This window comes from Vanellus vanellus (genome assembly GCF_965231255.1).
Source record: "Vanellus vanellus genome assembly, chromosome: 3".
In the NCBI taxonomy this organism is placed as follows: Eukaryota; Metazoa; Chordata; class Aves; order Charadriiformes; family Charadriidae; genus Vanellus; species Vanellus vanellus.
In genome coordinates this window covers 71631136-71703224 of record NC_138907.1, presented here as the reverse complement: position 1 = coordinate 71703224, position 72089 = coordinate 71631136, and the positions used below count along the sequence as shown (strand labels likewise).

The window sequence follows — 72089 nt, the reverse complement described above, 5'->3', positions numbered from 1 at the left end:
CAGACCCTGACCTGAATTTTGCAATTCCACTCTCTATGTGATCCTATAGGCAGTGTGATATTTTGAGACAACTTGGGCCTAACTCAGAAAGCAGCTCAAATGTTCACACTAGTGTTTACAAAGGTCACATCATATGATGGAAAAAATCATGTACAAATAACTGTGCATACTAGTTTCCATCCTTCATTTATATGTCTTGGATATCTACGGATCTGAGCACAGCCATAAAATAGGTGGGTTTTTTTTCAATATTCTGGTTGCACAAAGCTCAGCATGAAACTGTATAATAAGCAACAGTAAAGGAAAAAAAAACTGATTTCACTCATACGGATTCCCTCACACCCACATGCTCATGTCCAAGTAGTCTGGCCAGGGTCACTTCAAGGAGGACAAGGAGGACAAGGGACACTGGCTATTCATCACATCATCTGTCTTCTTAGACTGACAACCATGTGTTGTTTTTCTGATGTGCCTTTTGTATCCATTAGGGCTTGACAAGAATGGTGATATTTTGCTTTTTCCATCCTGTAAGGCCTCTGTAAGTCGTTAGGGAACACTGTCGATTTCCTCAGTATTCTTTGGACTCCTTTTCTGCATGTAGCCTGTCCTTTATCTTAGCCTGTCCTTCATTTTCCTGGTCAGGATGTCTTAAGAAAGTGGAAGTAAATGTGCTCTGTTCTTTACTGGTTGCTAATCTGGGTGCCATCTACACATGCCATTCTCTTATCCCTTCTTCTTGTTTGTTTTTAATTCATTTTTCTGGTACTTTCAAATCTAGACACTCTCATTCACGTCAGTCTTAACATTTCTATTATGAAGATCTACATTCTTAATGCTAAAAACCAGTAGGAAAAGATAAAGATAAGTAATCCTATTTGCCCTTCCCCCATTTATCCACGAAACGGCAGGCCAAAATCCTTTCCTCACCTAAATGCATCATTCAGAGAGCACACTATAAAGTAAAAACAAATAAACAACAACAAAAAAAGAATGACAGAATCAAAATGAGAGTTAAAATTCAGTTCCGTTTCATATACAGAAATTCTTTCGACATTAAGTAAAAAGCATAGTGGTGATAATTCTGAAATTTTCATCCCAATCACTAATTGAACAGCAATTCAAAATCTAGGATAAAGGAAAGCAACTTAAAGAATAAAATATCACTGACATTGATCAGCGTGTTTTTATAAAAGGCATTGCCACTCAATCAGTATGATTGTAACACAACTACATTTAATATGATCCCCATCACTTGCCTAATATACCAAAACAGCATAAGGCAAGCATATACATCCAACAAATTCAGGATACTTTGGCTAATTTTAGTACTTTTGACACTGTTGCAGAAAATGTAATGCACACAGAGTCCTGAAAGATTTTTATTTTTTTTCCCCTGTGGCTGGTACTGCATCTCACAATTGCCCAAGTGCATTATAAAATGAGTGTCCCTACTCCTGCACATCAGAACAATTGCCATTTTCAAAGGCAACAGACGAATGATGGACAAATGGTCTAGAATGCACTAATAAATCTTAAAAGGCTTTGCCCTGTCCTCCATTCACCACTTTGGAAAGGAGCTTTTGTGTTATCACTATGGCTTGGTTACAGTGCACGTACCGTTTCAGTGTCTAGGAATCTTCAAAGATATTCACAATCTGTCATTTAAAGGAAAGAATGGTGTTTTTCAAAGTACAGCTATTTTTCAAGCAGTGACATATTTGAGATAATTATGCCATCTATTTCATAAGCCTAAAGGTGAGGGTTTCAAAACAGCCCATACTGAGTTTCAGTAGGTTCCAGTTCCCTTAGATTCTCTGGAGAATCCCAGCCTAAAGTCTCCCAAGACATTTTTCTTTCTTTATGTATCAATTTATTTCCTGAAAAGGGTTAAGCATATCAGAAATTAATTTTATGGCTGTTGGCTTTATTGCTAAGCACATCCCATTTAAAAAAAAATCTTAAGAGAAACCATTCCATGAAGTAACTTCATGAGGAGAGGAGAGGAGAGGAGAGGAGAGGAGAGGAGAGGAGAGGAGAGGAGAGGAGAGGAGAGGATTTATACTCAACTGTAGGACTCAACTAGAGAAATGATTTCATGAACAGGATGTCTGTAGTGACTACAGCCGTGAACTCATGGATGTTCTCAGTGTATGTAACAAGCAGCAAAGTGTTTACATAACAAAGAAGATTCAAGTAAGACATTAAGGAGAAGGTGAAAAAAAAAAAAAAACAAAACGCAGTGAAACACTGAAATACGTTGCCAGGGGAGACTATGCATTTCCCATCACGAGAAGTCCATCAGGTATGGCATAGCTGTATGCCATACATCTTGAGGAATAATGGTCCTGATGGTTGGACATGGTCTGTATTCTCTCATTCTTTTTGCCAGCTGTCAGTGCTTGTCATGGTGCTTCTCCTTTCTACTAAAATGGTAGAACAGAACTAGAGAAAGGGCTACATATTGGAACAGTGGAGGGAGAAAAGATGGTAATTCTAGGAAAGTAAGGGAAAAGGTCTGCTGGGTTATGGTGTTCTTTATCATAAAAAAGCTATTGGGGAGCCTTGTTGCAAATGTTTATATCTGAGCAGAAAGGAGAAGGGGGATTATTATGATGGAGAGAAACCTACCTCCTCTTGGGGTGAAGGAGAAAAATGAAGTCCCAGCAAGCCCAGTACCACTGTAAGCTGCTGTCTCCACCATAGTCTGAAGTCCTAACAGCACCTGACTGCCCAAAGAGCCTCAAGGATCCTAGCACCCAGGAACACAGTGTAGTTTGCAATACTTGCTGCAGCTCTATACTCTTGTGTAGAAGATTCAGGTATAGTCCATAATTTTTTGCACCCATACATACCAAGAGTGCACTGATAGAAGGCACGCGGGTTACCCTTTGTAGAATATTATGAGCAAAAAATGACTAGAGAAAACACAAGCATTAAGAAACTCTCTTATTTTTTAAAAACAAATTTTGAGACATAAAACTGTAGAATCGGAATCTAAGTTTCAGACATTATCTAAAACTTAGATCTTATCTAAAACTTATCCAAATATTAAAACTCAAATCAGGAACAGGTACATGGTCTTCATAGGCACACTCTTTGTACTCCTTTATTCCTCACATAGATGGGTATCTCTGGTTACTTGAAATGACAGCTGGCATTCACGTGGAAGGAAGGAGTTTCTTTTTTCACTATTACCTCATTGTATATACAAAAACGTTGTTCTGAGATATGATGTGATTTGACATGAAGTGAGGCAATGGTAAAAAGAATTTTTAAAGGTTTCTTTCAGCTTGGATGATTCCTGTCAACTTACGAAACCGCCACAAAGCAAAATGTTTTGTGAATAATTAGCAGGTTAATTACCCATAAGCAGTGAGTAATTTGTATTACCTATGTGGTTAGCTCACCACACTAAGACCCATGCTGATTGCACATGTCTGTGTTGCCTTACAAATTAAAGGATCAACCCTGCAAGGCACTGTCTGTCTTCAAGTCCTATTGCTGTTCCAACAGTGCACAACACCTAATCCAAAAGAGATTCCTAAGGGATGACAAATGTTTCATGGATTTCAGATTGGATGCCCTAGGACAACGTACTTTAGAAAATAAAACAGTCAAGAAAAGCAAAGCAAGAGACAAATTTAAGTAACAGAGCCTCACCAGAGCAAAATAAAATATTTGTTGTTCTGGTTATAATAATTTTCCTTTATTGTCTGTTCAGCATTCATAAAATGACAGGAATCGTCTGTTGTTGGAGGAGCTGGGACAAACATTACTGCAGGGGTGGCCACTGCTGCTGACCGTATGCATGCTTCCATGCCTCGTCTGCACCCACCCCCATCATGGGACTCTTGCAGAAATTTCTCATTTTGCCAGAGACACGTTCCCAGAGTTCCCCTCAGCTCTCTTTGGTACACGTCCGTGGTTTTCAGTCACACAAAGACTTCCACACACAATTTGTAGGTCAGCAGAGTTGGCTACCCCTTATTAAATAGACCTGATTAAATCTGGAGAAATTTATGGATTTTTATTATATTGACCACAAAGAAACCAAGATTTCCCCTGACATCCCTGTACTCCCAAGTCCCAAGAGAATCCATGTGGTCATGCTGTGCTTACCCTGACCCAAAACAGATGTAGCACAGCACTGCACTGAGATGCATGCCAGGAAGGGAGTGGGTTCACAGCCCGTCCCCACAGGACAAAGTGCCTCCTGGGGTGCTAGAACGTGGCAAAGGTTAAGGCCCATCCTTACCACCCTCTCCCATGGAGGAGAGCCGCCTCCTCTCCCATGAGGCTGTGCAGACCACCTATCATGTCACAAACAAGCCACCACTTGAAATAGATTTCCTTTGAATTTAATAAAGTAGTGAGGTGAACTACAGGACAACCCGTCTCTGGACTTTGCCTCAACTGGCAATTGCAATGCTGAAAAAGAAAGTTATCAGTCAGCAACAATGACTCACAAGTGAGTTTCCACTTTTCGGTATCCAAAAGCTCTTAGTAAACACCAAAATGCCAAGCAGCCTAGGCTGCCAAGTGAGGTATGCGTGAATGAGGCAGGAGGAAGAAAAATTATCCTGAACTATATACAAATTTTACCCTACAGTCCAAAGGAAACATGGCTGGATGAATAAACATATTTTATTTAATATCAAAGAACAGATACTGTCTTATAGTAGTTATAAAATAATGCCAGCTCCTTCCATTTTCTGCATACTGCACAAATCTCCTCCAGTAGAAAGTTTTACTTCGCTTTCTCACCAAAATACTCAGTTAAAGGCTTACAAGCGCCTGCTTACAAGCACCTTTACAAGGCCTTGAGAACTGCCGGTAGACAAAGCTGTGACTCTAGTGATACAGATTATACAATGTGAGAATTACTATATGCTACATATAAGTAAAATAAAAACTGCAAGCTGTATTATGTTATAAACGTAAGGTCAGTCATTAGATTAGTGCTTGTGTAAGGTGGTGTTCCCAACAGTGAACAAACAAATATCCAACATGCCTCAATTCTTTGATTCAACATTTGCTTAAAGATGAGGTTTTAACTCCATTTTGAAATTATTAGCTTCTGTGGGTTCGAACAAGACCTTTAAATGTTATTTGAACACAGATTTATGAGTGATTCATTTACCAGAAATTAAGTGTGTGAATTCTTCTTAGTTGCAAATCATCAATATGTTGAATAGATGTGCCTCCCTCTACTCAAAAGCTGTGCAAAAAATGTTTTCACTGGCATTCGAAACGTTTCTTAAAACTGCGATTTTGACCACTGGAATAACGTTAGCACCACCTACAGGCACACATTAAAAGCACGCTTACATTTTACCCAGAAAGATTTTAATCTGAAAACGTCTGTATGTTATACCTCTTTAGTTTAAGGAGGTTCACTTTGGGCTATGATTTTGAGGGCTATTTCTGATACAAAATTGAACTCCAATGTCTTCATCCAACGTGAGATTTTTAATTGCAAAACAGTGTATTTTCTTTGCTTATCTTCCACCTCTAAAGAAAGAAACCTAGAAAGAAAATGAATTTAAATTTATTTTCACATAATTAAAATGGACAAAATCTCCTCAGCAATGAAAGAACAGACAAAAAACCACAAATGGTTCTGGTTTATTGTCTTTAAACAAATTAACAAGTTCTATTAAAACTGCAATCTTAGTACACCTGATTTTGAACACAGCTGATCAGATCTGTCTTTTAAGTGAACCCATTCCCTTGAGAATATTCACGTATACAACCAGCTTCAGCATCTCCTTGAGGCTCAGAAATACTTCGCCTGCTTGCCTCTGTCTTTTTCTTGGCACATATCATGTCAGCTAGTCCCAGTCATCCTTTGTTTGTCTGGTATACCTCAGTCATTCATTTCCTACAAATGAATTCTAAGTTTATAGGAGAGTTTTGCAGTTGATCCCTCAATGCATGACTTTGCATTTCATCATAATATTTTCACCATGCCATGAAGTGACAGGAATCATCTGTTGGAGGAGCTGGGACAAAGGTTACTGCAGGAGTGGACACTGCTGCTGACTGTATGCACGCCTGCGTGCTTCATCTGCACTCACCCAGAGAAACTTCCCATTTTGCGCAGAGATAGATTCACAGAGTCCCCCTCAGCTCTCTTCAGTACATGCCTGTGGTTTTCAGTCATGCAAAGACTTTCTGTCAATCTGTTTTTCAAAACTACCTATTTTTTTAGTACATTTTTTTCTAATTTTCCAGTTTTTCATCCTCTCGAAAGTTTCCAAATTTATTTTGTCAGAAATGTCTTTAACAGAGAACTAATAGGTTTTCATTCTCATCTCTGAATGGTTTCCTACATTTCTCAAATGCAGATGAGGCCTTGAATACTTGTCTGTTTCTTACTGTATTTTATTCCAACTGAATAAATTCAGCTTTTCTATGGTATCCTAACAGCTTTTTAAAAGCTTGTTTAATATAATACACTATTTTTCTCAGATCAGAGACTCTGATCAAGAAGTCTGTTAACTTTTCCAAGGAACAACTGTGTCTCACTGTTATTAATGTAATTTTGCTCTCCAGCCTATACTGGGAAATGAAATCCAGCCATCATGATCAACCACTTCATTAAACTTATCTTTCTAATAATGTTAGGTACTCAAGACATGCCTAATGAAATGAGAGTCAAAGTTTTTAGGGGATACCCAACATGATACAATAGAGCCTCTTTCATTTTTCCCTACAAAGAAAATCTGAACATATCCAGTTCTTTCCTTCTTCCTTAAAAGTCTGCTGCCACCTCAGTATACAGTAGGATCTCACCATTACACAATGTCTTTCTTTCTTCCTTGAACAGCAAAATATTTTTGTGTGTCATGTTTTAAGATGTCATTATTGCTATTCCACGATTCCCTTTGAGATCCAGATTAGTATCTTACTGTGATTATTGCTAGTCCTTTCCATTAGTATGAAAATATATCTGTTTGGGATTTTTTGTAATCTCATCCAACATTCCAACACTGCATTATGTATAAATTCTTTCATTACTTGTATATTCTGAGCCCTATCAGTACCATTTTCTTTCTCCTTGCTACCTTACTCTATTAGATGCAAGCAGGTTGAGTCTTCCGTGTGCCTTTTTGACACTCGAACACTCCACACAGTCACACAAAACAGGTATTCGTTGGGAGCCCCCATTTCTGCCTTCACGTGCTAGCATTTTCCTGAACTGACTTAACCAGGAAAATACATGCTAGATGATAGTTAAATATTTCTTCCGGGCCCCAGGAAATATGCACTTTTATTTATATAAAGATGTGAATGTGATAGCAGGATTCTTGATCCTGAAAAATTAATTCATAGAAGCATGGAGGTCATCCAATCCGCTCTCCTTGCTTCACCATCAGTACAGATGCATCCACCAGCTGTGCTCTGCAAAAACAAAACAAGGTGCAGCAGCATTTCCAGACAAAGCTTAAGGACTGGAACTCCTAATTGCTATGTACAGGTGACTTGTTCTGCCATATGAAAATGCTTAAATTCAGGCAAATGGTGGCACAGAGTTTTCCCGCTGGCTGGATTGTGCATCTCTTAGCACTGAGGTTGTGATGTTGTCATTCACAAATGTTTAATTTTTAATGCCGTTTAGACAGGTATTAGCTCCACTACACTGACAGGACAAGGGGCAACTGTTTTAAACTGAAAGAGGGTAGATATAGATATTAGGAAGAAATTTTTCACTCTGACGATGGTGAGACACTGGAACAGGTTGCCCAGAGAAGCTGCGGATGCCCCATCCCTGGGGATGTTTAAGCCCAAGTTGGATGGGGCTTTGAGCAACCTGGTCTAGTGGGAAGCGTCCCTGCCCACGGCAGAGGGGGTTGGAACTAGGTGATCTTTTAGGTCCTTTCCAACCTAAACCATTCTATGATTCTACAGCAGGACACTGATGGGTGACACCGCCTCTGCCCACTTCTCTAAGCAACACAAGCTGAAAGACGACCTGGCACTTCCCCCAGCCCCCAAACTCTCCCACACCAGCGCGGCTGGCCAGCCCTCCACCGGGGGCTCGGCCTCGGGGGCGCAGGCTGGAGGCCGTGTGGAGGCCGGGCCCCGCTGAGGGCTCCTTCTCGCCTCCTCACGGGCCGCAGGCCGCCCCACTACCACGCACCCAAGATGCCGACTGACAGCCTCCCTCAGGCAGCAAACGGAGAGGGAAGAGCTGTACCAGTCACCCGCCGGGTTTTTCCGCCATTTTAGTTAAGGGCAACCCCTGCCCTCTCCCAGAGAGAAGGCTGGTGTCACGGGACTTCCGCCCCACACCAACATGTCTGCCTCCTCTCCCCCCGCCTACCTTTACGCAGGGCGTGAAGGAGCGTCGTCGCGCTTTCGGCGTTCTGCCCTGCTGCTCCGCCTGGTGTCGATGGTGCGGGAGGCTGCCGGGGCGGGGCGGATGCGGCACGGAGGCGGGGGATCCCCGAGCTGGCGGGTTCAGCGCCCGGGGCGCAGTGGGTGCCGCGGGTGGGGGAGCGCGGCCCTGCCGGTGCGCAGGGCTCTGCCGGCGGGGTGTCCCTTGCCGAGCCCCCGCCGCGCGCGGCTGACCGTTGGCGGCGCCTTTCCCCCCCTCTCCTCCCCCTCCCTCCACACCCCCCCCCCGTCGTGAGGTGGCGGGGGGCCTCAGCAGAGGCGGTGGGTGAGAGCCGGCGCTTCGGCCTCGCTGCTCGGCCCCGAGTTAAACTGTGATTTCTGCCCGTCTGTGGGGATTTAACAAGCCGTAGTGACGTGGTGGGGCCTCAGCCGGGTGCGAGCTGGAAGCGCTGTCATGTAGGCTTTTGCTGTGGGGCAGCGAGCTGGATCCTCAAAGCTATTTCTCGGTGCTGCTACCAACATCTGCCTCTGCCTTGTGCCTAGATTGCTTATGGCTGCCATGAGAGCGGTCCCAGGTGAGGCCTGGCTAAGCTGGTGGAGTTTCATGGTGGTTTGGGTATGTATGTAGGAGGGTCTGCTGTCAGTCCTTAGCAGCCTGCTGTGAGGACTGGCTGTAGTTTAAAACTAGGATGTGTCTTCCCAAAGCATGAGCCGCTTCTGAAAGGGGGGCTGTGCAAGAATACTACAGTATTTAGTAATGCCTGTCATCAGGTGACGCTATGGATTCTGTATGTTCCCGTGTCTCAGGATAAGTGAACACTTGAAGGCATCACAGCAATTAAAGTGTCCTAGCAAGGGCCTAGTGATTCTGACTGAGGCTGACAAAAACTGCTTGAGAAAGATGTATGCTATCGTTTCTTGTTGATTTGATTGTTTTTGAAAAAGCATTAAAAGAAAGAAATTACTTTCATTAATATGGAAACAAGAGCTTTTTTTTTTGAGGCTGCTGTTTACCTTTATGTGAAATGCCAATTTAAGTAATAATCCCACATTGATGGTTCTTTAAAAAAAACCAAAAAACCAGTTTTTTAATGCCTTGAATAGCAAAGGGCTCTGTGTGTTCTTGTGTGACTTCTTTAGGTTAAGAGATGGAAGTGAGACAAATTGGTGAGTGGTGGTGGGGAATTGGTTGGTTTCAGCTGTGTCTTGACAAATCAACTATAATCAAGACATCTGGATTTAATTACTAGGGATGAAATGCAGCAATAGGTATTCCTTTTAGTGCAGATCTTTGTGTCTTTCTCAATCTGGTATTCTTTTTCAGAAATTCCTTAGGGTCAACAGGGTCAGGGCAATCCCAAGATCGAGTACAGGCTGGGCAGAAAATGGATTGAGAGCAGCCCTGAGGAGAAGGACTTGGGAGTGTTGGTTGATGAGAAGCTCAACATGACCTGGTAATGTGCACTTGCATCCCAGAAAGCTAACCACATCCTGGGCTGCATAAAAAGAAGCATGGCCAGCAGGTCAAGGGAGGACCCTTTGCTCTGGTGAGACCCCACCTGGAGTACTGTGTCCAGCTCTGGGGTCTCCAACATAAGAAGGACATGGACCTGTTGGAGCCGGTCTAGAGGAGGGCCATGAAGATGATCAGAGAGCTGGAGCACCTCTTCTATGAAAACAGGCTGAGAGAATTGGGGTTGTTCAGCCTGGAGAGGAGAGGGCTCCGGGGAGACCTTATAGCAGCCTTCCAGTACTTGAAGGAAAGATGGGGAGGGACTCTATCAGGGAGTGTAGCAATAGGACAAGGGGTAATGGTAGATTAGATACTAAGAAGAAATTCTTTACTGTGACAGTGGTGAGACACTGGAACAGGTTGCCCAGAGAAGCTGTGGATGCCCCATCCCTGGAAGTGTTCAAGGCTGGGTTGGATGGGGCTTTTTGTAACCTGGTCTAGTGGGAGGTATCCCTGCTCATAGCAGGGGGGTTGGAACTAGATGACCTTCAAGGTCCCTTCCAACTCTAACCATTGTATGATTCTAACAGTATTAAAGGCTTCTGTGGCTGATCAGTTCTGCTGGTTGTCATAGATAACAGCTGATCTGTAAAGGTTCTGTGCCTTTATGAAGCCTATACAATGTTGTGTGTGTTTTCACTCCTGTGACACCTGAAAAGGTATAAGCTCTTCCACATCTCATAAAATGTAGTACCCTCAAGGAAGAGGAAGTCACAGATTATTTGTAGCACCTGAGGAAGGAATTGAGCAGCTTAACTATTGCAAGAGGCAGTAGTCAGCTGGGTGGTCATTGGTGTGTGCCGATCAGACTTCCAGTGTCTCAGTGCCGTCAAGTCAGGTGCAGCATGCCTTGCCGGTAACCCAGGTGGATAGATAAGGCACCCAGCTGGATAGATAAGGCAAACCAGGGGCTGGGGGAGGAATTGTGGCAAAGTAGAGGGGATAGAGGAAGAGTAGGAACCTGCAGAAGAGCTTCTTGTAAGAAGACTCATCAAGAAAGCCATGGATTTTGTTTGATCTGTTAAATGTGTGGGTTGGGTCACTTGAGGTACAATCAAGAGGCTTCATATACTTGTGAGGCAGTTTTTTGCGGCACATATGATTTGAATGGTGTAACAGAATGGACAGCCTCAGCTGAAGGTCCTCTTGGGAAGGACTGTAGCCATCATGAGAGGATGTGGGAGTTTTATTTACAAGAATCCTGGGACTTACAGGTTTGCGTTACATTTAGGTTGAGTGATAAACTGACAGATGTGGCTGAAAAAAAATTTTTAATCCATGCCTGGCAAGAATGTGACCTGTATCAGTAAATAATCTCACTGTGGTTTATTGCTGTTTTGTTGATTAAATGCATTACACTGGGGTTGTGCATTTATTATTTTAGGATAGTATTGAATTTATAGCTTACTGAGCAAGACTTTACACAGAGGACTTGCTGCTCATGCTCCAAGAAACTTGATAACTGCTCGTGAGAGCTTTTTATGGTGCTTTAGATGTCAGGGTTTGAGACTTCTAATTTTTCTCTGTACATTTAAAAGAAATAATACCTGTCAAGTATGAGAGATTCCTATTTGGTTGTCTTTTGAGACAGAGCAAGTGAGTAGTGTATCTCTATATGGCTAGATTGTGTGGGGTTTATTTGATTCAGTAGCTTTCAGAATTGTCACTTTGAACTCAAAAGTCAGGTGGGCTAACTGTTTCTGTTAGGATGACGGTTAAAAACAAGGGCCAATCTTTGTCTTTACAGACTTTTGTGTGCTGGAGGGGAAGAGTCAAAAGTATTTAGATTTCATTTTTCCCTTCATTTTTAAGAGGCTCTTCAGTTGTGAACTGCAGATCAGGGCTTCTCTGACCAACAGGTATTTAATGGAACACTGCTATCGAGTTACTCTTATTCCAGAAACCGCACCACGTGATAGCGGAAGTATTGTGTAGGCTTAAATAATAGGAACTATTTTCCATTAAAATAAGGGAAATATGGAATTTAAATTCTGAAAGAGTTGTGAAAAACAATTTGTTTATTATTACATATTATATTATTATTATATATTATTATATATTATATTATTATTAAAATTCTAGAGTTGTGAAATCCTGAGTCAGTAAAGGCATTTCAGCTTTTAAAATGTTAATTTTATGACTTATTCTGTAAATGAAATGTATTTTGCCCCCTCAGTGTATCTTTTAAATAAGATGTCTGTTATGAGTTAGTGGTGTTTGCAAGCTCTTGTCTGATGTGGTGCTGTGGTAGTTTCAGTGTATCATGTAAATATGCAGCTAATACAAGTATAGAACTTTATGATCCATAACAGATCCACTGGATAAATGTGAATCCTCTCTTTAAAGAGAGATGGAGAAGTTGTCTAGAATGTCCTTTTTGTTAACAGAGTTAACTTTCCTATTATTTCTCTATTTGTGATGACAGGATCAGTTAAAGCTTCATCTCTTAACCTCTCAAGAACCTGCTTGGCTCCTCTTAGTGACAGAACCAGCCACTGAGAGTGCTCCGACCTGCAGCCAGTTGCTGTTAATTAGCTGAGAAGCAGGCAGGTGAGTCGAAAGTGAAGTGACTTGATACAGGTTTTGTTGATCCTGCATGGCCTTCTAGGGTCTGTCAGCTGTGCAGGGGGTCAGGGAGCTGATCTGGGTCGATTCACACTCTTTGGCTGGGATATCTTTTTTGAGTTAAATATTCTGCTCTGAGAATATGCTTAAAAAGACAAAACAACAACAAAGGTTAGTGATGGTAGTATTTCTGTGAAGGTTTGAAATGATTGAAACTGCATTACGAAATCAAGATTATTTGTACTGAAGTTTCTACAACAGCCTTAACTGATACGCTTAATGATTTGACTTGTTCTTGAAGTACATTCATCATCATGATTCTTGGTTGCATTACTGATTAAGCTTAAAAAACAGATCTTCAATTTTATGCAATCTGCTCCCTCCACTTTCTGTACATAACAGTTCCTACAACAGTCAAAGACTACCAGGATGCCCTAGTATTTATTGTCTGACTCCCTTGCATGGGAAGGAATGTAGCCAAAGCACTCAGTGCTTCTACACCCATCATTCTCCATTGGAGTGCTAAATCAAAGTGGAAGTAATCATTTACAACTGGATTATAATGTCAAGAAGACTGAAAGCACAGCCTAGTAATTTAACCTCCACATTGAAAAGGCGAGAATTAGTTTACTTTTGTCTTTTAAGAAATGATGACCTGCCCCAAGAGAAATTTTTCATGGGAAAGGGATGCCTGTCATATCTGTATAACTGCAAGCCAAGGGATAGGAATGAAAAATTGAATGCAATTGCAGGGAAAGACTATTGGATTGAATGGTGATTGATACTTTTTTTTTTTTTAAAGAAACTAAAATGTACAAGCCTAAACCTGTTCTTGTGACTCAAAAGACTGAAAACAGACTATGTTTATTAAAAGAGATCTCAAAGGCCCAAGTCGTTGGCTCAGCGGTGTGCCATTCTGGGCTGATTTTCGCAGAGTACAATTGTCATATATCCCTTTCTCAATTCCTTTCTTAACTTTCTCTTCTTACCGTTTTCTGCCCCCAAATAATATTCTGTAAGTTTTCTTTGCTGTGAATGGTTGTTCTTTTCAGTTCCTCAGTTGTAACTAGTTTTTTTGCTGGGGGAGGGGTGTGTAGGGGAGTTACTATTCGCTAAGAATTGAGTTTAGTCTTACATTGAAGAACTTTCATGTATTAGAGACTTTGTTTATAGCAGTTTCTCAGCGGGTATCAAGATGTATAGTACAACTTACTTGAACTGAGTATCTGGTCAGTATCTACTTACAGAAGCTGAGAATACAGCCCAAAGGTTTTATAGGGGCATACGGGTGGAGGGTGGGTGGGAGGTCTGTGTTTTTCACTTTGGGGTTTTGTCCAAACTTGGAAACCTCAATTATCATTTAAACTTTAGAGTATTTGTAAAGGACCTCCAAAGTCTGAAGGGAGAGGATTTCTTTCTCTCCTTCCTCCTCTCTCCCGACCTCCCGCTCCCATTTTGGAGAAAAACTTCAGTCTGTCTAGTTTTTCACAGAAGGTCATAAGAACTTTGGACAACTCCATGTCCAGTTTTGGCAGCTGGACATACTGTTGTCCTTGCTAATGCAAGTCTTAACTGGTTTCTTTTTCATTTTAAATGACATCGATAAAGTTATGCAATATGAGTTGGGCTTCACTAAGCAAGAACAATATGGTTCTGGTAAACAGAAATGTCCCTTTCCTGTCCTTTTTTGAAAAATGTTTCTGTGAAAGATAAAAAGGAAAGTAACTACAATTTATGTTTCTAGGTAATAATATCCTGAGTTTGTTCATTAGTTTTAAATATTATACTTCTACTTAGTCCTAGGATATCTCACAGATATGGGTGCATTCTAGTCTTGGACTCTGTTAGTCATACGTACCTTGTAAGGTATGAGAGGCCTTTATTGAATGTTGCTGGAGAGCGTCAGTTAGTACTGCTACTGTTAAGTTATTCTGGTTGCAGACAGTATGATTATAGCTTCTGTAGTCCTCAGTATTTGCACTGTGGTACAAGAAAACTTTTCATGGTGAGCAACCTAATACATTATCTTAAGTTAAAAATGTCAAAAGACTCAAAGGCATAAACTGTACTGTCTCAGAAGGCACACTTGTGTATGATTCTGAAATGCTGTCAATTCTTGAAAATCTAGCATCTGTGTCTAGAGCTGTGTAAACAGCACTCTAATTTTGGAATTTAAATATCCTGTTTCAGTTAATGTGAATGCTAGGAGTGTGCAAGCTTGCTTGTTTCTGGTTCTTCAACCTCATTTTCCTTCTCCTATTCTGTCACTAAGGGGACAGACAGGTTCATTTAGGGATCCTTGGCATAGTGATGATGGCACTAAGCTGTAGTTACAATTAAAACTTTATTTTCGTTACAGGATATTATGATTAGTATGGCACAGAATTTATGATTTGAATGGCACAGGATTTCTACAAGCAGTATCAATGTAGTACAATTTGTAAGTAGCGTAATACAGAATTAATAATATAACTTAACTTACAGTTTCTAATCACCTGGACTGTCTGCAGGTCAGGTCTAATCTTAGCACGTGGTTTGCTGTATCAATATAACATAATATCATAATCTAGCCTTGAAAAATCATATAAAAGAATACAAGTCACTCCCTCAGTCCTGGGAGGAAGGAGACAACAGTGGAGGCGTCCCTGGTCACCGGGGGGGGGGGGTCACAAGTCTCACTGTCCAGCAGCACTTCCAGTCCAAGTTCCCACTTAGAACTTGTAACTGCTTGATTTTACAGACAGTGCTCTGTGCGCTGTTCCGCTTCTCTCGGGGTCATCAACAGCTCCTGGCTGGCCATGTGCCTGGGACCTTCAAGGCCAGCAAGGAAGGGAGTAATGGGCCTGGTGCCCAGGAACCTTGAGGCTGGTAAGGAGGGGAAGAATTGTCTCCTTGGTTCACAGGACCTTCATGGCCTGCTAATGAGGGAAAGGGAACGAATACCCGACCTGTTTTGTCTCAGAGGACGGCTGCTCGCCTTATAAAATGGCGTTAGTTATGCTAACCGAATTACTAGGGGTCAGGAGCAGGGAGTACCAGTCATGTATGCGTGCTTCTTTCCTTTTCGTGAACCTTTTGAGAATGTGAGGGAGATGCTAAATAAAAGAACTTCTTAAGCAGTAGTTTTCTCACTTTTTCACTGCTTTTATTCAGTATTCTATTTGGGTTGTTTTAGGGACCTTTACTGTGCATAGAAATTGGTGTTCCAGAGGTGATTGACAAGGTGTTAGCAGTTGTTCTTCAGGTTCAAGGAAAACAGGAGGTAATGGATTCAACATTTTAATCATTGAAACAGTATGTCGAATCCTTCTAAAATGTATGTATCAAGACTCTGAGCATGTGGGCTTTTTCTTGGTTTATGGGTGTGAGTTTTTTTGTTTTCTTTTCTGTGCTACCATCCTCAACAGTCAAAAATCCTGCTTTGTTTGGGTACTGTTGGGAAACAATCATTCTAGTTTTTCTCTTGATTGTGAAAAACTATTCCGTTATGAAAGCTGTTAGTTGCTACAGGGGCCTGCTTCATAGGATTGGACTGATTTGATAATGAAATGTGGTAGCCAACAGCCTGCCATGTACTGCATTTCACAGGCTGGGCCACTGCATCTATGTTATGTAAAGCATTGTCATTTTTTAACAATGTTGAGCCACATTCCCAAATAATGACTTTAGAATCTCAGTACTTGCCAAATTAATAATAATTTTATGTTCATGCATCTGGCATGGTATACAATTGAAGAAATAAGCTATCTGCTAAACTGAGGAACTCTAGTTTGAAAATTACATCTGTTAAGTCACCTTCTTCTAGTATGGGATAAACTACCTTTTGGACATGCATGGCTTCTGAATCTGAGTCGTTACCTTAGACATCATTTTAGATGCCTGAACGTGGCTGAAATGTAGTATGCCTGGAGCACCTTATGCTTGTTGCAGAGTTACTCAGTTATGTCTGATGTGCATTTGTATTATGAGAACGCATTTCTTAAGCAGAGGTTTAAATCATGTATTGTAAAAGAAAATTGGGAAACTTAAATTGCCTAACTTGTTCCTGTGTAACTTGAGGCTTTTCTGAGAGAGCTCCTGGTGGTGAAAGCCAAGGAGACAACTGAAGACTGGTACCTCACTGAGACCTTTTCAGGGGTTCCGAGTAGTTTCTTGAAGAGTTGGCCTTTAAAGCTAATTCAGGAGGCTGTCAATGTGAGCAGCTTGGATATCCATAATCTCTGGTGAGATCTCTCAGGTGAAGTACTGTCTCTTTTCATCTGTTCAGGATGGATTGTTAGCTAACTTTCTTTTCCATGTTGCTGCTTTTTTTCCTAGGAGAAATAGGTCACGTAATACAGGAACTCCTTTTAATAAACACCACTGTGATAATTAAGTTCTTCCCTGTTCCCAGGGATTGAATTTCCTCCTGCTGCCTTTTTCCACAGCATTGCATTGCAGACTTAAAATAAGCAAGTAGGGTGCTGCTCCCTCAATCTAGGGAGTTCCCTGAATGTAGTATCTTCCTGTATATGAGGGCTTTTTGCTTGTTTGGTGTAGCTTTTTTTGCTGCTCATGACATTTTGATGAAGTCCTGTAACAGTCTTGAGAGATTATGTATTATGATGGTACATGACTCTTGCTAAACCGGTATCCTGATTTTTCACTATCGTCTCTTTGCGGGGACTGCATGTGGTATAATAATATATATCAGATCAGGCTTTTGGAGGGAGGTAATTTTCTTTTATTAGACTGGGTTATAATGGGACAGGGTGCCACGCAAGCTTTTGGTCACACATTACCTCAAAGGGCTTATGTGCCCAGATGCACATCAGCTCTTTTTTCCAGCTATATTAGTTAGTCTAATAAAAGGTATTACCTCTTCATAGAAACATTGCCTGACTTGCAGCCTTCGCGATCTAAGGATGCAACAACATGGCAACCATTACCAAGGCTGACCAACGTGTTCTTCTGTGTGCTATTTCCAGTTCCTCCATCTCTTGTCATATACGCTTTTCAGGTCTAGGGTTTTTATGTTCAAGAAGTGATGAAGTCCTCTTTAATCAATGTGATCTTTAAGTAAATTGTGAAAGAAAATTTGTTTAAATTGAAATGGAGGATTTCACTGTGCAGTGCCTCTGGCATCTTTCAACATCGCTTTAGTGCATAGTTTTTAATAAATGAGACCCAAGTTTATAACTCTGGGAACCTAAAGGTCGTCCATGCTTCAGGTATGAAGCAAAATGTGCAAACACTTCCCAAGTCGTCTAGTGATTATCTGAAGAAGCCAGATTTCAGTGTGCTTTCAATGTTACTGAAGTTACAATGATTCAGTCATTGGGGAAGTATTTGATATCCCTCTGGCTGTAGCCTTCTCCAAATACTGTAGGCTTTTATTATGGCTCTTGAAGATGATACATTACATTAATTTTAGTCAGTAACTGGTAGATTATCTTACCTTCACTGAGTATCAGTACTCTGACTTGTCATTCACTTCATAACCTCTTCAAGGTGTTTTTTGTTTTGGAAGTTACAGCATCCTTGCTCTTAGGAAAAAGAACTTTAATATAATTAATGCCACATCGTGGTTCTGACTTTTTTGTTTTATGATTACAAACAAGAACTCTGACTTGTTGCTTGTCTTGATTATGAATGAACATCTAGAGTTAGGCTGATGTATGAAGGATTATTTTTTATTAATTATTGAGTAGCAAGTGGTCTGTACTCCACATTCCCCCCCCCCCCCCCATCCCCGAATGTTGCATTACAGTCTTATAGTCAAACTGTAAGACTGCCACAAAAGCAGTAAGGGAAACAGATGCTAAAACTTAACTTTCTGAAAAAAAACTAACCCAGGTGTTTTTCTGCATTCATCTGTCATTAAATTGGTATCTCCTATAGGTTTCTCATAGAATTTTAGTCTCTTTTTGTTAGATCCAGTCCAGGAAGGACTTCCTCTCTTGATATTGAAGTAATCTAAATGTGAAAGTAGTGGGTTTTTATTCCCTTTGCAAAATACACGCATAAGATGATAAGCAATTACTTAAAGAAAAGGCTTTTTGATTACAAATCATGGATTTGCTCCATAGCTATTTGAGTGATTTAAATTTTATACTTCTATACAAGTGCTTGTAAATGAGGGAAACCTTTTTCAGAACTTTTTTTTTGACATAGTAAACTTTGTAGTGTTTGAAGTCTATATCTAAATCAGTTTCAACCTGCTTTCTGAATGGAACTCCTGGAAAATTTGTGGTGAATAAGAACATACTCATACAGCACTTGCAATGTCAGCAGATTTAAGTTTGTTTTTACCAGCTATCTTTTGCAGGTCTCTGTACTTCAGTAATTCATGATCCACACACTTGTGACATTGGTTGAAAACAACTGGTCTCAAACTCCCATCAAATTTCTCATGTTTCTTTCTTTTTTTTTTCCCCCTCCTGTGTTCTTAGCCAGTGACTGTTCTACCACAAACCCCAGGAACTTACAGCTCTTCTCTAGAGTAACTGGTGATGTTCAGCACATATTTGCTCTGTCATGGCTGGAGCTACACTGAATCTACACTTGCATTCATAACTTATGGATAGATGTTACAATGAGCTTAGTAGTTCATTAGTATAGAGTCTGTACTACTTAGCCCTTCCTAAGGGTGTAGAGAAAGACTTCCCTTAGATATTTTTCATCTTCCCCTGAGCTCTAACTCTTGCAAGTTTTTTAGCTTGGTAATCATCATCATCATCATCACTTTTCATGATCTTAAAATAGCACTGATGCTGATAATGGAGTTTTTACAGTGTGTTTATTTTTCTTATTATCAATGTGAGATGTAAATAATTTTATATGAAAGCAGTAGGGAATGTATACAGCTGAAAAGTATGGAGTAACTTTTGGGACCTCGCTCTTGCCCCTGTTCTGTATAGTACTAGTGCAGTTTTGGGGTAGTCTTAATGTTTTGGGGTTTTTTAAATTTAAAGAAAAAAAAGCTTAACTGGATCAGTTCTGATGTGTATTTTCCAGGGTCAAATATCTGATTGAAAAAAGCATATGCTTCATGGCATTCTGAAATTATGCCTTATGTGACAGTAATTCTTACTACTTGCATATGGTCATTCTAAATTGCTGTTCTTGAGAATACGTTTATTTTTAAGTGTTCAAGTTAATATAATGCAGCATTGAAATGACATTTGTTCAGTCTTGAGACAGAGAACCTCAAAGTGGTAGAAAAATATTTAAGTAGTCACATTATACCGTTAGCACAGTAATCTCAATACGTGGAAATTGAGGAGTTAGCTTTTTTTTTATACTCATTTGGAAAATATTCACTTCCTTAAAGATATACTACATTACGTATTGCTATGCTATTTAATGCTTTATCTGAAATATTGAGAAAGAATGCTGTGTAACTTGAGTTTAATCTTTTACATACTAATTGTATGGGGCTATAATTTAGCAAGCAAGGATAGAATGTACTTAAATGAAACCATCTTTTTTTTTTTTTTATACTCTTGAGATAGTTACCTGGGATCATTCAGTTCCCTACTGAATTTTAAAGTGCCAGATCTGTTTTATGGATTAGTTTGAAAAGCTTTATTTATTGAAAACTCATGGTACAATTAAAGTATTGACTTAAATAGAGTTTGGAGCCTTCTGAGATGAGAGGGTTTGAGGGACTGTGTTTAAAAAAAAAAAAAAAAAGTGTGCCTTGCTGAAACAGTAGAAAAATAACTTGGTGGCCTCACAGATCTAGTCAGCGGAGGCCCACGTTGACAGATATTAAGGCCCATGACAGATATTAAGATGTTGCTGTTCAAGCTATTTGGATAATGAGGTTGATAGTTTGCCTACAAAGGTTCCCATAAAAACACTAAACAACTAAGAGGGCAAAAATGATTGAGTTAAATGTAGTGATAATGATCAAAATGTCATGGAAAAATTCCTTTTCCCTTGAAATTTGGAATTTGAAAAGGAAGTGTTAGGAAGCCTATTCTTGATCCTTGTTGATGTTGATTAACAAATCCGTGTTATCAATGACTGAAGATCAAAGCCCTCATATACTGTGTAATATCCATACTTAGAGTGAGGAAAGTACTGGAGAGCCATCCGCTCTGTTGTCCCTTTAGCAATGTTGATGCAAGGGCATCTTATATGTTATTCAGCGCTGTCATTAGGTATCCTCATTTCCCCATCTGTGCCCATAGCAGTCTGCTCCTCACATTCTTTGACTAACTTAAACTTAACTTGGGTAATTCCTTGTGTAATAAATTAAACAGGACCACGTAGTTTTGAAAATTTTTTTGTTTTGTTTTACTGAATAAAGATTTAATTATTCCAAAGAAAATGGCAGCTTGGCTTAAGGCAAAGTTGGTTTGGGTTGGTTTTTTTGTTGGTTTTTTTTTTTTTTTCTTTTGCCTACAAGCAATCACTGAGTTTGCCTTTTTTCTTTCAGAGTTTGGAAAAACAGTGTGATGGGACACAACACAGAAACAAAGTTGAAGCTAGAGTTGGTGGCCCTAATCAACAAAGAGTTGGAGCAGACACATCTCGGACACAAAAAGATGGCTGAAGAGTAAGAGCAGTGGATTTAATTTTAAGGGGAGAACAGTACTAGAATTCTTAGATCTATCTAAGCAAGGAAAAAGACTGATCTTGGAGTTGAGCATTGTTGGTCTCTGTGTAACAATGAGGGGACAGCTTTGCTTTAAGCAAGCTGAACTCCAATATCCTTCCTCCTTGTTTCCTGTTTGCCTTCAGTGTTGTCTGAAGTTGTTCTAGTTCGTGGCAGTTGGTTCAGCACGTTCTAGCTTGTGGTCATAGCTGATTTGTGTTAGCTGTTTTTGAACTAAAAAATGGGTAAAGTAGTAGGAGAAAGGAAGAGTATTATGTGGGGCAGGAGTGTATGTTGGGAAGGGTTAATAGGTATTCAGTATGTTTGAATGTGGGAAAAGAGGAATGAGATTGATGGAAAAAGTGTGCCGCCCCCCCCTCCCTGTCTGGCGTACTCTACTCATGAATTAAGAAAAAGAGATGGAACTTCTAAAAGCTCCATTCAGATACAAGGGGGTTGGGAGCAGTGCCTTACATTGATGGGAACAAGGGTGAGAAAAGGGACCCTTTTTCTGTCTCTGTGGAGGCTTCTTCCTTACAGGCCTGCTGATTCTCAGAGTATTATTCCTTTTCACTTGGCAGGCTTTGAGTTGAAAAGTGAATCTTGGGGGTTTTTGTTTGTTTGGGTTTTGTTTGTGTTGTAAGTAGAGTTACGCAGAAGCAGGCAGTGGTGAGAGGAAAGTATTAGTGAATGTAAGCTATTGTGGTCCAACAGTTGCTCTGAACGAGTCGTGAGAGACACACATATATTAATTCTTGATGTTGAATGTGAATGGAGATCTGCCATGTACAAAAGCAAAGGCTTCACAGTGGCAGTTTGGGTTCAGTGTTGGTTTGAGGTGGGAATGTTGTTTTTGTTTCAGCTCCCTTTCTAATGAGAGTGCAAATACCAATTCTTAGTGCAGCTCCTGTTGCTTTAAGAATAAATCTTCAAGTTACGTTTTTAAAAGGGAATTTAAGTAGTATGTAACATATGGGTATACCAGAATGAACATACGTTGTGGACTCTGAAACTTCCATTTGAGATGCTAATGAAAAATATCTTCTGGAACAAAACAAAGATGTGAAGTCATTGCTTGCTGCTTTGAATCAACTGTAGTTCTTTCGGACAGTTCAGTAATACTTGAGACCTTTCAGGTAAAATATAACAAACTTGAACCATGCATCCTGTGGTTTAAATGTGCCTTTCTAGAATATGGTTAAGAGTGTTTTAATCCTTTACGTATGTTTTTGCTGATGTCAGGTTACCTCACAGGCTCATCTGCAGAATGGTCATTTACTGAATCTTTTAAATATGGATTTAAGTCTATTGCATTTCCCTCCATGTTTTCTGATGGGCTGGAGTTAGAACTGTTGAGCAAAGGTGTCTTGTTTTGATTCCATGCTTTAACTACTTTGCTACAAAGCAAAAGACCAAATAAGTCAATAGGAACACCTCTGTTGTGTTTTGACACCAAGACAACAGAATAAAAACTTAAGAAAATGTAGTGATTGTCATCCCTAAACTCTTGTAATTGGAGCTGGTTACCTAACAGTATAAGCGAGCCAGTCCTGAACAATTCAGAGTGTAACTAACTGATTTCAAATCTCTGCTGCAGGGTATGTGAAGCTACCACCATTTTATAAACAAAGAAGAAACTTGATTAAGATTTGCACAAGGCTGTGGTGTTATTAAATTATGAGGTTTTCACCCAGTTCCATGTGACAGTCAATAGACCTTGTCTATTGTGTGGCAATTTGAAGTGTTTCTATTGCTTGAAAGATTTACCTCTCTGAAGTCTCCTTAGGCTTCTCCCCAGTTGCAAGATCATTAACTGATGCATTCTAAGAAATAATCCAGTCCTGGTTGCTATCGTCAGTTTAAAGTTATGGAAAAAATTACTTGTTTCTTGACTATCCACTATGCATGCACACAGAGGCATCCATGTTCTCACACCCATGTTGCCTGTGGCTTCCAAAAATGCTGAAAATGAACATTACTTGAATTGAAATTACGTGGGTTTGTGATAACAAAGAATTTTACTTAAAAGAAGGTACTTTGCTTTAGTAAAGACCTTCTCCCTTTTGTACTGCTTTGCTCATACAGCTTGAGAGAGAATGTGCATCTGCATAGTAGTACTAATACAGAGGTTAAAACAGAACTTACTCCATAGAAGGATACTGCAACTGAGGTGCCAGACAAGTCAGGCATTTAAGAAAAAATAGTCATGGGCTGTGTACAACCCAAAATTTGCTTTACCACTTGCATTTCAGCTTCTGTCTGGCATGGTTAGTAACTTTGTTAACAAGGAAAGCTCTTTAACTGGGTATATGTTATCCTAAGGTTGGTGTAAAATGAAAGAAACTAAATTGCTAGATAAAACTCATGTTTATTTTATGCAGTGAATCATGTGGCTGACTTAAGTCACCTTTTTTTTTTTTTTTAGCGAGTCTGAACCTTTGCCGTCGTTAGCTTTTATTGGAACACTTCTAAATAACTCTATTTGCTATTGCACAGCATATGGTGTGTTAATGCTTTCTTTTTATTTTTAGTATGCCAGAACTATGTGTTCCTCCCTACAGCATGAGCTGGCTTTCCTTGTTCACATTCCTTGCAGTCCGTCTGCCTATAAATGTTTTTACAGTACATCAAATCATGATGCTAAGATACTTATGTGTTAAGTCATTAACAATGAAGATCAAACATAAAATTTTGTGGTGTGTTTGGCCCGAACATGTTCAACTACCACCCCAAAATCAAGTAGCTTATGGGTTTTAACTAAAATGTTATTTGGAAGCTTTTAATCTAAAACCACCATTTGTCACGCTTGTTGAGAGCATCTTTGGGAGCAAATCTGAAACTTTCTCATGTAGAATGCCTAGTGTTTTGTGGAGAGGAAAGATCAAAAGTTTACTTGTGATTAGGGCAGGCAGTATAAAACAAGTTCTCTCAGACTTGGGCAGAATCAGTGTTTTTTTCCAAGTCATTGTGAAATGAAGGAGCTTGAAAGAGAATGCATGCCTGTTAGACACAATTCAGCTAGTAAGTTATATTTTCTGAGAGGTGGGTGATTTTGGATAATCCTCATTCAAAACAAAATGATTATTTTTAGACGTTGTGGTATAAAACACTATATTTGCAAATCAGCAGAGGTTGCCACCTCTTCTTGCTTTACCTCAGTGGTTATTGATCTAAAAGCACAAACAAACTTACAGCTGCCTATAGTTCCCAAGTTGCATTTTTCACAGTGGGCTCCTCAGGATTATTGAGCGTACTTTAGGAGTAACACTTGCTCTGGTGGAGCCTTGAACTTAAACTGCTGTTAAGCAAGAGTCCCAGATCTTGTGATCCCACAGTGGAAAAAGGAAAAACAGGTGGTAGGGCTAGATGTAATGGTTCTTTCCATTTTTACCAGTGGTCTGATAGCTTGCCCTAGGAGGCTTTCTCTTTAGAAAAGAGATAAAATAATACATAGAACTGGTCAGGTATATACAGACCCTATCAGACTCCTGACATCTGACATCAGCATTGGTCCTTCACTCATTTATGCAGCAACAAACAATTTTATTCTTTGTTAAAAAAAAAAAATCTTTTGTTGTCAGTAAACGTTATGCTCCATTCAGTAACACTGTAGTTAAATTAGTGTTGTCTGTCAACGCCTATGTGTAACTTAAAAAAATATCTTGAGTAAACAGTTGATTCACAGCAGTATCTCTGTATTCTTTACCAGTTCCAGATCAGTATCTAAATAGCAGAGCAGCATACACCCACAGTATTTTATGTAGCAATACTTTTGTATTTAATGCCAGCATTTTCTAACATAGTTCATTTTTCCCCAGGGTAGAAAATCTTTTTAGGTAAGAATTCTGTGCTGTGTTTGAGTTGGTATAGCCAGCTTTGTACTAGTAAATGTGCGTACTCTTCTCATCAACAGCTGCTCGGGGATGAGCAAAAACCACCATATCACTGGTGCAAACCGAGATTATACCAAGAAAGAAGAAATGGGCAGAACTGATGCTGCTTTATGTGGATCAGCAAGGCAGATACGAAGGCAGAACCCTTCAACACTCAAATGAGCAGTGTATCCAGGTTTGGATCAGCTTTGGCAGAATGCTTGTGAAAGTGAGTCTTAAATACCTGTGTGTAACATGCCACTGCAGGTATGTCAGTATCCAAAATTTCATGGATTAACCAAACTTTTTTTTTTTTGTAAAAGCATGTCAGTCTACTCTCCTGTATATTAATTTCCTCTATGATGCAGCCTTTTCTTCAAATCCTTGTGCTAGTGAATACAGATAGCAGTGTCTAGCTTACGTGAGTTATTTTAAACAGGTATTTAAATGGTTAAGCTCTGATTAAAATCCCACTGGTTCTATACTTGAGGTAGTAGGGTGACTCAAAATGCCTTTGTCAGATGTCTTTTAACCTCTCCAGCTGTCATGTCAGTGAGGATGAGTCAGAAGCTGGAGTCCTACAACTAACACTCACTAAATCTGGAAGGCTCAACTGTTAGCATAACTGATTTGGCAGCATGGGGCAGGATGTGGACTGGTGCATTACTGAGGTGTCTACAGCCTTTCCAGAGTGCTGCCACATCTTTGGGAGAAGAGAGGAAACTCTCTTGGTTCTTTGTTATATTCTACACTGACAGTGAAAACCGTATTTTCCAGGAGAACTGAGCTGACTGTGGGTTGATAGTAGAAACAGTGTTCATGGGAACTTCTTAGGCTGTTTGTATGGTGAACGCTTTGTTCACTTTGTGTGCAAAAACAGTAAGTCTGGCATCACAGAAACATGGTGGGATGACTCCTACGACTGGAGTGTTGGCATGGAAGGCTACAGGCTCTTCAGGAGAGACAGGCAAGGGAAATGAGGAGGTAGTGTTGCCTTATATGTCAACGACCAGCTGGAATGCACGGAGCTCAGCCTAGAGATGGATAAAGAGATGACTAAGAGCCTATGGGTCAGGATTAAAGGGAAATTGGGAGCAGAGGACATTACAGTGGGGGTCTGCTACAGGCCACCCGACCAAGAAGACCGAGCGGATGAAGCCCTCTATAGACACATAGGAGCAGCATCACATTCACAGACCCTGGTCTTCATGGGCCACTTCAACCACCTCGACATCTGTTGGAAGGGTAACACAGCCAGGCATAGGCAATCCAGGAGGTTCTTGGATTGCATTGACGACAACTTCCTTCTCCAAGTGGTTGAGGAGTCAACGAGGAGAGGAGCTATGCTGGACCTTGTTCTTACCAACAAGGAGGGGCAGGTAGACAGTGTCAACTTCAAGGGTAGCCTGGGCTGTAGTGACCATGAAATGGTTGAGTTCGAGATCCTCGAGACAGCGAGAAAACTGAGCAGCAAACTGACCACCCTGGACTTTGGGAGAGCTGACTTCAGCCTCTTGAAGAATCTGCTTGGTACTGTGCCATGGGATGAAGCGCTGGAGGGAAGAAGGGCCCAAGACAGTGGTTAATATTCAAGGACCACCTCCTCCAAGCTCAGGAGCGATGCATCCCTACAAAGAGGAAGGCAGGCAGAAAAGCCAGGTGACCTGCATGGATGAACAAGGAGCTTCTGGACATGATCAAAAGCAAAAAGAAGGCCTATAGGGAGTGGAAACAGGGGCGGGTAGCCTGGGAGGTATACAGAGGAATCGTTCAAGCAGCCAGGGATCAGGTTAGACAAGCTAAAGCCCAGATGGAACTTAATCTGGCCAGGAACATCAAGAAAAACAAAAAATCCTTCTTAAAGTATGTCAGCGAGAAAAGAAAGACTAGGGAAACTGTGGGCCCTCTCCGGAAGGAAATGCAAGAACTGGTTACCCAGGACAGACAGAGCTGAGGTACTCAATGACTTCTTTGCCGCAGTCTTTACTGGCAAGGACTGCAGCCACACTGCCCATGGTGCAGAATGCAAAGACGAGGATTGGGAAAATGGAGAACCGCCCACTGTAGGTGAAGATCAAGTGCGATACCACCTGAAGGTGCACAAGTCCATGGGACCTGATGAGATACATCCACAAGTCCTGAGGGAACTGGCAGATGAAGTCACTAAGCCACTAGCCATCATATTTGAGAAGTTGTGGTGGTCTGGTGAGGTTTCTGCCGACTGGAAAAGGGGAAACATAACCCCTATTTTCAAAAAGGGAAATAAGGAAGACCCAGGGAACTACAGGCCAGTCAGTCTCACCTCTGTGCCTGGCAAGATCATGGAGCAGATCCTCCTGGAAACTCTGCTGAGGCATGTAGAAAACAAGGAGGTGACTGGTGACAGCCAGCATGGCTTCACCAAGGGCAAGTCATGCCTGACAAATTTGGTGGCCTTCTACTAAGGGGTTACAGCGGCAGTGAACAAGGGAAGAGCAACCGATGTCTACCTGGACTTGTGCATAGTGTTCGACACCGTCCCACATGATATCCTGGTCTCTAAATTGAAGGGACATGGATTCGACAAATGGACCACTCGGTGGATAAAGAACTGGCTGGATGGTTGCAGTCAACGGCTCGATGTCCATATGGAGAGCAGTGACGAGTGGCATTCCTCAGGGGTTGGCACTGGGACCTGTACTGTTCAACATCTTTGTCGGCGACATGGACAGTGGGGTCGAGTGCACCCTCAGCAAGTTTGCTGATGATACCAAGCTGTTTGGCGAGGTAGACATGCTGGAGGGGAGGGATGCCATCCAGAGGGACCTGGACAGGCTGCAGAGCTATGCCCAACCCAACCTCATGCAGTTCAACAAGACCAAGTGCAAGGTCCTACATCTGGGTCGGGGCAATCCCAAGCACAAATACGGGCTCAGCGGGGAATGGCTGGAGAGCAGCCCTGAGAAGGACCTGGGTGTGCTGATTGACAAGAAGCTCAACATGAGCCAGCAATGTACAATCGCAGCCCAGAAGGCCAACCGTATCCTGGGCTGCATCAAAAGAAGTGTGCCCAACAGGTCAAGGGAGGTGATTCTTCCCCTCGACTCCAGTCTGGTGAGACCCCACCTGGAGTACTGCATCTAGCTCTGGAGTCCCCAGCATAAGAAGGACATGGACCTGTTGGAGTGCATCCAGAGGAGGGCCACGAGGAAGATCCAAGGGCTGGAGCACCTCTCCTATGAGGAGAGGCTGAAAGAGTTGGGGCTGTTCAGCCTGGAGAAGAGAAGGCTCCAGGGAGATCTTATTGCAGCCTTCCAGTACCTGAAGGGGGCCTACAGGATTGCTGGGGAAGGACTTTTTACTAGGGCATGTAGCGATAGGATGAGGGGGAATGGCTTTACACTGGAAGAGGGCAGGTTCAGATTAAACATTAGGAAGAAATTTTTCACTTTGAGGGTGGTGAGGCACTGGAACAGGCTGCCCAGAGAGGTTGTTGAGGCCCCATCCCTGGAGGTGTTTAAGGCCAGGCTGGATGTGGCCTTGGGCAGCCTGGTCTAGTGGGAGGTGTCCCTACCTATGGCAGGGGGGTTGGAACTAGATGGTCTTCAAGGTCCTTTCCAACTTAAACCATTCTATGATTCAGTGGAAGCTGCTGAACTTGCAGAACATGCACGACACCAGAGGTGACTGGTCTGCCATCCCCCTGAGCCTGAAATAAAGTGGGTGGCTGGCCCAGTCAGAAAGGTGTCCATTAAGGCTTGGGCATCCCTACTGTTTAGTAGTGATATATACGGCATATGTGCAAACTGAGTTCCCATGTTTGGTCCTGATGTATCCACGCCTGTGTCACCTGACACTAAAGGGACAGACAGGTTCTTTTAGGGATCCTGAGCAGAATGATGATTCTGCAGCACTACAGCACTAAGCTGTAGTTACAATTAAAACTTTGTTTTCGTAACAGGATATTATGATTAGTATGGCACAGAATTTATGATTTGAATGGCACAGGATTTCTACAAGCAGTATCAATGTAGTACAATTTATTAGTCGCGTAATGCAGCATTTATAATACAACTTATGGTTTCTAATCACCTGGACCCTCTGCAGGTGAGGTCAAATCTTAGTACGTGGTTTGCTGTATCAATACAACAATCATAATCTAGCCTTGAAAAATTATATAAAAGAATACAAGTCACTCCCTCAATCCTAGGAGGAAGCAGGCAACAGTGGAGGCATGCCTGGTCACCAGAGGGTCACAGGTCTCACTGTCCAGCAGCAGTTCAGGTCCAGGTTCCCACTTAGGACTTGTAACTGCTTGATTTTTACAGACAGTGCTCTGTGTGCTGTTCCACTTCTCTCGGGGTCATCAACAGCCCCTGGCTGGCCGTGTGCCTGGGACCTTCAAGGCCAGCAAGGAAGGGAGTAATGGGCCTGGCGCCCAGGAACCTTGAGGCTGGTAAGGAGGGGAAGAAGAAATCTGTTTGGTTTGCCTCCTTGGTTCACAGGACCTTCATGGCCTGCTAATGAGGGAAAGGGAACGAATACCTGACCTGTTCGGTCTCAGAGGACGGCTGCTTGCCTTATAAAAAGGCGTTAGTTATGCTAACCGAATTACCAGGGGTCAGGAGTAGGGGGTACCAATCACACACCTGATGCTGTTTTGGTTGATCTGTCCTACAGATGTTAAGTAGAAACACCCCTCCTCACAATGAGGATAAAAAAAGTCTTCACAGAAAGTCATTCTGTGCAAACCATGGTTAGAGCCCGTAAGTCAGATTTGTGGCCTTCCCTGCCTTTGAGCTTTTGAAAGGAGAACTCTGTGCTTTGTGGGCACCTGGCAACGATGTACACAATACAAGAGAGAGTGATTTTTTTCAAGTTACATCATCTTGATTTTAGCCGTAGCTACAAACTGCCATTGCCAGGTTATAGATTTATTTTTTTCCTTTTTCCAGAGAATCTCCACAGATCTAACAACAGGTTTTTGTAAATTTTAAATGAAGTGTTGATAGACTTGTAATTTTAGGTGTATAGGCATAGAGAAATGTTGTTTTTCTGTATCTTGTTGATGGTTACCTTGGCTGCATGTTTGAGTACATTTGTGTTTTGCTTTTGCTTGTAGTATAGTGTTAAAACCATTACACAAACAAACTTTCTCTGTACTTCCACAATATCTCCTCCAGGCTTCAATAGAAATGCATACAGGAAACAAGATTTAGTCTTAGCTTTATAACACCATTTTAACTGTCCTCTTAAAAATACAGCTTTTACAGTGGTAATCATAAAAATTTCAACTGTTTTTGAAGATTTTATTTTTTTTAATCTTATTTTTTAATTTTTAGTTGTGAAAAGAAGCTAGTCAGTATAATAATTCCTAAACCTGAGTTCTGCTGTAGTCAGGGTCAGAGTAAAACAAACTGCAATAAAAATGTTCAAGCTCACTTATTAGGAAAGAGTATCATTACAAACTAAGATTTTGAAAAGTTAGGGAAACTGGCAAACTGAAAGGGCAGAAAATCTTTAAGTGTAAAGGCTTGCTAAGGGGACAGTTTATGGGATTGGATAAATTTCTTTAAAAAATAACATTTCTTCTGGGCTCAAAACAGATGCAGCTTCCCTGGAAATGGTAGGGGAGGCATGTGACAAAGTGAAAGTAAGGCAGCACACCAGTGGTATTTTAAAGCTGGTCAAGGGTATGGCCTATGGAAAGCATCCCTGATGTTTTCCACAATGTAAGGTGTTTTCTAAAACTAGTGGAAGAGTTGCTGTGTGTTCAGATTTAATTCCTATGTTTGTTTTCACTGTTCCGGGGGGGGGGGGGGGGGGGAAGACCAAGCCAAACCAAACTTGAAGAAAACTGGTCTAAAAGTCTGTTTTTTCCATGGCTGAAATTACGCATTGTGTTATCACACACAGCTTACGCTCGGGTTTACCTTCTCTTTCCAGAATACATCCATCCAGTACAGATTGGGTACTCGGGCATTGGACTAGAAGCTGTGAAAATCAAGGACATCCAGTAAGAAAAAATACTATTCTTCTGCCTGCTGTTTATTTACGTAAAGATAGGTCTTATAACCCAAGGCTATATTATTTCTAATACTTTCTTTTTCTCTTTGACACGCATTTTGTTTTGGTGCTTGTCTGTGTTGATCAGGAAAATACCAAGCACTTGGAATATGGTTTAACCTATGCTTCATCCTATGATTTGTATGTATTTGAAAACGGAATTGTCTTGCTTTTATTGTACTTTACCTCTTGTCATAAATCCTTCACTGGAAGGAGAGAATCTCAAGGTATAATACGACCTAACTCAAGCTTCCTAGCTCTTTACTTCTACTCTTAGACCATTCCTTCAGCTGGGATGATGCAACTGTTTTTGCATCTGAATTACCTGAACTGAATTATAGAACTGGTACCAATTTAAAAACTTACGCTCCCCCAGGTGTTTAAGGAATTATTTTTTGTAGGGTATTTTCAATCCAATTTGCCTTGGTCTCATAGTTATTGCAGCATAGTGCAGGAGGTAGGACAGCAGGGACGGAGTGGAAAGGATTGAATAACAGAGCATTGTAGGCAGAGGTAGGGGAGGATAGGGAGAAAAAATGTTATCAAACTAGAGCCTTTTATGTCCTGATGTTGCTTGCAGTGTTCTTTCTGTTTTCGAAGGAGCAGCACCTAGCTGAAGAGAACTAGAGGACAGCAGTTTCTGGACAATATCATGGGGAAAAAGCTTTGTTTCTTCAGGGGGGAAAGAGATTATTATGTTTATGGGGCTTCTTTAGTAATATGACTAGTAAATCTGCAAGTGGAATGTCCTAGTGGTCCTCTGTCTGTGACTGGCTTGGTAAAAGCAGAATTTAGTATACAGCTCTAAAGTACAGATTCTGATTCATAGTACTTTTCACTAATACACAGCCCCATAGCCTAAGACTTGTTCCTCAGCACTGAGTGACAGACCTTAATGATGAATAGGGAAATTAAAGAAATATTAATTTGTTATTTGTAATGTCCCTAAAGGAGGTGACTTTGGGATATGGCTGTAGCTCTTACCTAGAGGAGGGGAGAGGAGGAGGAAGTGCTACGTTGCTGAGGCTACATTAAAGTTTCAGGATAAGGCACCAAACGTGCACACCACAGACAGCATCTGCCAGGAGGGTGAAGTCCAGATGCTCTGTATTTAGTTCTTCCATCTGCAAAATACAGAAGACTACCACTTGCAGCTTTGTCCTTTTATTTTTTTTTTTAAGATACGCTCTCAACATAATGGCAAATTTGTGTGGGGAAGAATAAGCAGCCTAGCAAGGGAAAAACCATTGGTGCAAATTCAAAAATAGCATTATCACATTTTACTAACTAAACAAAAGTGATGACAGCTGCAGTTGCAGCATAGATAGATAGCATTTCAGTCACCAACTGTCCACTGAACTGTGGTGCATGGCTGCTGCAGCAGTAGTTTCCTGTGAAAACTACAGCAGAATCCTGTGAAAACTACAGCAAGTCATTACTTTCTCTAGTATCTCTCACAATACAGGAAAACTAGTAATGTGGGTCACATTTTTGGAAATCAAGTAATTTATTTTTCCTTTATAAAAACTTACAGGAATCTGAACAAGCAGTGAACAACTGGATTAGACACAGATACGGAAGATTACAGTTCTACCTGTTCAGTTTCAGCTAAATTAGATAGAGATAAATGAGTTTGCTTTGTTCTATTTTTAGTCTAAGGGTTTTACGGTTTTAAACAGGCTGAAAAGAGTTGTTAAATAGCCATTAGTGTGAGGAAAGATACAACATGACAGACTCCACAACCCCAGAGCAGGTGTTTTTTGTCCATTCAAATTATATCTATGGCCTTAAGAAGCAGACTAATCTAATATAATTTATTATTGAAAATAAACTTAATTTTAAAACTTAATAAGAACACCATTAATTTAACATGTCAAATATATGGTTAAAGTTGCTCACTGGTACTTTGTGAGGAATTTCTACTGTGCTTTTTGCTTTTGATAAGAGTAAACCGACGCAAGGGATGTTCTCCTTTGAAGAAAGCTTTCCTGTACTTTGGAATGGAGCTGGCAGAAGAGTTATTTTAAGGAGGTCCTAATGTTTGGAATGTGAAATAGCATGAAATGGAGGTCTTTGAATAACTAAATCCTGGATGTAGTATATGCTTGCTATACTAGCTTCAGGTTAGATAAAAGCTTCTTTTCATGCCTTAACTTGGTTTGATTTATGAGCCCTTCATTGCCATAATCTTCATAGCTTCTATGTTATGAAATCCTACTTGCAGAAACGAAATCTTGAGAAAATCGAGCTAGCAGTTTGTTGTATCTGCCTTTTATTTTGGCATAAAACAGTGTTGAGTTTGGATAACCAAATGAGCGCATATGCTTAGAGTTTTTTTTACCATAGGAACTGTTTTTCCACAATTACCAACACATGGCCACAGCAAACTGCTGTAAAACTTGTGTAAAGTTTTCTGCCAGGCATGCAGCCTGTGAAGCCTCCTTCCCTTTTTTCCTAAATCTACCATCCTTCCAAAAGCTTCAATAAAAAGATTAACTTTGCAGAAAGCCCCTAAAAATCAGATAATCTGTCCTGAATTTGGAACTCATTCTTAGCATGTTAAGAAATTGGTTTAGACTCAGATGGGTTTTTTTGGTCTCCTTTTTAAAGCGGGGAGTGGTGGGGTGGTTATGGCTTCAAGCATTTTAAGACTGGAATTTAAAAAAAAACCAAACTGACTGCATTTAACCAAATGCTATCTTAGCTTGTTTAAAGTACACCTTTTCCAAGTTTGTAACTCTTTTCCTTATAGTACAAGAAAATAGTCTTTTAAGATACACTGAGCATTTTCACGGAGTATAGAAGATCTTGTCTAATTGGGAAAAGCTCAAATCAAGTATTCCTTATACATAAGCAAATAAGAAATGGATACCACTTCTGAGCCATTTCCATAGCAAGCTATCATGAAGGGTTAGTAGCAAATATGAATGTAGGTCTGAATTTTCCTTTCAATAAAAAAAAGCCATTGATCATGAATGGAAGTGGATTTCACTTATCATAGCTTAATTTTACATATACTGTGGGGAACAGTTATCATAATTTAATTTTAAAACTTACTGCCAGTCTTTATTGTATCATTGTCTATTAGATATCCGGTGTGTTGACTGTGCCATCTGCTTTTCCTGCAGGGCATGTGGAGATGAGAAGGAAAATTAATCACTTAGCATCAAAAAACCTGAACAGTACTTTAATCAGATGCACAAGGACAGCATAAAACTAACTGAAAGGATATTGGCTTTGGAAGAACAGTCTCTTCAGAAGCTCTCTGAAATCTTGCCTACTTTAGCTAGTTTCCTCATGAATACAAATCTCACAGGCTGTCCAAGGTTCAAGGGGGGGGTAATTTAAAGCTAGGCCTCTTAGGGCCACTTTTAATTCAGGGAGGTCCTAATACTTGCAGAGTTGGGACTCCCAGGAGCGCTTTCAGTTATTTAGATGGTGTAATACCTTTTTTGAAGGTGGAAGGCTTGCATCACATTTGGCTGTGAAGTGCTGTGCACAGTGTTTGATCCTACAGATGTTTCAGGATGGTTTACTTGTGGCCTTCTGTGCTTGTTCCCAGGGGCAACATACGTGCAAACTCAGGGACTGACCTGCCTTTTGCTTTCACAGGGATCAACATGGACAAATCAATAAAGATAAGTGGATCTGAAACACAAATTGTAGTATGCCTGTGAGTTACAGGACAACTGTGTCATTCTTTACTACCTTATTGTTGCCAGGACCTTCAAATGCTGTGCATATCAGTCAGGGAAATGGTGGTCACAAAAAGAGGAATCACCGTGAAATCTGCCACCCTACTTTTGGCTCACTTGTCATTTTCAGTTGTTTGTTTTGCATCATGCTGCTTGTCTTTAAGAAAATCTATAGGCTGGTATCCCTTGGGGTGTTGACTTAAGCTTTACTCAGGGCCTGATGTAGCAGGAATTCACAGAGTTTGCTCTTCAGGCTTACAAGAGCCATAGCAACAGCCTGTGAGGAAAGCTTGGCTGTTGACCCTTGCTGTATATCCCACTATGGTGGAAGAAAATAGGAAGTGAGAGAAGATAGGTGAAGCTCATAGCAGAAAAGTATTGTTACATGAGGGCTGTTTTATGGCTTCTATCTGTAAGTATGTTGTAGATCAAAGAATGCCCATCCCAAATTATTTTTCTTAAACCCCATCAAAACTGGACTGTCAGCAGCCAAAGCTCCTTTAAGAGAGTATGGGACTGCTGTGGGGTTTGCCCGCTGCTCTAGCATGAGAGGAAGAGACCAGTGGTGGTTGTGATTCTAAGCATACGTGATGTCAAAATAAACAGGTAGTGATATGAACAGGTATCTCGGCTTTATTCCCTTGGCTTCCTGCCAAGATTTGAGGTGCTACTACCTACCTAGCCCCTCTGTGAAAGCTGTAAGGAAGAGCGCTGGAAATGAGATGTTCCCTGTTGGCAGCGCTGTCTTAGTCCCCAAGCACTAGGTCTTGGTTGGAAGTCCTGCATGTGGAGGGGACTGTGGGCACAAGGGAGGGGGAATGAGGCAGAGGAGGAATAGCATCTGCTGGGGCTCAAGGGGTTAGTTGAGGGATACGGGAAGAAATGGGTTTGTTCTGAATTCCCAACATTTCACAATACCCAAAAAGTATTAAGTTTTTTTTTTTTACCACTGTTAAGTTTTTTGTGGTGAGGGGAGGGTGAGAACTGCATTGTGAAAGATTTTTTCACCGAGGTGCCCAGTACCTGCAGTTACGGTTGCCCGTTCTGTCCTGCGTGACTTCTGCGAAGGCAGCGGGGAGCCTTTGCCTGCACCCTGGGGTCCCGGCCGTCCCCCGCCATCCCCTCGGCCTCCCGCCGCCAGCCTTGTGCCTTGGCGCGAACGAGCACCCCGCCCACCGCGTGGCCCCACCCCCAGGGGAGAGGCGCGCCCCTATTGGCCGCGGCCCCTCATATTTACATGGATGGGACCCACCCGCTTCCGCCCCTCCCTCTCCACGCACGGCCTCGGCCGGGCCCGCGCTGTTGTGACACGTGAGGGCGGTGCACGTGGGGCGGTTATGTAAAAGTGCGGGGGGAGGTGAGTGGGGTGGGGGGGAGAGGCGGCAGGCCGGCACGCAGGCGCACGTGCGGCGGGCCGCCGCGCATGCGGGGGCCGCCCAGTGCGCGTGCGCGGGGCGGAGCGGGGCGGGGAAAGGCTGGTCTGCCTCTCCTCCTCCTTCCCCCGCCCTCCCCCCCCCCGCGCGCGCCCCTCCCCCGGCCAGACGGCAGAGGCTCCCGAGCGACAATGAAGCAGCAGCAGCAGCTGTCGCCGCAGCAGCAGCCCCCCCAGCCACAGCGCCAACCGCCGCCTTCCGCCGGCGCGGGGGTCCCGGCCTTCCTCAGCAAGCTATGGGCGCTGGTGGGCGAGGCCCCCAGCAACCAGCTCATCACCTGGAGCCAGGTGCGGGGCGCGCGCGCGCGCCCGCCGCGGCGGTTGGGCCGTCTCCCCCCGCCGCGTGCGCGGCGCGGCGGGAGGTCGTGTTTTACCCCCCGGTTCCTGCGGCGGGCACCCGGGGCCTGCTCGGGGAGGGAAGGCCGGGCGGGCGGCGGGCCTCCCGCGGGGTCCGCGGCGGGAGGCAAAAACGGGGCACGCCCGCTCGCCTTGATGGGGCTCACTCCCCCGTCCGCTCTGGGCCGTCGCGGCTTTCCCAGCCCAGGCGGCGCTGCTGGGGGGAGGCCGGTTCGCCCCGTCGGCCTTCAGCTGGTGCCTCGCCTCCAGCTGCGGGTACTTGGGGGTACGACCACCGGTACCCGCCGCGGGGGGGAGGGGAAGAGTAGGGGCGCGTCCTCTGCCGCTCCCGCGCTGTTTGCCGGCCCCGACCGAGCAGGCTGGGGCTTCCCCGGGGGGGGGGGGGGCAGGGATCCGAGAGCGGCCGTGTTTTGCGGTGCGCTGACACGCGGTTTTTATTAAGCCGGGAAACACAGAGCTGCGGTTCCTACCGCCGGTTGGCGGATGCCTAAATAACGGGGCTCGCTCTCGGTGAGCCGGGGTCTGCGGGACAGCAGGAGATGGGGAAATGGGGCTGTTCGCCTTCCCATGTACGCGAAACAAACAGGGCCGCCGTTCACTGCCTGACACCGGCCCGATCTAGCGGCGTTTCTGGCGGGGCGGGGTCGGGGTCGGGGCCGGGGCCGGGGCCGGGGCCGCCGCCGCCGTGTGCCCCCCGCAGGGGCGGCGAGGCCCGGGCCGGCCGGGAACGGCCCGCCCCCATTGGCGGGCGGGCGGCCACGTGGGGGCGGGCGGCCACGTGGGGCCGACAACTGTTGCACTCGGGTGGCGTCATGCCGGGTTTGGTGTCCACCTGCGGGAGGGTGGACACCACCCCCTTCTCCAAACCACCACCACCCCTCCACCCAAACCACCACCGCCACCCCCGCCCGGGTCTGCTGGGGAGCGCCCTGGAGGGGATAGAGCACAGGCATCTCTCTGGAGGTAGTCACATTGGGCACCCATCAGTAGTGGCAGAGGGGGACGCAAGTGTTGATCTGCCTCTTTATTTCTTTAACAGAAGTCCCTTTCTTGGGAGCTGCAGGTTAGACGTGTACAATGGCCGTGTTGACATGCATCTACTTTGATTGTTTTTAAAACATTGGAAAATCTTGAGTTGGATGTCTTTCAATCTCGAATCCTTTATATTCGAAAGCGGGCCGTTGTAGCGAATAATAAGTATTATGGGAGCACAGTTTATAAGTATCTTATAATATTGGAAGGCAGGAAGTTACCACTTTCTTGCAATGTAATGAAGGGCTGGCAAGTTTGCTGCAATAAGCATCATTAACTCTTGTGATAAAAGCTAAGCAGGTTTTTTTTTAACATTTCATTTTTGTCTAGATCTTAGATGTTTTTAATGTAATTTATATTTAAAAAATCCTGTCCGTTAACTATATCGATATCTTCAAGCGATGTTGAGATGGCACCTCTCAACTGAGTTTATTTTAAATGCTCAAGCAATGATAAAATGTCATCTTAAAATATTTTGCTGATAATGAGTTACCAGTAACTTTAGCCAAAACTTCCGAAGAAGGAAGCTGGTAGACTCAGTAGATTACAGCAGCTTGTCCTTCTGATTTTTGTTTTCCTTCGCTTTTCTATAAGAGAGATGCTAAGGGTTATATGAAGATTCAGATGTTGTCTAACTTAAGAAGTGCCATTTTTGTTGCCTTACATTTTTAATGGACATTGCTTATGTTTATCTCAAGTAAGCACACCAAGGCTATTATTTGGTATCCTTGTATTATTTTCTGAATTAAAGACTAATTTTTTGAGATTCTGCAAGGCTGTTGGTGGAAGGAAGATCCACTAATCCCAGTTGATGTTACCAGCATTCAGTAGTTCCTGTGGGGGGGAAGGTATTAGGATCACTTAGTACACAAGTGATGACATCTTTTAAAAATACACCGTGTCAGTATTATGGGATACAGAGTGTACCAAGTGTAACAGGGAAGGAAGAGTACAGTTACTATAATATTTCACTTTCCTCCTATACAAATCCATATCCTTACACTGTAAGGATAAACACCATCTGAAAGCAAACAGCCAAACTGTCTCCCTGCATACATAGCTTGGTGAAGCCATGGGTACGTGTTGTCTGTGGCAACACATACAAGGAGTACCAAATGAAGTATGTGGAAGATTGCTGTATGCTGCAGTCAGTAGTAACACTAGGTCATGAAAACAGTATTTAGCTACATATTAAGCCTTCAGTGAGTTCACGTCAGGCCTTAACATCTGTACAGTTTTGCTGCAAACAACTGTAAGAACAAGAACTTGTAGTTGTGTTTCCCAGATTTTTCTGCCCTAGGCCTGAACAATGTCAAAGTGATGATGAAGTGAGGGCTACATGAAAGCTGTCTGTTGGTGCCACTGGTCACTGTATAGTACTGTTCTTTTGAGTGCTTTCAGCTGGTGAGTTTTCATTGGCTAAAATGATCCATTCCTACCCTTTTTTTTGCTTCCCCTTTCCCTTCCACTGACTGATTCTCAGCGGGAGGTAGGTAGGCATTATTGGGAAGTTTTCATCTTCCTACCCTTCCCTCAGTCCTAAGCTCCTAACTCATCCAACAGTGAGCCATTTATAAATCCCGTTTCTGACAATCCTTGTTGGTTTGTCAGAAACAATCTCTTGGACAAGGATCTTCACATGGTTCTCACGGTTGGTTCTTCAAGCTTCTTGGGGTCATAGAGCTGCTGGCATTTAAGGGTAAGAAACAAATGTGACTTGTTGAACTAAAGGGCTTCTAAGAAGATGCAGTATCAGTGTTGACATTTGTCAAAGATGGTAGGCTTCTCATTAAATACAGGATGAGAGTACTGTGGATGTACTGACAAAACCTGCACCATTTTGAAGTAGCTAATTTGGATTCTGCCAATTAATTACTTGTCCTTTAGTTAATGGAGCACAGTCACTGAAGAACAAAGAGCTGAGCTTTCTATTTTTGTCAAAGTCTGTGGATGAAATACAAGATCAGTCTTCCCTCACAGTTGGCATCCCAGGAGGAAGGGGATACTGCCTTAGGTGGTTACCTTTTTGGTAACTCCAAAGCCCAGTGGATACCCTCAGCTCTTTGACAGCTTCATCTGCTCTACAAGTCCTATCAAACTAATCATGCTTTTATACTGGAAAGCAGAAGGGACTCTTAGCTGGTGGTTGGGTTTTTTTTTTACCCTTGCACAGTTTACATTAGATTCCTTCCCAATACTTTGAAGCTACATACAAAATTGACAGTATTGTCCTGTAGTGAAACTGTGGTAATTGTTGGTAAACAACTAATTCATTTATTGAGGAATCAATGAGTAACAATAGAGATGTTCCCCTTCAGATATGGATAGTCGTGTAAATTGATAATACTCTGTTGCTTTGCAACTGCAGGGTTTGTACACTTTTTGTTGTGGAAAATTGTAGGCAAGCAGCTCAGTTACGTACTGCATGCACAAAGGAAACATTCCTATCTGGTGATTAATTTTAAAAGCACAGCGTGTTTTCTACAACGGTCTTTAAGTAGCTTAACGTGTGTGTCTCATTTTAGAATGGCCAGAGTTTCTTGGTGTTGGATGAACAGAGATTCGCAAAAGAGATTCTTCCCAAGTACTTCAAGCACAACAACATGGCAAGCTTTGTCAGACAGTTGAACATGTGTAAGTTTTTGCTTTCTAGCATAGATCTAGATCCTTGTACATGTTTAGTTATAGACGATTTCCTTTGAGCAGTGGCCCTGTGCTCTCTGCAACTGAGATACTGTCTCATCCTCAAAACTGGTATCAGGATAGTTCAACAGCATAGTTTGAATTTCTTAATGTGGGTTTTGAGAGTTTTTTCTTTTTCCTGTTTCTTTTTTAAAGATGGCTTCCGTAAAGTTGTCCATGTTGATTCTGGGATTGTCAAACTGGAGCGTGATGGTCCAGTAGAGTTTCAGCACCCGTATTTTAAGCAGGGCCGAGAGGACTTGTTGGAACACATTAAAAGGAAGGTTAGTGAAAACTCAGTATGTGTAAAACCTGTAAGTATGAATGAATAGCAACATTTGTGTCAAGTTTAATTGCGGGATTGTGAGTGCAAATACATTTGGAGTTTGGGGAAGCAAACTGTGCTGCTGTCATATATAACGACTTGTTTAAAGATATTTTGGGGGATTTGACTAGGCTGCTTTATATAACCTGCTTTGCTGTCATTATAGTAAGTTTCACAGGTGGCAAAAATGAGTGAGTTACGCAAATATGACATTTTGCAAATGGATATTAGAAGAAGAGCAGAGCATGCTTTGAGTTCACCATCAGTAGTATAACAATCTGCTTGTTTATGTAGCTTGTTTCAGAGCAAAGCTACTGTAAGCATTAAACTTCCCACCAAAGAGAACAGGGAAACCTATAAACATGTTTGTTATGCTGCTTAATGTGATTTTGAAATGTGCTCTGCTGTTATTGCAAGCCAGATGAATATAGATACTGAATAGCAATGTGGCAAGTTAAACTATGGTACTTATTAATGCTGGATTATTGTGAAGCACTTATTAAGAAGTAGAGCACTTAGGAGAATCCCTGAAAATTCTGAATGTACACAGATGTTTGTAACAATTAAAGCTAACGTGGTGACAGCTGTAAGAGGAAATTTCTGTGTGTCCCTTTTTTTAATTGATGCTTGGCTTACTATTAATTTAAATGCATAGTTTATCAACACTAGGAGAAATACATGATCACCAAAAGAAAATAGAAGTGAACAACGAGTAAAGGAAAGTGTTGTTTCTGGATTCTAATATTTTAAAGGTTTCTTCTTCGAGACCTGAAGAAAACAAGATACGTCAGGAAGATCTCTCCAAGATAATAAGTAGTGCTCAAAAGGTGCAAATTAAACAAGAGACTATTGAATCTCGATTGTCTGCTTTGAAGAGGTAAGTTGCTCTATCAGCAACTGATCCCTAAAATTGAGTAATTCTGGTAATAGGTATCGGAAAAAGACCTGATTTTAGGTGTCTCTTGATTTCTTATTGCCCAACTATAATATTGCTTTAGGAAAATAAATTTCAATAGAAGAATTGCATTAAAAATTAGATATTCTGATATGGCTAAAAGTAATAGGCAATGTTAGCGTTTAAAGAACTGTGTAGTAGCAGGCAATTAAATAACACCTTTAATAATAATTCCATAGTGCTGCTCACACTGAATATTCAACTCTGCTTTTAGTATAAAGTATGCAGTTTTATGTCTCCAAGTTTGAAGTAGTTACTATGTTTAGTTTGAGGCAGACTTTGGTTTGTGCAAAATGCTTATAATACTTTCTTACTGCAGTTAATGACTCTGCTTGCTGCTTTTTATTTTCCTGTTGTTTTCATTCCCCCACTGCTAAAAATTGCAGAAGACTTAATGCCTATGAATATCTGTTTAGAAATCTAATTTGGAAATTTGTTAGTTACCTCAGCGGCAGAGGTACAGAATCTAAAATCCCAATGTAAATAGAGTATTTTTAGAATAGCATTATTACCTATTTATCAATTACGATTTATTCTCAACAATGAGAGAGATGTGTGCCACAAATTACTTTACAAATTACAAATATCCTTTAGGATATGTAGGTACAGACAGGATACATGAGCATAAGCTCATGCACTGTAAGTCACAGCATCTCAACAGTAACTCTGTCTTAGGAGTCCTTAACTTATGTTAACTTGAGAACGTAAATGATGGTGTGTGTACCTCTGTGGCGGAGGTCACTGATAGTTCAGTTTTATGGCATAAATGCTGTCATTTCTAGTATTCAGTTCTGATTACTTGAGTGGTAGAATATTCAAAGGCAAACTCATTTTGTCTAGGAAGAGTCTTTATTAGACTCTGGGCAATCTAGAGTAAAAATGTTCATATGCACCCTTTTCAAATCATAGACAAACTTGGTTTGGAAGGAACCTCAGAAGGCTGCCAGGTCCAAACCCCTGCCCAGAGCAGGGCTGACTTTGGCTGAAATGACATGCGGTTGCTAACAACCTGACCATTTGTAGAGATGAGAAGATAGAATGGTTGGTCTTTGACATCCGTATTGTTGTCCCATGAGTTTAAAATGATTGAGATAGAAACTGGAGCTAAATCGGAAAACCTAGTCCTACAGAACATGTTAATAAAGCTAGTGAGAAATGGAGAAAATTCAGAATCTCTGACCTCAGTTGTTAAATTTGTGATCAAACTGTCCTCTTAAGGATCTACCTCTTAATATTCTTATGCTGTTGGAAACAACGAGGTTCATGGGTACGATAGCAAAGGCCACTTTTACAGCAGTTTTTATACTGTCTCAGTAACCGAACTCCAGTGAGTACTGGAACAACCAAGGTTTGTAAAATGGCACAGTGTTTAATAAAAACTGCCATGTCTGCTGGGCTCCTCTTATTTGTTAGCATCTAACATGCCCCTTTACTGGAGCTAATAGAGGCAACTGTTAGGATGACCTACAGCTGCTTGTGTGACTTGAGAGCTTGTTCTGTAAAGATGCTTTCAAGGTGGATGTACTGTTGCTGACAGGTGGCTTGCATCTAGCAAGTGGTGAGGGGAAACTGCATTCTTATGCTGTTTGGTCCTTTGTGCTGCCAGAAACCAGTTGTCTGCTTGATTATTATTATTTTCTTTTAATTTCTTAGGATTTAATTACTAGAAGGAAGAGGAGAAGGTAACTTTGTTGTGGGAAAGGAAACAAAATAGTTAATTTTTAAACACTTAATGTATGGGTAATACCTATTGCCAAATCTGGGAATTTTTTTTTTTTAAGGGGGCCAGAAATTCTCTGCAGGCTATTTGTTGTGTTTGGGTCTCCATTTTGTAATTGTTTGCCAAGGTTGCTAACTGTGTGCCTCCCACCCACCCCTCATCTAAAAACACATTTCAAAGAGCTTTAGTGAAGCCAATTAATTTTTAACAAAACTGATTAATGTAAATATTATAAAACTCAGCTTTAGTTTGACTTTGGTAATCCTTTTCAAATAGGGAGAATGAATCTCTTTGGAGGGAAGTGGCAGAACTGAGAGCAAAACACTTGCAACAGCAGCAGGTTATTCGGAAGGTAAGGCTTCATTCAGGTGTCATGTGAATGAGTGAGTTCTTGAGTGCTTCTGAACTAGGAGTACCGTGCCACATGTTACCTTACTTTGCCCTCACTCTTTTTCTTGTAGTCTGTGAAATGTCTTTTTAATAGGAAAAAAAAAAAGGTTAGTGTATGTATGGTGAACAAATCTTTGTGAAACATTCAGTGTATTTCACCACATAAGCAGAAGATAAGGCCAAACTCTTGTAAACCTCTTTCTTTTCAAAGAAAGAGGTTCACGAACATATATTATTCATTAAGGTACCCTTAAAGTGGTCCATCCATTTTTTTTATTACTTCAGGAATTGGGTGACTAATATTATGTGTTGGATGATCTCAGGAAAAACTCTTTCTCACTACAAAAACTACAAATTTCTGTATTGGGAATTCACTACTGTCCCACTTAACTGACACATTGACTGTGTATTTCTGAAGTAATCAGAAGAATAATAGATTATTGAGTGGAACCCATTGATAATATGTTAGCTTAGTTTATCAGTTAGATTTATGACCTAGCAAAACTAATGTAAATGCAAAGAGTTTACAGATTTTTTTTTTTCACTTTTTTAACATATCAGAAATAGAAACACTTAAAACAGCCTTGTAGCAGAGACTTTTACCGATCCCCCCCCCAGTTTATTCAAACCACATACATACATTTAATCCTTGAATTTAAAATATAAGGGAAGAAAGTCTAACATTTCCAAAGGAAAGGCAGCTGATGAATACAGTTAAGTGTACTTGTCATTTTTTTTCTGAATCTGTCAAAAATGCCTTTCACCAGAACCACTATTTACAAATACACGTTATCTATACAATCAACATGCCTAGTGCCTTCTGTCATTGCTTATTAGAGTTCTTCTGATAGTTTGAGTTACTAGATGTTCTTCTGTGTACTGTATGATGTAGTGTAAAAGTCTACTCTTTATCACCTGCTATGTGAAAAGCCTTTTTCAGACAACTGAATAACTATTATTTTTAGATATTACCAAGTGTTTTCTATTCTACCATGATTTTTAACTTTTCTGAACAGTTCTATATGAGAATTACTACTCAAAATAAATGTACTGCTGTTTATATATAGATTTTGTTATTGAAGTCATCTGCTATAAGATATCATGGTACTCTGAGAGAAGCAAGTACAGAGTGGATTGACTAACAATAGTGTTCTTTTCCTTATAGATTGTACAATTCATTGTTACCTTGGTTCAGAATAACCAACTAGTGAGCCTAAAACGCAAGAGGTAAATACAGTCCTGAAAACTTGCAATCCAATCAATATACTGACATGTTTTGTTGACTAAAACCAAAGAATTAGTTTTGAGGTGGCTTTCTTCCTTTACTCTTTCTGATTTAGGCCTCTACTTCTAAACACTAATGGACCCACAAAGTCAAATGTATTTCAACAGATTGTGAAAGAACCAGCTGACAGTAACCACCATGTAAGTTTTCTTTTATGCATACTGTTTGTTATGATGAAGGAAGGAGTGGATGGGGCAGACAGATCAAGTAGCTTGTCTTATGGGGAATAAAACATAGCTATGTACTGAGAGCTGTCCACTTTGAGAAGTGATATGCCATGTTGTGTTTCCTTCAGAAGCCAAGTGTGTCAATAACGATCATTCACTTTTCAATATAAGCCTGTATAAGCCAGTTATCTGTGTATTAAATACAGCTTGATGTGATCCTACTGAAAGCAGTTTGCTTTTAATTATAGTGCTGTTAGAAATATGTTAGCATATGTATGTTGTGTTGGTATCTCTGGGAGTTAGGTGTCCCTAGCTCCATACAGGATAAGGATCCAGCATGTTCCTCTGCAAGGCAGCATCCAACCCAGCAAAATCATGTCAAGTTCCTGTGCCATATGAATGTGTCACACCACTGAAAGATATTTTCTGCTGTCCAAATAGTGCTTGGTGGGGAAATCATTAGAATGAGCGCTGTAGCATGGCACTAGAGTTAATAGCTATGTAACAAAGTAGTATTTAAACGGCAGTCACTGTTTTAATATTTTTAGTTGTGTCATCCTGTTGTCACAGCTTTTTTGTTGCTTTTGCTGACAGTGCTAGTCAATTTTTTTATATCTGTGCCTGTAACATTTGCCATACATTTTTTCTGTAGCTGCTGTTCTCCAGTTTGTTTGTTCATTTATTTGTATGTTTTTTCTATTAAATGCAGATCTATACAAACATCTTGTAATCTTCAAGGTGTAGGAAAGCTCTTGCACCTCTTTAGAATTGAACCATTTTAAGATACAATGATAACTGTCAGCATGCTGAAGCTCATTGTCCTTCTGTCCCCTGACTCTTTTTAAAATAATTCTCAGGTACCTCTGAACAGAAATGAGGGCTTAAAACAAAGGGAACAGATCTCAGATGACATCATTATTTATGATGTCACTGAGGATGTGGGTGATGAAGAAAATCCCATGGGTGATGAAGAAAATCTTCCCGTTACACCAGAAGCAAATGAAGATACCACTTCAGATTCTTCCAAGTAAGAAGTCTTTAGAAGTCTATATAGATAATTGGCTTTCGGTGTTGTATAATATGCAATAATTTAGATGTCTTAGATGATTCTTTTTAATGAAGTGGTCAGAATTAGCCAGTACTGTTGCACATATAGAAGCCATATCTGTGAATTCACACTAGGTTCTGATCTGTTAACCTCTGGATTTGTTCCTAATAGTTAATTGGTTGTTGGAATTTTAATATGTGGAGGACAGAAACTAGTGAGAAGCAGTCTGTGTTATTGCACTCTTGTTAAATATACTACTTGTCCAAAGACAGACTAAGCGATGTCTTCTTACTTTTGGTTATGAATACAGATAGGAATGAGTTCCCTTGTTTTTACAGTTTTTTATGGAGAATAATTTGCATCTGCTGTTTGTCAGGTATTGGTGAGGACTTCTAACTTTATTAAGCCAGTTAATTTCAGAGGTTTTTTTCAGTCCCAAGTGTTTTGTGACTGTGTTCCTTCCTGTCTGTACTTATCGTTATAGAAGTATTTCACCTTTCAGCTATGACCAGTTGAAACTTGGTCCAGGGATTGAGATGCAACTCTCCTCCTGAGTTGCATTGTATTGATAAGGCCTGTATTATGCCTCAAGGAATTTCTAGATTATACTTGAACTCGTACCATTGTTCTTGTTCAGCTGATATCTAGGAATGCATTCTCTGACAGAAAAGCTTCATGAAGATAAGGCCATGATGGAGAGGCAGCACAACTAACAGCTGTGTAAGGGTTAAGAAAACCAGAATATGAGTGAAAGCAAATTATTTGAGACAACACTGTTGACTGAGATACTTTATGTTACGGATGCTCCAGAGTTGATTCTGTTCAACAGAAAAGATGCTAAATACATATTGTCTATCCAGTTTGGTGGCCTCATATGCTTTGGTCCACTTTTTACATACTTTACATTTATATGCGAGTTTACAGTTGTTCTAATGCAAAAATATCAGTGTTCCTCTATCTTTTTAGTAGTTGTTACTGTGATCTAGCACACAGTGTCTGCTAGCTGAGCTGCATTAACTGTTGAGCATTACAGCACCATATCAATGGAAAATAAATAGATATTTAGAGTATCTTGCTGTGTTTCATATTAAAAAGCAGTAGGAAAATTTATTTCCTTATAGTAGCTTGACTAAAATGAGAAGTAACTAAACCTGTGGAATGGTACCAATTAAATGAATGTATGAAATGCTTTCATTCATTTTTTCTGTATTACAGCTGTAGTCATTCTCCTGATATCGTAATTGTGGAAGACGATAACGAAGAAGAATATGCTCCTGTAATTCAAGGGGATAAAAGCACAGAATCAGTTGCTGTCTCAGCTACTGATCCCCTCAGCCCTGTCAGTGACAGTACAAGCCCACTCATGTCAAGTGCTGTACAGCTGAATAACCAGTCAGCTTTAACTGCAGAAGATCCAGTCTCAATGATGGATTCCATACTCAATGAGAATGGAGTAATTTCACAGAATATAAATCTTCTTGGAAAGTGAGTAGCTTGGTCTTTTGTTTTTTCAAGTATTAGAACTGATTGTTTGACAGAAGTAAAAAGAACAGAATAGTAGTTTCTATTGAGAACTTCAAATTTATAGGTCGCCTTTATTCTAGCCAGTTTCTAAAGATCCTTCTATATTAAGTATTTTTAGATGGAACCTCTAATTTTCATTGTGAAGTGAGTGAGTTGCAGTGCATAATTTGACAGTGTAACGTTGTGAATGTTGTTGTTCAAACTGACAGGATTTATCTGAGTAGCTCTGGCAGGTGGATGGGACTCATCAGGGCTACCTGGATGCAAGAATCGCATCTCTGCTAATGTGATGTCATAGTGTTACATTGATGTGGTATCTGTTTCGGAGCACCCTGTCTGCTTTACTTGGGTTCTCCTCTAAATAGGCTAAAAGTTTCCATTTTTTTCCAGAGGTTGTTTCTAATGAAAGACTTAGTTCATTCCAGTTCTGGTGAAGATTTTTAGGCACATGTAGGACATCTGTGTAAAGCTTAATTGTGGATTTCTCTTCCTTTTGTTAAAGGATACAGCAATAAAATATTGTTTGTCTTCTAGAGTTGAACTTCTGGATTATCTTGACAGTATTGACTGCAGTTTAGAGGACTTCCAAGCTATGTTATCAGGACGACAGTTCAGCATAGATCCAGATCTCCTGGTCGATGTAATTTTCCCTGTTTTATTTTATTTGCTCTAAGCACAGCCAACTTGAAAGTTGGATCATGTTGCTCAGGACCTTGTTGAGTCAAATTCTGAAACCTCCAAAGATGGGAGATTCCATGGCCTCTTGGGTGCCTCTTCCAGTGCTTGACTCTACTTTGTGAAGAATTTCCTTATGTCAGTCACAATTTTCCCTGCTGCAGCTTGTAGCTCTTGTCTTTTGTCCACCTCTGTGGAGTTTGTCTTCTCCGTAACACCTCTTCAGAAGCAGTGGGAGAGCGTGGTTATCCTCCTTTGTCCGCCCTCCAGACAAGATTAGCCAAGTTCCCTCAGCCTCTTGCGTGTTAAGAGTCCTCAAATATCTGTGGCCCTCCAGATGCCCTCTAGTTTGAAAACTCTTGTACTGGGAGGCCTAAAACTGGACACTCTTCCACAAGTGGCCTCAGGTGCTGTGCAGAGAGAAACAATTGCTTCCAGTGACCTCCTGGCTATGCTTTGCCTGTAGCAGAGCACGCCTGCCTGTAGCAAGGCCCTGCTGCTGGCTCACGGTAGGGTGGTGTCTACCACAATTCCAAGTTCCTCTTCCTGAGGAGCTGCTCCCTGTCTGTTCCCCAGCCTGGGCCAGTGCATGAGGTTATTGTGTCCTGAATGCGTTTGGCTGTTGAACCTGATGGAGTGCCTGTTGACCCCTCTCCTGCTTGGCTGGGATCCCTCTTCCAGAGGCTTGGCTCTCCCACGTACTGACTCCTTCCAGTTTGGTGTCACTTGCAAACTTGATGGTCAGGGTGTGTTCTTCCTTATTGTACACACAATTCTCCATGCAGAGAAGGAATTGGTATTTTAAGACTGCAGCAAACCATGTTAGTCTAAGTTAGGTGTAATACAGTTGTTCCCTTTGTGGCTGAGGTTCGTAGAATTCCAAACTATTATGCCCCAAAACTAGGTTTTCTTTGCAAAAGTGGTAACTACCTGTAAATAAACTCTAATCCAAATAGAGCGTGAAAACATTAAGTACAGGTATTATTCACACACATGCAGATGTGATGTTCTTGTATGTGTAACAGCAGCATCGAGATACCTAAAACTTGATGTGTTTTGTCTTATTCAGCTTTTTACAAGCTCCGTGCAGATGAATCCCACCGATCACATCACTAATACCAAAGTAAGTCTTAAATCCATTGCTCAATGTACACAGTAGTGAGATGCAAACTTTATTCATCCTTTACTGTTTTGTGTACTGGTGTAATAGCACTTTTTTCATGCTCTGGCTTTGAAGCCTTCCACAGGAAGGCTCTAGCCAAATTCGTCCTGTTTGTTAGGTTTTAAACAGAAAAGGGAAAAGCATGCTAATTAATAATGTCCTTTAAAACTTGTATTACCTTGAGGCCGATACCTGTACATTGTACCAGTCTCTCGACTTTTGTATCCTCTAAGATTTTAGTACTTGCAGACATGGCACACGCTTTGTCAGAATGGTTTCATCTGTGTTGTCTGGTGGGAAAAGAAGCGAGAATAAGCAGTAGGGCAAAGATCTAGCTCTGTGAATTTGTCGTGTTCATTTATGAGCATTAGTTTTGGTTATTGCTTGAGTAAGCCTGTGTTTCCATTTCACATTTTCTCAGCCAAGGTCTATTAAGAGTGCATAACTGGTATCACTGCATCCCTTCGCAAATGAAAATTGGAATTTTTTTTTTAATAGTTGGTCAGCTGTGTTCTAGCAGCACTGGAAAAGGCTTTAAGCATGTGTGTTAAGATTTTTGCTTTTGGTTCCAGATGGAGACAAAGGGAATAGAAACTACCAAGAATAATGCTGGTCCAGCGGCTTCACAGGAAACACAAGTTTCTAAGCCCAAATCAGGTTAGTTGTAGCATTTGTTTAAACGGTTTTAACAGTGGAACAACCGTTGTTCTAAAAAACATCATCTCAGTTATTTGCTGTTTGTCAGGTTTTATATCAGGCGGATAAGCAAATAACCAAACCAAAATACTTACTATAGGTGCTTTTTAGGTTTTTGGCACTGCACCAGGTGCAGAGAAACTGATGTTTTTGCAGGAGAATCTGAACAAATAACATTGTGCATGAATGTAACAATTCTTTAATCACTCATTCAAAGCAAACATCTATAATGTTTTTTATTAATTATTCTTTAAATAAATTCTGTGGGTTGGATTTTGTTTTTTCTTTCTGCACATAGAAAGGCACATGAACTGATAATGGAATTTTTTCCCCCTTAGATAAGCAGCTCATACAGTACACTGCATTTCCACTCCTTGCGTTCCTCGACGGGAACCCAGGCTCTGCCATTGAGAGCGGGAGCTCCGCAGCTGAAACTCCTTCCTCTGCTGACAAACCCCTGGAAGTGGATGAGCTCCTGGAGAGCAGCCTGGACCCCGAGCCCACCCAGAGCAAACTGGTACGGCTGGAGCCCCTGACAGAGGCAGAAGCGAGCGAAGCTACACTGTTCTATCTATGTGAACTTGCCCCGGCACCCATGGACACGGACATGCCCTTCTTGGATAACTAATGTAATGGGGACTCTGTATATAGTCATGAAGATGAACTATTTATTTAGAATATTGTTTGGTATGAGTTTTTTGTAAATCACTGTTTTATGTAACCAGATAACGTGGAATCCAAAATACCTTTCCTATGTTACTTCCTACAAGCAATTGTTTAACTACATGGTTAGACAGGCTGTTAGACACGGTTGGCAATGCCAAGTCGGACTGTTACTGTACTGCTGTCAAACACTTGGTATCACACATATCGCTCAATATCCCAGGTAACAGAACACTTGTTAATAGTAAGCATCGTTTATGATTTCTTATACTTCTGGTCTACATATGATGACGTTAACTAGTAGTGTATGGTTAGGGAGCACTGACTTTCTGTATCTTGGGTTTTTTCTATTTTTTACAACATTTTGTTTAACAAACATGAGGCTTTTTTGGGGTGGGGGGGACCAGGACCTGATGTAGGCTTTTTTTTTCCCTGCTTGCACTGGGAACAAAGTGCCTGTACCTTGCTAAATCTTGGTTCTGCCTTACTTTCACTTCAGTGGAAGTGCTCACACATAGCACAAACTGGGGAAAAGTTCTTTACAGCCGCCAGGCCCCTTGACTGCATGAGTACTTTTACTTGGACCATCTACTCTGATAAAATAAATGTTACTTAAGTGTGATACTTGTTAAGTCTGATACTCTTATTCCATCTGCCTAGTGGATGTGGATTTTGCAGCTTGCTTTTCATGCCTGAGTAGCTGTGCAATGAGGTCTGCTGCTGTGCATGTTCATTGGAAAGTAGTTTCATTATCTCCAAAATTCAAGGCTTTATAAGCCTCCAAAACAAGTGGTTAATGCAGCAAACTGTTTTTCCTGTAGCGCTACACAAAAGAATGTTTTCCTCGGTTTTCTTGCTGCAAGCTGTGGCAGAGCCCTACCCCTACTCAAAAGGTGTGTTTCCATTGTTGGTTTACCAGTATTCCATGGTTATTCAAGTGAACTGACTGTAGTTGTATGACAGAGCTGAACTCCAGAGGGGTTACTACAACACAAAGTGATGGTGCAGTTGACACACTTGTAATTAAATCATCTCACCCTGAGCTCCTGATTTAATATAAACAGTAAATTAAACTGTAACTGAAGATAAAAAGTTTTCTTCCCTCTCTGCCCTCAGCGCTGTAGATGGGGGAGGCTTGAGAGGCTCCAGCATGTAAGATATTCCAGTGAAAGGAGAAAGTGGGTTTCAGTAACCTCATACTTGCAACAGGAAAAACAGCTCCACACCTCCAGCACTGCATTCAAAATTTCCTTTTTTTTTTTTTTTTAAAGGAGCAGCCACTTGTACAAGGAGCTGAATGCACAGACACAGCTGTCTGTTCATCTGTGTAATCCAGTGACAAGCTATTTGTTACAGGACACAGGAGCTGCTGTATTAAAGCTGGTGTTTTACCCAAACTTAACAAGTTACTAGTGTGACACATGTTCATGTTTTCAGAGAGATGGCTGCAAAGGGCACTGAGAGAAGAACTGTCAGAAAACTCCACACGGGGTTATGTGTAACATCCCAAAGAGCCAGGAACCCCACAGGTGCACTGGACAGCACTGTCACCTCCAACTTCTCAGATGAGAAGTGCTACAAAACATCCCAGCAAGAGAAGATGAGAAGAAAATATGAAGCCTTATTCACGTTTGGTAGGAGTATGAGACATCAAAAATCACTGCACAGCTTCATCCAAATTTATTTATTAATAAGGTAACAACATATTCAAAATTATTACAAGCCTTTACTTTACTAATCCTTCCATTACCATCTCATGTTTGACCGACCTGTCAGACTTTTGCAGTAAATGTCAGCATTTAGGTGCAGAATTAAAATAAAAGCTTAGAGAATAATTAGCAACAGGAAGTAACGGTATAAACACCATGGTAGCAAATCAGCATGACATCTACTGAGGGCTCTACGGTCACTCCCAGTCAGGCTGCTCTAGTCTCAAGCTGCAGCAAGTAAGTACAGAGAGATATAAATAATGCAGCTTACATACTTCAGTTACAAAGCAGCAAGCACAAAAGCATTTAAGATTTCATAACTGCACAGGAACGATACAGTATTTTAATCAAACAGATTAATGTCTTACCTCGTGCCTAGATTTAGACTTTCTAGGCTCAAGTCCATCTCTGGCAATGGACCAGCAAAATACCTAGTACATTAAAAGATTTCAAAATTTAGAGCCCCAAATATATTACAAAATGCTTTTATTGAAGCCTCAGTTAATGCAAGCCTCCTTTAGTTACTGTAATTTCAGTGCTCCTTTTCTTCAATTTCTTTAACCACAATACTCGAGAAGTTCCTCTGACAGGCTGACAGTTCTCACCACTCATCTCCTTGCAAACTCTGTGATTGTAGCTTAGCCAAGAAAGAAAGTGGTACACAAAACAGCAATAAATTACAGCACAGCTATCCCATTTAAACTACTTTTAAAAATAACAATAATACATAGATGCACATTGTAAACAGGTGCCTTAAAAACATGCTTCTGAGCATCTGATACCAGGATGTTTTTCCCCCAGGGTGTCTGTCCTCCTGCCTGCAATGGGACACATCGGACCCAACAGCACCGAGGAGGACATCAGCTCCTCCAGTTTCAGGTGCAAGCTTCCCCATTTAACATCGGTGCTAAAGGTACTGCTGCCGCCCTCCGTACAGGAACGGCTCAGGCCATTAGTGCCACAATGCTGCAAGACGTCCAGTGAACTCCAACACATACAATTTTGAGTCTAACAATGCTTACTCAAGACTGACTTTGGAATCAAGGCAACAAGGATCATCAAAGGCAGCCCCTCTTTTGCTTGCAAAGCCTGATCTAATGCTGGCTTGTTACTGTAATTAACACTTGCACTTTTTACCTACAACTATTTAATGCAATTGAGGGGAAAAAAAAACTACTTCCAAAAGGTCTTGATCTTACATCTAATGCTCCCGAAGCACTTGACCTAGGAGTAATCCTATGAAAACCACCATTATAGCAATCGTCACTGAGCTCAGCTAGAAAAAGTCATTTAGTGAATTGACAAAAGACATGATTCAAGGTAACCATGCAGAATAAAGCAGGGCGTACTACATGGACAGCACACGCGCACACACACGCGCCCACACACATGTATTTACAACTGCACTATTATCTGGAATACTGTTTGTTTCAAAGACACGGTGAAGCTAGCACAATATCCCTAGAGAGCAGCACAGCTTAGTCAAAGTCACGGTTTGTAAGAACCAGCGGAGCAACCAGAGTCCACACGTACAGCACGATGCCAATCCAGCTGGAAGATATCTTCACCCAGACAGACGGCCATTTGCTGGTCATTGTCTCATAAGAAGAATCCGGACTGTGAAAGAAGGAAAAGAAAAAAAGATTAATTTGCAGTTTTTGTTTCAGTATGACATACCTGTGTAGTAAGCCACTCTTCAACACTGTTTTCACATCAGATCATTTTCACTTCAGCTCCACACCTCAAAGGACCTCTCTACCCTTTTCCAGCCAGTTCACACCAATTGTAAGTTGTCACAGCAAGGTGGAAAGCAACAGCAGCCCAAAAATGTATTTAGCAAGAGAAGCTGTCAAGAAGCAGAAATAACTACAAGGAATCTCTAAACAAATCTGTGGAAAGGAAGGAATTGGACAGCATTTATAGATCCAAATAATGCATTTTACCTTGCCACAAGACAACACCTAGAATTAATAATCTTGAGATCATATTGACCCAAGCAGGGCCACAAATCAAATCCACAGCAGGACTACCTATTAAGAGTTATTTTTGAAGGGAACACCTTTCTAGTGTTGTTATTTTGATACAAATTGTCTTTTAACAAATTATTAGAGACCATAATTTATATTTTTCAGTTCTGAAGAACATCTGCACAAGCTGTTAACATAGTACAATTCACACATAATAGGACTATTTTATTGTGAGGACTTGTTTCAGGGAGCAGAAACCCCAATTTCCTTCCACCAGACCCCATCACAGAATGGCTGAGGTTGGAAGGGACCTCTGAAGGTCATCTGCTTCAACCCCCCTGCTCAAGCAGGGACACCTAAAGCCAGCTAACCAGGACTACGCCGAGATGGCTCTTGAACACCTCCAAGGATGGAGACTCCACAACCTCCCTGGGCAACCTACGTCACTGCTCAGGCACCCTTCCAATTAAAAGGCCTTTCCTGATGTTCAGAGGGAACCCCCCATGTTTCAGTTTGTGCCCACAGGTGGTGGTGGTCACTGGGCACCACTGAAGAGACCTTGGCTCTATCCTCTTTGCAATACCTCTCCCTTCAGGCATTTATATACATTGATGAGAGACCCCCTGAGCCTCCTCTTCTCCAGGCTGACCAGCCCCAGCTCCCTTAGCCTTTCCTCATATAACAGATGCTCCAGTCCCTTCACTGGACTCTCTCTAGTATGTCCAAGTCTCTCTTGCACTGGGGAGCCCAGGACTGGACCCAGCACTCCAGGTGTGGTGTCACCAGCGCTGAGTAGATGGGAAGGATCACCTCTCCCTCAACCTGCTGATATAACATATCTTGTCTCTCTTTTTTTCCAGCTGTCTCTGTACCAGACATGGGCCTGGTTGTTTACTTAGTTTTAGCTGTCACAGAATTTTAGACTCTATCCTGTTCACTTCAGCAGGACGTATTTCAGCAGTCCAGTGAATCATAAGAATTATCCTAGAAAATGTGATAGGCACTTGTCAACAAGGTTGGCTACTGCAATTTTCAAATACAATTTATTTAACATAGATCAAATTGTATACTACCCTTGAGAAGCTCCATAACACCTACATTCCTCACAGCACACAACTTACGTCTATTTGTCCAGCAAAAGACAGCATCTTGTACGCTTATTATTAGCACAATATATTATCAAACATAAATACCTGTACCAGTTGGTGAGTGTCATCATGATATACAATGATGCCAGGAAAAGCATGAAGTGAAAAAAGGAGTAGCTGTAAGTAACTCCATCCCTCTCATTATCGATGGCTCGGTGAACACCATCTCCATCATCAAGGGAGCCATCACTCCTGGGCATTCCGTCCTCTATCAGTGTTGATTCATCACTGGTCAGCATCAGCTTGTTAACTTGGCTGTTGTTGGATGTTCGGATGCTATATTTGACAGAAGAGGACAAAGTACAGTTACCCAAATAAATGCAATTCAGTATCTGAAAGTGAGAAGTAATACAAGTTAATAGGTATCTTTTTAAAAGGAATCTTACCTTGAATAGAGAACACACAGCAAAAACAAAACCAGTCCTACAATTCCTTGTGCATCCCACCACTGAACCACCTGACCTTGGGTTGGAATGGTGGTGCTGTTGTAACCAATGATGCTCAGCAAACTTGGGTTACAGCGCCTATCTGTGGGAGAAATTACATTAGAACTTGCATAAACCAAGAACAGAACAAATATTTAATAGTACATTTCCACACTGAATGCACGGCAAAAGAAAGGAACTTTGTGACCGCGACAGTCTTGAAGTCAAAAAGCTTTGAATCTAATTTTAGCCTACAGTCTCTATGAAGCAGGCAAGTGACAGTACACGGCATAAAAATCTGTCTCTCCGCACAGATAAAGGGATTTTAAACTTATATAAGATATGCATCAACTGCTTTACTGTTCCATCTCATATCATTAGATGCAACAAAATAAAAATGTTCTAAAGCTTAATGTGCAGAGATTCTACCACTAGAAAACAAGTTTGACAAACATACACCCTGTAGATGGGGCACCAGAGTCATCTCAGAGTTGGAAAAGAACGCTACAAAGTCACCTTCATATTGACAGTTCCCAACCCACAGCATCCACAGATAACAGATGAAACAGCCAAAAATAGCAGACAAACTTATTTCCCCATAGATAAGACTCATACATATGCTGTTACACAGCAGCACAGAATATTGTCCATAATTAAGAGAAAAGCACCAGAGACCAAATTAAAAACATCCAACTCAATATTTGGCAGTTTATTTTAATCACCAGAATTTCTAAATTTATTTGAGATCCTCAGCTGTTTTTGGACACAAGAAACACTGACAATATTAATACATTTTTAAAAATCCTCAATTTAGAAAAATATAATCAGTAGCATCTCAGTCACCAGGTAAGAAACTTGAAACCTGGTAGGGAGATAAACTTTCCAGACACCTTGGGAGAGTTGTGGTAATCTGCAAAAACTAAGCCTTAGAATACTGCAATCCTACAGATAATAGATAGAAATTCTTCCATACGATAACCACAGGAGCAAGTCAAAAACATGTTGTCTTTGGAAGAACTACTTCTTCAGTACATTACAGAGAGTTGTAGGGGGAGAGAACACAAACCAATGAGTCCTGCCTCTAACTTGCATGTGTTCTAGTACCCCATTCTAATACTGCTTTGCGGAAAAGTGAAGATAACTCTGAGGCAAGAGTTGATTTGCATTAAAACCAGTGTTTCTACAGAGAAAGCCCCTGAGACATTTGATGCTTCCACCCAGATGGAACAGGCAAGGAAGACTTCAGTACAGACGGCAGATTGCAGTGAGTCCCCAGACCCTGTCCTTGCAGAAAAAGGAAGTACCTGCAGAAGGTGCGCACAGCTTGATGATCTGTTGTGCAGGTGGCTGAGTTACAGAAAACCATTAAAAGGCTGCGCAGTATTAGCAGGACATCACAGAGGAGAAGGCACCTCGGACCCTAGTGACCCACAAAAGCAGGAGTCTGCTTCAGTCCCCACCCTCCAGCATCACAACCATAAACAGATATGAAGCTTTAACAGCTGCTGACACCCAAGAGCAAGGTCTGCAAGCAGCACACAGTGGACACCACAAAGAGACGATGAGTGCTAGTAGTGGGTGACTCTGTTAAAGGGCACTGAGGTGCCCATCTGCCGACCTGACTGGGAGTCACGAGAGATACGCTGCCTTTCAGGAGCTAAGGTCCCAGATACTGCCGAGAGGGTGCCACAACTTGTCAAGAGCATGGACTACTGTCCATTGCTGCTCTTTCATGTGGGCACAAGTGACACCACAAAGAGCAACCAAAAGAGAAGTGTCCCAGAGATGGAAAAGTGGACAAATACCCATTGAGAACTACCAGGGCATTGCAAGGGCACGCAGAGATGCAGTTAGTAAATCAAAAGTTCGGCTCAAATTGAAACTGGCCAGAAATGTCAAAAACTACAAGAAAGGGTTCTTCAGGTACATAAACAGCAATCAGAAACAGAAGGAAAATACTGGCCCGCTGTTAAACAGGAGAGCTGAATTAGTCACCAACAATGCTGAAAAGGCAGAGGTTCTCAATACTTTTTCTTCACCTCCATCTTTACCAGCACTGTTGGGGCCCAGGCCTTGGGAACAATGATCCAGGTTGATAAAAACACAGACCCACTGCCAGTGAAGGAAGAGTTGGTATGTAAACTATTACAGGTGCTTGACTCCTACAAATCAACGGGCTGTGACAATATCCACCCCAGAGTGTTAAGAGAGATGGCTGACACTGTTGCAAGGCTGCTCTCCATAATCTTTCAGAAGTCAGGGAGACTGGGGGACATCTCAGAAGACTGGAAGAAGGCTAATGTCACCCCCAACTACAAGAAGAGCTTAAAGGAAGATCCAGGAAGTTATAGGCCCATCAGTCTTACTTCAGTCCCTGGAAAAGTTATGGAACAAATCCTCCTGGGGGCTATCACAAATCAAGTAAGGCACATGATTGGGAAAAGCCAGCACAAATTCACCAAGGGTAAATCGTGCTTGACAAACTCGATGGCCTTTTACAACAAAGTAACCTGCTTGGTTGATGTGGGGCAAGTGGTGGACATTGTCTACCTGGATTCCTCCAAGGCTTCTGACACAGTTCGCCACAGCCTCCTCCTAAAGAAACCGATGCATTACGTCTAGACAAGCGATTTGCGATGTGGGTGGGGAACTGGCTGACAGGCCTCACCCAGAGGGTGGTGGTAAATTGCTCCTTTTAAAACTAGCAACCCGCCACACCTGGGGTTCCCAGGGATCGATGCTAGGCCCAAGGCTGTTTAGTATCTTCGTAAGTGATCTGGATGATGGGATCAAGTGTACCCTGAGGAAGTTGGCTGATGACACCAACCTGAGCAGGGAAGCAGACACTTCAGGAGAGCCACCCTGCAGGAAGACCCAGATAGGCTGGAAGAGTGGGCTAACAAGAACCTTATGAAGTTCAACAAGGACAAGTATAAGGTCTTGCACCTGGGAAAATATAATCCAGGAGTGCAGCACAGGCTGGGATCTCCCTGGCTGGGGAGCAGCTCTGTGGAAAGGGACCCGGGGGTCCTGGTGGACAAGCAGCTCAATAGGAGTGAACAGTGTGCTACTGTGGCAATGAAACCCAACAGGATGCTGGGTTGCATCAACAAGGGCATTGCCACCAAAATATAAAGAAGTCATTATCCCACTCTACTCAGCACTTGTCAGGCCACACCTGGAACACTGTGTCCAGTTTTGGTCCCTGCTATACAACAAAGATGTGGACTGGCTGGAGATGGAGAGGGTCCAGAGAAGGGCCACAAAGATGATCAAAGGACTGGGGAGCCTGCCATATGAGGAAAGGCTGAGAGAATTAGTTTTATTCAGCCTCAAGAAGAGAGGACTTAGGGGAGATCTTATCACTTCGTTCCAGTATTTAAAGGGTGGCTACAAAGAAGATGGAGACTGCCTTTTTACAAGGAGTCGCATGGAAAAGACAAGGGGTAATGGATACAAGTTACTCCTGGGGAGATTCTCATTGGGCACAAGAGGAAAATTTTTCACAACGAGAACAATCAACCATTGGAGTAATCTCCCCAGGGAAGTGGTGGATTCCTCATCATTGGACACTTTTAAGATTCAGCTGGACAGGGTGTTGTGCCATCTTGTCTAAACCGTTCTTTTGCCAAGAAAGGTTGGACCAGATGATCCTTGAGGTCCCTTCCAACCTGGCGTTCTATGATTCTATGAATTTACTGCTGAACTGGTTACCCAAAAAGCCATATAATGCTACTACGCTTACCTGGTTCATTGGTCATAGCTGACCAAGTCAAATACATTGTATAAACTGTGATCACAGAAGACTGCAGCAAACCAGATCTTGGCTGAGATTCCTATATGAAGAAGTCATGAAATAGCAAAGTTAGGCAATTAAAAGATCTCAGGCATGATTATATTACAGGTTTCTGGGACTGACAATACAGAAAAAACAAAAGATAACAGAATTAAAAGTATACCTGAATCCTTGGCAGAATCGACATTACAGAAGCACCAATACACAGCAGCATATTAACACTGATGAATGTCTTGTTTTCAGAACAACCTTCTGGATGAGTGTAATAAACGTAAAACAAGACAATAGCTACTAGAGACAGCAGATAATTGACAGCTGTAGCTGACAGCAGAGCTGTGAAAAGACACAAAGTTAAACTGGTTAATAATGGAGATTATTAAAATTGAAGTAATATTGCATGATTATCAGGTTTCATATACAGTATACAGTAACAGAATTAGAGAGCAGCTCTGGGCACTGAAATGTAAAGGAAATAAGTTCCACTCAATACCCTGTTAAAAAGAAAGAATGCAATAAATGGGAAGCCTGAAGCCACACTTGATTCTCCAGTGCTCTAACAGCAACCAAGAAGTGCAAGTATCAGGGAATACAATCACACTACATACACTTTGCCTAAAAGCTTAAGAAAGAAACTGAAAGACTACTTGTCCAATAGAAAGAAAAACAAAATTTTCTTTCCAAATTCCATCTCATTAAAAACATTAAAGAGTGAAGTGGCCATTGCACAAAGACAGGCTGTGCTGTCTTTTGAAAAACCTAAACTATCACATCTGAAATGCTTTATTAAAATTAACGTATCATTTCTCCAGTGAGATGACTTGTACTCTCCTTCACTATCCTGGCCTTTCCCTCAGCATATAACTTCAAAGAAGGATCGACTGGCAGACAGAAGGAAAAAACAATTATTTGATATGCTTATGCTCAACATGAAGCAGAAGCAGGCTAGCTCATTTTTAATCAGCACGAAGGTGTAACGAAGCCTGTCGCTGAAAAAAAACAACAAAACCCCAAACAACCCAAAACCTACAATTACCACTGCTTTGCTACCATAAGCTGATGGCCTATTCCAAGGGATCAGACATTATTACTCAGAGGCTGCTGCCCCCTTTCCTGACCCCTCTTATTTAACCTGATATCAAAACCACAGACGATGGAGCTGAACTACACCATCTGAGAAAAATGATACTTAGGCACAAAGCAGCCCTTCTGTACTCTGATAAAATGCATTATTCACTGAATAACATATTTAACCTAATGTACAATGAAATTTAAAACTTGATTGTAGTACAGTCCTTTACCTGCATACCAGCACCTTGAGTTTCCTTCCTCCATTTTTTCAACCCAAGATTCATTCCAGGAATGGGCAAAGTCAATAAGCAAGACCAGCTGAATAAGAATAAAGCAGAATGCTCCAGCCATACCTACATAAAACCACACTAAAAGAGAAATAAAACAAAACCAGTTCAGAACCATAGATAATTTACCACCATGTCCCTAAACACAGAAAAGTGCTATAGTTACACAGCTACAATAAAAACTAAGACATCAGCATGCATTCAGTTTTGTTTTAAAACCAGTTATGATTGCACCATGATACAGTGGAAGACAATATTCCCTTACCAGTTGTAAATGGTCCCTCTGGTATGAAAAAAGCTCCAACACTAATTGCAACTGCTGTTGCAAATTTAAAGAACCAGAATCTAAAGAGAAATTAAAAAAAAAAAAAAAAAAGTCAGGCAACTGCTAAGTCTGATCTAATTCACAAAAACTCAAAGTACGCTAAATGCACATCCTTAAGAGTTGGGTTAATTCACTCGTTCTTAACTTGCTTCTTTTGAAGTAGGATACAAATTATTTTATCTGCCCAAGATTTTTATTCTCCAGAAAGTTATGCTTAAACTGTGCTAGACTGACAGAGTTTGACACATTTCCCAGAGATATCCCATTGATGTATTACAAATGAAGCAGGGGTGGAATATAATCATGAGTTTTTTTTAGTTTTGGGATCGTTTGGGGTTTTTTTTGTTTTTGTTTTTTTTTAAGGTTTTTTAACTACAGCAGTGAGATTATTGAACTGTCTGCATATCAGAAAAATGTATAAAAAAAATCCCTTATCTGTTTTTAATATTAAAACCAAAAAAAGGCAGAAGATCTGATTGGTGCCTACCAATCAGAAAACATTATGCTGGAGTTCCCTACCAGTCTTGATTCATTTCTTAAAGGAGAGAGATGTCCAAAAGGCTGGGTTCTTCCCACCTACATTCAGATTCTTTAGGCCTACATCTGATGAGGCTTTATCGCAACAACAAAAGCAAAGGATTTATCCTTCACATAAAAGGAAATCAAATTCTAAGTCCCTGTTCCAGTGCAGCAGAATTGGATGTTTTTTCCCCACTAAAAGATGTGCACTCATGGACAAACAAAACACATCAGATCTTTTCTAGAAAGCAGACAAGGAAACACCTTCCAAAGATTCACCTACCTCACCCCAAATATAAACTGTGTACAAATATACCCTGCATAGGGAATTTCAAATCAACAGAACTACAAGAAGGTGAAGACTTTTTCTGATCAGAGTAACAGGCAGCTCCAAATATAGGAGCGTATACTTCAAAACTGAATATAGCACAAAGACGTGTACCACACCCCCACAATGTCAAACACTTGCACAGTTTTCAAGTTTTCTATCCCTTCCCGCCCCCCCCCCCCCCCCCCTTACTTTGAACAAGTTTAGTCTTCTGGCCGTTACAATCAGGTAATAGTGACCAGAGGAACAGAGTTCCTGTCCACACAGAATATGTGAGATGACAGAAGTGCAGAATATGGGAAAAATGGACTAATTCACTGGGATACAAAGAAATTACTAAACCCAGTTTGAAAGCTGAATCAACTTATAACATTTACGGTGTAATACATACCCCACTAAAACTAGTTTTTGAATCCACATGTGGGATTTTAATTTCTCCATTACAGAAATAAGAACAGGTTCAAGCTTGTATAAATTTCAACACTAAGTCCAGGCTTTAAGGGATCTTAAGTCTACCCATATAACATGCATTACAGCCAAAACCAATACTTATCAGAAGTAACACCTACAATTGCTATGCATTCTGTGCAAGCCAGCAACAATCCTGTGAATACATTATAGCTTATTTTTTATATTACCATTAACCTGAGGCAATAAACCATTTGACTGCTGTTACAAAAGCAAAGAACATGAACATTGGCACTGGACCACATTACTGGGCTTAACTTGCATGCAAGTATGAAAAAATTAGTACATATACATTTGAAAAACTAGTATTCTAAGTATTTCAAATCACTGACAGAAAGATTACATTGCAAAGTATTACTGAAGATACATACAAGTTCAAAAATCAAAAGCCATGGTTTTCATAAAGCTACCCGTAACGCATACTATTGAAGCAACTAGTGAAGCACATAAGTGTTGGAAGTAACATTATTAAATATTTTACCAGTAATAGTTAATGAGTGCCATTTTTCCTTTTAACATAGCACTGACACTAGATTGTCTAAGAAAGGTAAACTGCTATAGGTTGCATAAATAGTACCAAAATTTGGAGAGCACAACTCCAGATAAGGGTATCAAGAAGATCCCAAACACTTAAGATGCAGTTTTAGGTAGAGATACCACATCATGTAAAAGGTGCCTTTTATTGTAAAAAACACAAAGTGTTGACATAGAATGCACCTAAAGCATTTTCTTGCTTGTAACAAGTATGCTCTCCTGATCAAAGCACAGCAGGGGGAAAGACTGAACTGAATTACTGCTGTTAATGCATCTTAGTACTGTGCCTGGCCTCATTTTCTTTAGACAGAAACAAACAAAAAAATAAACAAAGCAATATTCTGCGCAGTTTCAATTATTTTATTTTCCCCTACAGAAATAATTTGAAGTTTTTCCTCATTTTATGTTAGAAATGTTTAATCTTATACTGAATGTAAAATGACTTCATTTTTATAGCTTACCTGTTAATAGCTTCCCTTAAAGATAAACACCTTGAAAAAGCAGCAGCCTAAGCAATCACTGGGACCACCAAGAATACTAGGCACCACAGATGTTTTTATGCTTCTTAGCGCCGTGCCCTAGTATAAAAATTTGCATCTCCCTAGTTCAAGAAGCTACATTTCACGTAAGCTAAGCCTGGATGAAAACTACCACTTGTGTCAACCCACAAGCTGAAATTCCACTACTGTCTTCCATCTGAAAACCCTAAAATGTAAAAATACAAAAGAAATTTATTGGGAAGTTCAGAAACTAAATACATAACTCGCTCTTCTTTATGCAGAGGGGAAGACTGAAGACCAAGCAGAGGAGGAAGAGATATGTTATATATCTATGTGTGTGTGGGCATATACATATATAACTGTTATTATCTTGAAAATAAAACTGTTTGGCAAAGAGCAAGCACTTACAAACATCAAAGTCAGGAGGAATATAATTCCTAGAGGACAGATGAGGCTTTTTCATCTTTCTGTTTGCTGAAAACATCTCAGTGGAATTAAGCTTAGTACCATTATTTATCTCTGAATTTTGTCATCTTTGGACAGAAGAAGAATCTCTAATCCACTGCCATAATTCAGGCTCTGAAAAGTGACAGCCATGTGTATCTTCTCCTCTTATAAAAATTAATCTGCCGTGTCTAAGAACTCTAATATCATTGAATGCCCTCTACTGCAACAACACTCCTCTAGCTACTATCAAATTCTTTCTTTGCGGAACAGTGAATTTGACCAGCATGCTCAGTACAGGCTTTACTTTCATTGTAGGTGCATCTCATATGCACACATCACCCGTCTCAGTTCTCAGTTCTATATCTTACCCATTGTGCACTGCTGCTCTTGGGTCGTTGCTGCTTTTTACTTTGATCATCAATAAGGAGAAGAGCAGGAAGAACATGGCCATACCAAAGCACACACGGTACACAGCTTTGTAACCAACTAGTACATCGCAATTCACATGGCCGTGCACACCAGGAATAGTCGTCCCCATCCCTCCATCACAAAATCCAGGAATCTGTGATAAATACAAGATACTTCAGTGATCTGTAAAAGGCCTCCTATGAGTAAATACGTATTAGCAATTTATTAATATACAACTCATGAATATTATAATATTATGCAACTATTATTATTGCTAGAAAATATGATACTGAAAGGTTATATTGTTAGTTACAGTCTAACCAAAATATTAAACATATTCAAGGAAAAAAATCCCACATAGGCAAATTCTAAACAAAACAACAACAAAAAAAATCTTTAACAGTGGTGGGTTGGTTTGGGCTTGTTTTTTTTGGATTTTTTTGTTACTAGCAATTTCAGAACTTCATACAACTAATACACTGTAAAATCCTATAAGCATTTCCTAATATCCTTAGTGTAATATATGCTTCTGTCTTTACTGAAAAGTATTTTTGTTATGTGTCGGCAGACTAGTACAGCACAACGAAACTAGAAGATACCTTAGACTGTGGTTATTTTTTATTATTTTATTAACAGCAATCAAAATTAATCAAATGCCACAAATACAAGCATATCAAAATTTAATTTAAAACAACATATAATATTTTTGCTTGATACAAATTTTTATCTTTTCTGCTCTGACCTATTAAAGAAGAGCTATAAAAGCAATATTTCTAAACAGTGCTTTTCACCTAAGCAGTGACTCTCCCACAAGTTCTTTGCTTATTTGATCTGCAATCAAATTAATGGTGACTGTGAAACACAGGTGGCAGCAAAATTATGTATCTCCAAATAAAACCCATGCTTTCAAGATGTTGTTTACAATTATCCCTGACATTTGTTCTACCCAACATGTTAGCAAAGAAGTAACCTGACCTTCTTCAGCTGCTCTTCCATGCCTGGTATTAACATCACACAGGCAACGCTCACACCAAGAAGTAAAAAGAATGCATAAATCAGCCGAGTTATGGTGGAGTTGTTTCCACTGGGGCAGCATCTGCAGAGCAGGCATGGGGCACTTCCACATAAGCACGGTATCTGACAGAGAGACAGAACATAAACCAAATTCTTTAAGAAGTTTCGCATTACCAGATTTCAATATTTAATCAGGCTGTGTTAGATCATCAGAAGTTATGATGGAAAATGGCTCATCCTATGCATTTCATCACTAGTGCGGATTAAGTTGCTTCAACATGTTACAGAGCGCCCTAACAAACTTGGCTTCCTAATGCACCACCATAGAGTGAAATTAGTGCTATGTCAGAAGTAATCATTTATCCATTCAGAGGAAATAAAGATTGGATTCAGGCTTATTTGTTCTCTTGAATTCTATTTCATTTCAGCTAAATGAGATGCAAGGATTGCTTTTAGTTAACGACTACATCCTCCCTTCCACAGCTGCAGAGATTAAACAAATACACCACAGGAAAAAAAAATTGAGTGCAACTGGAATCTAGGTACACTTTCAGTGTCTGGCAGAGTAGGGCCACAAACATCACCAGGGCCATCAACATTAATGAAGCATAAACAATAGGTACAATAGCCTAAAGCTTAGGTTGCAAATTATTGCATATTTAGCAACTAACTCATGTATCACATAATTCTCCCTCAGTTGGCAAAATTAACTTATGCCATGTAGAAAGTTACAAACCGCAAGAACAAAGCAAACACACAGAACACGTATCATCTTCACTACCAAATATCAATGGCAAGAGTGAATAGGAACACTGTACAGTTGTAATACGACAAGGGAAAAAATTAGGACATGTTACCTGTATTCAACTCTTAAAACAGAAAATGGTGGGAAGAAGAAAAGTGAGCAGATAGTGCTACTTCACAGGGGCAGGGGCGGGGGGAAGAAGAACTAACTTCATCCCATTGCAATTTTCTGCCACTTGCTGAGTGACAATTCAGGAAGGAAAAGGGCAAGATTCCACAAGTAAACATAAGCAAAGAGACAAAAGGTACAATCAAAAATCTTTGAGGGTTGCATTTATCTTTCTATTTAAAAATAAAATATTTTGCCTAGAAGACAATATCCCAGAGAACAGTTAACAGCTAAGTTTTAGAGGCCACGTATTTTTCAGCTAAAGTAAAGTTACTAAGTGAGCGCTGCCCCATCTGAGCTACAACAGACTGTGCAACCTCTGACAAAGATAGTGAAGGGTGGTAAAACCCATCTTCCCCCCACAGCACACACACAAGGACACCACAGATGTGAATCACAAATACACATAAGAACATGACTAGTTACACAGCCACATGACCAGTGCATGTCAGTCATCCAGTATGACTGCCTTGTGTCAGAGAGAGCTGTTAGAAGTTTAGTCATATGACAAACAAAAATGCCAGCAGGCTGACACTACAAGGAAGGCCCTGGGGCTGGCAGGGAAGAGCAGACAGACTGCCACAGCGCTCTCCTGAGAAGGCCTCAGGAAAAGGCTCAGATTATCTGTTCTTACAGGTTTAACCAGACCCACACACTGGACCCACAAACAGGGGCTTTTAAATAGTTTCCTTGTATTCTTTTTTTGTAATTGTGTTCCTTTACAAGGATGGAGGAGCCAAGAATTTTCACTCCACTATGCTACAGAATCATTTCTAAATTAGCAAACTTCACTATTAAATTTGTCTTGCTAAAAAAGTGAAATTAGGTACATTCTCATTATAACTGTTTCAGTATGTAAAAGATACTATTTGCCCTTTTCTACCTCCTCCTCCACTCAGTATCATTATAGTACAGAGAGTATGAAGATATTGATTCCATGAGAGGTTTCATCTCAATGTAAGAAATTTTTTACAGTGAGAACAATCAGTCACTGGAACAATCTACCTAAGGACAGGGTAGAGTCCCCATCACTGGAGGTTTTCAAGATGCAAATGGACAGGGTGCTAGATCATCTCATCTAGGCTCCCTTTCCCACAAAAGGTCAGACCTGCTGATCCTTCGAGGCTGTTCTATGACTGCAAGCAACTATAGTAGGGGCATCTATGCTTAGTAAGCAGGAAATGTATGGCAAATATTGACTTAGGATCCATCAGGATTTTATAGTACTAATCTATTACATTATTTCATAAACACACACAAACAACCTTTCTAGTGAAGAATATTTCTAGTCACTGTTCAAAAAAAATTACTTTCTTGAACTAATTCTATCTACATTGGTATTTTTAAAGACACTTGATTAAAAGGTTGAATCTGGCTGAGTAGAACATAAGCCTAGGCTCATTTGCTGCAGAAAATTTGGTGCAAGGACCATCTGGCATAAAAGTCACCAGTGTTAAATTGTTCGTTAAATACCTAAGCAATTCAAGCACCTTCCTCCTGAGTGTGTCAAGGGGAACACATAGGAATGCATATTTCTGGAGACAGGGCAGGGTTGCAGTGGCTGAAATAAAGATGACTGTCTTCCCCTCACTGGGAAACAATGTGCCTCAAACGAGGCAGTATAGCTCATTTAAGTGTCTGAGCTCAAACACCAGCTTTTAAAACATTTTGCCCCCAAAGAGCTCATCCTTACAAGCTGTGATCATGCACATCTCTGAACAAGAGACCTGTTGATACTGTTTATACAAGTTGGCTACTTCTACAAGGAATCACACTACAATCCAAGTACCTCTTTCTTTTAGCAAGACAGAATAAAATATGTAACATTCCAACAAAATAATATTATTGTACTATTGGCAAAAACACTTCTAACAAGTAACAGACTTCAAAAACAACAGAGAGCCAAAGAACATTTGACCCATGAAATAGAGTTTATCAGCAGAGGAGACATGGACAATTTGTGTCACTTACTTGCTTCCTAAATTCAGAGCATGCCTCCTACAAAAAAAAAGTACTACAGTACAAACAGATACTACTACACAGATCAAAACGTAATATTAACTCGCCAGGTGAAGCCCAGCTTAGTCAGAGACTTAGACAGAGTTATTCCACAGTTAGTTTAGAGCTTGCTTTCTTAAGGAAGCTTCAACAACAGTTACTAAGTCACGACTGCATAAACCTACTGCCATCCAGTAACATTTGGACTTACCAACCAACTCGCATCCCAGCACATTTTTCAGAAAAACAAGCAGCTCAGTGGTGTTCACTGAGGCCAAATAAGAAAAGATGACCCACACACCTATTCTGGGAGCAGCCAGCTGGGCAGACAAGTTAATTCATGCCTGCTAAACCAGTCACTTTGTTCTCTAGGGCAGTGGAAATTGCAGGAGGAACACCAGTAAGATGAATATTGCGGGAGAGCGAAGGAGAGAAAATCCCCAAAAATGACTGAAAGTCAAATATTACTGCCCCTGATGCACACAGAACAAGTTTTTAATATCAAACGTAATCTTCTTACTGGTATAATGACTAAATTATTATATACTGAATTAAGTATTTGCAAAAACACTAAGCCCCTCACTGGCCTAGTCAGGTTTTAGCTACATCATCCCTACTCATATGCTTAAAGGAACTGATTCAATCACAATCTCTGCCTTGACAGAGAATATTTAAGTGAGGGAAGCAGCAGCTCCGCTATTTCGGAGAACAGTGCGATAGAGGCAAGACCCAGCAGAGTGAAAATGGCACTGCCTGCCCAATCTAGGTTGTCGGGATCAGAAGAATTTTGGTATGATGACGGTGCTCTTAAGGCCTTCTCCCCCATCCCACCCCCCACCTCTGACAGGCTCATTCTTTGCTCTTAAAAATGCTAAACTGAAACACTGCCTGATCAGTGCACAGTAGGGCAGAGCTACAACCAGCAATAACACCACACAAAAAAATCCAGAAGAAATAAAGGTACGAGGCAAGGTCAGGTACCCATGGCATCACTGCACAGCACAACATGTGGCCTTGCTGAGAAGCTACACAGCTGAAGCAGTGCCGGCAGCAGCGTTTTCCCAGACAAAAGAGAAGTTTTTCTGGCCATGGCATAGTCCGCACTAGCACAAATGCTGCTATAACTGGTTTCCCTGCTACCTCACCCTCACAGTTTGTTTCTCTTTCAGAGCCACAAATGGTGTGTATCCTGACCTCCTTAGAGATCATCGCAGATTTCTCCTATAGGAACTATGGTATGGGCTTTAAATGCTGATTAGCTATTGTTTTCTAAGTGGAAAGAAAATCAACATTTTAAAACCACGGGGGGGGGGGGGGGGGGAAGAGGCACCCCATGCACCACCATACAGAAAATCCCCCTGATCTGTTTTGGGCACTTTAAAGCAAGGGATGGGGGTATGGGGGTTAGTTATCCACAGTAAATCTGACTTAATCAAGATTATATACTCATGTATATCATTTTATCTAAAAGATTATTAGCTGAATTTCTCTGTACAGAAAAAAACACTCAAAACCAAGAGCAAATATACAGGGATTCTTCGTGCACTACAAACACCAGCTACTTATCAGAAAGGCTATTTATACACTTCAAAATGCAGTATATATTAACTCAAGTATTTAAATTAAAACCCATAGTTATACTGTCGCTTAGTATTTGACAATAATTAAAAATGTTAATGTTAACTATATTCAGCTAATCCATTAAGTAGTGTTTAAAGTGTTAATAAAAGCAAAATAAACACCGACAGTACTTACTTAACAGGATATTATCAGTGTTCTAGTCGCTTATTTACATGCATATCAGTCTGGAATCTTAGCTCATACAAATTGACCAATTCTAGGATTATTTCACAGAATTTGTACAGGAGATTAAGGAGTTAAGTATCATCTCTAATTAAATACCACTACGGGAACCAAAGGTCATATATATTGATAGCACAAAAAAAAGGAGCTTGAATAAATACGGGGTTTTGTTAGACCACTACGTTCTGTGTATGAACTGTTTAAATATAGGCAATTTCCTTTAATCCGAATATGGTACAATGCTTTTGGTATAGGAAATTCAGATTTTCACAATCCTGCTGACATTTTTAAGACAAATGTCTGAAGTGTCACAATCCACCTGACTGTGTCTATTTGCATAGGGACTAGACTTGGAAAGATTAATCACTTAAGGATAAGACAGCAACACCTCAACTGAGGACCGCCATACAGGATCTCTACCGACTTCTGGGTTTTTATGCCTAGTGCTAATAGTTTTAAAACCATCTCAAACTATCGTTTCGCATTAAGAAAACCACCTGACGTTGCTCAGCATGGTGGTGACACATCACCACAGACACTGCAGAGAGAAAACGATGCCTCGATAAGACAAAGATGCTACAAAGGGTGGAGCTGCTCAAGACAAAGCCGTAAGAAAGAGAAATTAAATACAATCATTAGCATCAGGGAAACACGCGAGTTTTACTTTTCCCGAAAGAAACGCCGAACTTCATAACCATTTAATTAGATTTTAAATCCTTTACAAATTTGGGGAGGGGGAATTTCAGCGGACACAGCAACGCCTCCCCCGCAGTAACGCGGATTAGGCAGCGACCAGCAGCGCGACAGGCCAGCCTGTCTGATTAATTAGGAAGCTCCCCCTCGCCCCAGCAGAACGGCTTCGGCGGATTCCTGGGGACCGCCGCAGAAGCCCGGGGAGGAGGGGGGGGCACCACCGCGGGGGCGCTCCCCAGGGCCCGCCTCCCCCAGCCCGCCAGGGAGAGAGCCCGGCAGAGCCCAGCCCCGGAGGAGCGGGGGCGGCGGCCGCTCGGGGCGGAGAAAGCCTGGGTGGGAGCGGGGAGGGGGCCTGCAACCTCCCCGCGCTTGAGGAGGCGGGAAGGCAGCGCCACAGACGCCCCCGCTCCGGTGAGACAAAGGCCCCGGGAGGCGACGGGCGAGGCCCGGGGGGGGGGGGGGGGGAAGCGGGAAGCACCGGCTGCGGGCCTGCGACGGGCAAGGAGGGACAGGGAACCACCGCACCCGCCCGCCCCCATCTTACCCAGCTCGCCATGGAGCAGAGGCCCAGGACGCCGCCCATGGTCCGCGGTGGGCTCCGGCTCCGGCTCCCGCTCCGGTTCCTCAAAGATGGAAGCGCCGCGGCCGCCCGACGAGGTTGTTTACTGCTCCCAACGGCGCTTCCGGCTGTTGTAACGGCAGCGGCCAACGTCACTTCCGGAGGGAGTCAGAGGGCGGTGCGGCGGTGGATGGGGAGCGGCTGGAACCCTCTGAGCTGGGCCCGGGGTCTTCGGCCCGGGACTTGTGACTGGAGAAGGAGCCGGTCTGCCCGGAGCGGCCCAGTACCGAGCGGGGGGGGGGGGGAGCGGCAGCCCCCACGTACCGCTGCGGGGGGCGGCTGGCCTGGGCCGGCGGGGGCGGCCTCGCTGATCACAGCCCACCCCCGAGCCGCCGGAATGGCGGCCGCCACCTCGCGTTATGGTCGCCTGCCCTGATGTGTTGAAAGGATATA

At 41.4% G+C, this 72089-nt stretch overlaps 2 protein-coding genes across 3 annotated transcripts; one reads left to right on the top strand and one right to left on the bottom strand.

The window, feature by feature from the left end:
• Positions 1-36175: 36175 nt before the first annotated feature.
• On the top strand, positions 36176-51359 carry HSF2 (heat shock transcription factor 2). Of its 2 annotated transcripts, none has more exons than XM_082480629.1 (13): positions 36176-36334; positions 39961-40069; positions 40274-40401; positions 41195-41319; positions 43394-43469; positions 44673-44734; positions 44848-44932; positions 45817-45986; positions 47223-47492; positions 48093-48171; positions 49276-49329; positions 49941-50025; positions 50403-51359. In XM_082480629.1, exons 1-13 carry the CDS (start codon positions 36179-36181, stop codon positions 50690-50692), a joined length of 1689 nt encoding a protein of 562 aa, XP_082336755.1. In that variant the 5' UTR covers positions 36176-36178; the 3' UTR covers positions 50693-51359. The 2 variants fall into 2 exon arrangements, with proteins under 2 accessions (XP_082336755.1, XP_082336754.1); XM_082480628.1 differs by having other exon boundaries at positions 48066-48171.
• A 1037-nt stretch (positions 51360-52396) lies between these two features.
• On the bottom strand, positions 52397-71747 carry SERINC1 (serine incorporator 1). The gene is made up of 10 exons (XM_082480521.1): positions 71622-71747; positions 65632-65793; positions 64617-64810; positions 61393-61472; positions 61071-61208; positions 59936-60105; positions 59722-59812; positions 55938-56079; positions 55597-55827; positions 52397-54053 (listed from the first exon to the last, which is right to left on the bottom strand). The coding sequence occupies exons 1-10, from the start codon at positions 71658-71660 to the stop codon at positions 53915-53917; spliced, it is 1386 nt and encodes a 461-aa protein (XP_082336647.1). The 5' UTR covers positions 71661-71747; the 3' UTR covers positions 52397-53914.
• Between the last annotated feature and the right edge of the window lie 342 nt (positions 71748-72089).

Excerpts from the sequence above, each read along its gene's own strand:
- SERINC1 (XM_082480521.1), bottom strand. The coding sequence starts at position 71,660 with ATGGGCGGCGTCCTGGGCCTCTGCTCCATGGCGAGCTGG. Across the intron at positions 59,813-59,935 it reads CGATTCTGCCAAGGATTCAG|GAATCTCAGCCAAGATCTGG; the intron begins GTATACTTTTAA and ends TTCTTCATATAG. Across the intron at positions 54,054-55,596 it reads ACACTCACCAACTGGTACAG|TCCGGATTCTTCTTATGAGA; the intron begins GTATTTATGTTT and ends CTTCTTTCACAG.
- HSF2 (XM_082480628.1), top strand. The coding sequence starts at position 36,179 with ATGAAGCAGCAGCAGCAGCTGTCGCCGCAGCAGCAGCCCCCCCAGCCA. Across the intron at positions 40,402-41,194 it reads TGGAACACATTAAAAGGAAG|GTTTCTTCTTCGAGACCTGA; the intron begins GTTAGTGAAAAC and ends AATATTTTAAAG. Across the intron at positions 50,026-50,402 it reads AGTTTCTAAGCCCAAATCAG|ATAAGCAGCTCATACAGTAC; the intron begins GTTAGTTGTAGC and ends TTTCCCCCTTAG.